This window comes from Adiantum capillus-veneris, chromosome 28 (assembly GCF_014529385.1).
Source record: "Adiantum capillus-veneris isolate H3 chromosome 28, ASM1452938v2, whole genome shotgun sequence".
NCBI lineage: Eukaryota > Viridiplantae > Streptophyta > Polypodiopsida > Polypodiales > Pteridaceae > Adiantum > Adiantum capillus-veneris.
In genome coordinates, this window is record NC_140958.1 from 110,865,117 (window position 1) to 110,937,205 (window position 72,089).

Here is a 72,089-nt window from a genome sequence, read left to right on the forward strand (position 1 = left end):
TTTACATAATTTCATCCATATCTCACACCCTCATAATCTACAAAGACCTCATTCTCCTTAATGGACAATATCTTCTAATCTGATCTCAAAACCGCTTGCCCAAGTGCCTTTGAAGCAATGCTCGAGCTAAAATATGGTGACCATCCAATCTACAAAGGTTGGGAAACCACAAATATTGCTTGGATATATTATCGTAGATGTGACTCTGGAGACCTTGCAAAACAATAGTGCTAGAGTTGAACATGAACGAAGAGCATTTCATAGCTTTGTGGAGGTCATATTTTATCATGGACGACAATGAAGAGTCTGTGCTACATGAGTTGCTTAAGAATGAAGTGGAAAGGTGCATTCCTGTTATCTCAGACAAAAATAAGAAAGATAGCTCCAAGAAGGAGGGCCCCATGGGAAGTAGCAACAAGAGCCAGTCCAATTATTCAAGGGAGGTGAGTGGAGTAGTTTGCTACAAACATGTAGGAGAACACCATGTTCCTTATGGGCACATAGCCAACCTACACCTTGAAGCACTAAGCATGGTAACCCCCATTGCTAAGAAGTGTTGATGTTGGGAGGCCATCTCCATTGCCAATAAGGGGTAGTGTTCACAACATAATATCCTCCCACCCCTTAGATCAGTCCTCCAAATGTTTTTCTCTATTTAAATAATGGATTGTGGTTTCTTTTTTAAATCTACTTCCGTTCAATAATTTAACATTAGTTCTTGGACAACATTAGAGTGCAGATAGTAAAAGAAGGAGGAAGAGCAATAGGGAGACTATTGTTACAAGACTGGGCACCCTCCTAGTGTATGTGGTTAACTGCAATTGGGATAGCTGGCGTAATGGTTAATTATATGCTCTCTATTTGATTTTATTAATAGTGAGTTGATGATGATTTGTAGATTACAATTCTGGGAGTTGAAAAGTAGGCGCTGGCAAATAATAACCCTCTCGGTCATTTTACCTTTGCACAATATTTTAGATCTTTTATCAATAAGCCATTATGCCTACTTTGTAAATAGAATAGTGAGAACTCAACCTAAGAGGGTCACGCAATAAGGGATCTGCTCCACTCAAGTACTAAAGTGGACTAGATGTAAAAGAGGGGCCTCCAATTTTGGCAGTCAAAACTTAAATAATAAAATAAATACCAAACCTCCACAAGAAGGGGTGTCTTGGAGTTTGGGGCTATGATTTTAGGTCATTCACTTGCAAGATTCTTTGCTCTTCTCTCATAGACTATGCTAAATCATGTTGTGTACCCTCTAATCATGTCTACAAATCTCTTACACTCTCTTACACTTTGTCTTTGGCAAATCTATTCTCTTTATGTGTGTGTGTTTTGTGCTAGTCTAGGGGTGTGTGTACTTGGATTTGGGAGATAAGCTAACAAGTTGATGGTGATGTTTGTGAGGAATTGTTGAATTGTCCAAGCATCCGGTCTCCCCTTCTCCCAGCAATGGTATTGGAACAAAGGTTTGGTTTCACGAGGGTGTGAGCATGAAGGCTCGATCTCGGCAATCAAGAAGTTATCATCAAGAAGGTCGAGATATTTCCCATAGTAATTTCAGTCAAGCTTACAGAAAGAACACATTTTATCGATGATGGGAGAACTCCACTACATGTAGAACATGTTCAGGTGTGATTCCCAAAATAGTAAGAATATACTTTTGTTATATATATAGGTACAACCATTGGCTATTTTGACATTTTGGAAAGAAAAACTCTCAAAAATAGAGAGCTCATAACCTTGTCGATAGTGTACGAGAAAGGTGTGTCTCAGCCTAGCCTTGAATCGATGAGAGATTTAAAATAGAGGAGGTTTTGCAAGAAAAATAGTGTTAATATAGCTCAAAATATAGTTTATGGTCTAGCATACGAAAGGCATCTTAGGGATGCAAGGTAGAGTGAAAAGAAAATGTTACAGAGATTTTGTAAGAAAAATATTGTTAATATAGCTCAAAATATAGTTTATGCTCTAGCATACGAAAGGCATCTTAGGGATGCGAGGTAGAGTGAAAAGAAAATGTTGGAGAGATTTTGCAAGAAAAATATTGTTAATATAGCTCAAAATATAGTTTATGCTCTAGGCATCTTAGGGATGCAAGGTAGAGTGAGAGAAAAAAAAAAGGCTTGGAGTTTACTAGTAAAATAGTGTCAAAAGCAGGCAAATAGGAGTACAATCCTAGGTGAGTGATGAGTCAGAGCAACCAACAAGGCAATACCACATATAGTCGGGAGTGTTGGGTAGTCGACACATCATGAAGTAGGGGCCGCGTGAGCCAAAGTGGTGTCAATTGAGAGCACTTTAGAAGCGGTAATTCTTTGCCAACTAGCTTCTAACACCACCAACGATAAGGACAGTCTGCGATGGGGGAATCAAATGAACGGCATGCACAGAGCATATCCGTTGGTCGGGAGCTTGCATTAGCAGGTGATAAGCTAGATATAACCTGTGAGAGCATGGTGCATGACTAAAGTGCTCTCAGGTGACACCACTTTTTACCTTGATTATCTAAGAGCAATTTTAGAAACCTTGAAAGGAGAGGCACTCCACTTGGCTCATCTTCATTGGAGAGAGAACTTGGAAAAGGGGAGGGGCAGAAATAGATTGAGAAAACGTAAGGAAGAGCGGGTGGCATGGGTAAACACTCGGAAAAGGTATGGAAGCTATTTTTTGAAACTAAATCGGGTGGGTAAGGAGTTGAAAAAGGTAGGGGCTTGAAATAGCCTGGTGAAGCAAGAATCGACTGCGCTACTTGTGTGTAGAGGGATCATCAATGGAATTCTCAAGAGCGGCTCTTCGGGCTCCACATCTGCATCTACATCATGCCTACTGGGACCTTCACTGCTGTCAGAGCCCACGGCAGGGACATGATCTCATCATCAAGGATAGGGGGGCAAGCCGCATTCTCGTCGCCAACACTATGTGGGAGGAAGCTTCTGGGAGTTGAAGTGAGCTCAGGGGATGTGTGCGTATATGCCTGCGTATTTACGTGCGGATGTTGATGCAGTTGGGTGTCCGTGGCATTGGGGGAAGGGTGAGGGCCGTGATTGAGGATAAGGAAGGGGTGTTCTTGAGTATGGAGAACATGGGATGTGAAGCTCTGTCGGCTCACATTCGCAGCAGAGCGGCATGGGGGGATATCAGATGTGATGCTGAATTCTGCGGCGAGATGAGGCACTAAGAGAGAGGAGTGAGGTCTCCGACAGAGGGCAGCCCATCTTCCCATTGACTTACCCTATCATCGTCTCCATTCGCATTTCCGCTCCTACTGGCCCCTCCGTCCTCTTCCTCCATCGCCCACAAAGCCCCTCGTGTGTGTGTGTGTGTGTGTGTGTGTGTGTGTGTGTGTGTGTGTGTGTGTGTGTGTGTGTGTGTGTGTGTGTGTGTGTGTGTATGTTTGTGTGTGGCGTGCACGCTCATGTCCACGGCCCATAGGCACGCTCGCATGCGCTTTCTCCCTCTCTGAAAAGTGCTCAAGTCGCATACCTTGTCAATTGCGGCCTCGCTGTGTGTTCATATGAGCTCGGGGCTTGGACGCTGCAAAGACAGAATGAGATGAGTAACAAAAATCCTAAATGGAAACCATGTATTCAAGCCAGCGAGTATTTGAATGAGTGGGCGACATATGGAAGCATTTCATTTGTCTCCAAGGATCAGCAGAACATGGGGGCTGCATCATCACCTTCTACAGCTTGGATTGGGGCAAACTAGTTTTTCCCCAGATAGATGCGCGAGATCGGCATGCAGCAAAGAAATGGGTGAGTAGGTTCCAAGAGCTTCGTCAGGGCGACTGAGACTCAAGCGTTTTCAAGGTACTAGCTGTTCTGCATTCTAAAGTGGCTCCTTTCATTCCTATAGTCTCATGAGATAGAGCTCCCAAGCTAAGCTATCTCTGCTGATGCAACAGCCCAAGATTGGCAATACTTTTTTTGGCGGTGATGCAACAACTTAGGCAAGTAGTGAGCTTCTTGCCGTGCTTATGTGATAGTGAATATCATGTGCAATAACAAGCCACAACAATCGTGGCCTATATTCATGTGCCGGATCCTTTGGATCAATGGAAAAGTACTAAATACCCATTTGATGGTCTTTTAATCCTAAGGATTTGTGACACTGATATATCCTCATGCTGACATTAAACCGCCTTTGACTATCCTCCCAAGATTTCAAATTTGCCATGAGGAGCAGCAAACCAGTTGTGTGTCCATATTCCTTGCTTCGATTACTCACCCGACTCTGTGCTTGCTTGCCCAAATTGTAAGAAAATCAGCATCAGTGGATTATTCCTAGCTCGCATGTTTCTCAAGTTATTCTACATGCAAACCCACAGTTAGCTATCAACCTCTCTCCCTTTCCCAAAACTGGAACATTGACTCGAACATGTCCATGAGACATGAACTATTAATTTCTTGCAACCTGGGTCGACATGCAAAGAAACGGGTGAGCAGGTTCGTCTCGTAAGATGCACTGATTGCCGGATATGCGCCAAGAAACTCTGGGTTGTTTTCAATAGGTGACAAGCTTGGTACTACCTGGGTCAACATGTATGCCAAATGTGGTGTGCGTGAGTAGGTTGGTCCCGTGGAATGCACTGATTGCTCGGTATGCGCCACAAAGTGCCTTTGGGTTGTTTTCAGCAGGTGACAAGCGAGAGAGTCTCTCCAAATGCAATCACCTATGCTTGCATCGAGACGGCATGTTTCATTAGGCAAGATGCTGATATGGGCAGGATGATATATTAAGTTAGGGGCTATTGAAGAGTGTTGTGCAATGCCATGGACGACTTGTATGCAAATGTGGTGTAGGTCAACAAAAAGCACAAAATTTGGTTGATGAGGTTCATCTTTGGATGTAATTTCTTAACACACACTGACTACAATATGATAGCAGTATGTTTGCGTAATGGTAGCTTGATAACTTGGTTCCGCAACCACCACTCCCTAAAGCACCAACATAATAGGCGATAGAGTTGGGCGTTTGGCAATCGGTAAGTGGAAGCTGCTAGGTATGCTTCAAGGTTGGGGTGGTGGTCGAGAGAAAGTTGAGGAGCACACCATAACTCGGACTATAGCATGCACTTGCGGAACAATCGTAAGACCATCCCATTCAAGAGATTTCCAATGACCAAGATGTATGCCGTTCGGATTCAGTAAAGCTGGCCTCAAGAGTAGCTAAACCATCCATTGTCAATATAGAATGTACATACGACAACAATAATTGCTTGGCTTGCAAAACCTCACGTGAGGTAGCCTCAGGAGTTGCAAAAACCCTTTGAAAGTGATCTAGGCTGTTTCAGCAGATGCGAAGCGAGGGCTTCTCCCCAAAACTTCAAGAGGAGCTTCCTATCTAGAGTGTGGACTCTTGGAATGAACTGATTGCAGGATTTTTTCCACAGGGCAGGGCCAAAACTGATAGCATTGTTCGCCAAAGGCTATTGGAGAAAGATGTGCTTGCTAGTTCTTTGGTTGATATGTACGCAAAATGTGGTGTCGTCATGAAAGAACAAGAAGTTCTTTATGGGCTTCTTCTTTGAAATGTTGGCACTTGGATGTGTTGATTGCATTTGTACATGAAGATGACAAGATCTGAAGAATTTTGTTTTTCCAACAGAGAGATACATGGACAATACACCACGACATGGCAAGGTGGAATTACACACGTCTTCATAAAACGTGCGTAACGAGTTCTTTCTTGTAAAATTGAGTATTTTTATAAATAAAAAGTCCCTCCAACACTAGAGGAGAAGCATAAGTCCCCCTTCAACACTGGAGAGGATAAAAGTGGCGGGAGAAGGGCACGTTCCCTACAGTTTTATTTTAAATGTGGAGAACGGTGCCAACTCCACACCATACATACGTATGGCTTTTTTTTTTTTTTTTAATGGGCACAAGCATCTCAATGCATGCAATTCACCTCTCCATCTTTATTATAATGTGTTAATTTTCAACTCCATTCATCTTTTAATGCAAAATCTCATTTGCGATGCGAGGTCGTAGAGCTTCTGGTACTTCGAGAGAGGAGATATGCTAACGAGCCATCAACACAAACTATGCCATGAGGTAAGAGCCACATCATTATCACTTTTTGAATTCTTACCATGTGCACAGTAAAGCAATCAAGGCAAACTAGTTTTTTTCCAACAAAGCGGTGAAAGTTATATTAACAGAAGAAGGGAGACAAAATTACAACCATGGGGCACCTGCAGACCATGACCCGAGAACATATCCATTCCAAGGAGACTCTCCCTTTACAAAACCGACTCATTATTTTAGTTAGACTTTGACTAGATACAAAACGTCTATTGCCACCGCTGTGGTGTTGATGTTGATGTTGATGTTGATGTTGATGTTGATGTTGGCACTTTAATTTGATGGCGCTCATAAACTATTAGTTTTGGAAAGGTAAAAACCTTGGGCCCTCCAGGCTCCCATGATTTCACCTCTCATCCTTTGAATTTTGAAAACTTATTCCATCGATCCGCAAGCATGTACGCGATCCATGTGAAAAGGCTTCATCGCCAGCTCAGCATGCAATTGTGCACTTTCTATTGTGGCAGCCATAAAAGCTGAACATCCTTTGCACATCCACCTGCGCTGAGAGTCTGACACGATCGATTGCCGCAGCTGTTCAGTCATGATGTCGAGCTTGACTACTTGCAAGCCTTGAAAGTTGAGATTGTACCTACCTTGCTAGCTCTTTACAAGCGCCAGCTACTTGAACTTGGAGCTTTCGCATTCCCAGTTTCTCGTCCTAAGAAAAATGCCTTGGCTTTTGCAGCCATTAATTTGTTTTCATCATTAAAAAAAAAAACCCACTGCCGGTCGAGTGTTAGAAAAAGAAAACCCGCAGTTAGATTTTGATCTTGTCTTGAACAAATTTGCCAAATTTACACTGCAAATACCCGCAAAAGCTTCAAATTTTGACCTAACAATCAGTAGAATTTTAAGTTTGCCCTTATTTTCTTCAATTAGGTAAAATGTATTTTTCTAGCCCTGTGTGACTGACCGTACTAGATCTAAGGCTTTCACCCATAGCTATCTTATGATAGGGGCTTCAAGGCCCGACAACAAGGCAGTGTGCTCTATTTAGGTAGAGCCATCGACCACCATGAGCTAACGATCCACCATACTACCACATCAATTAACTAGTCGTCCTCCTTACCTTCTTCGATACCTGGCTCCCCTTTTTGAAATGGTTCACCTATATTTATTTATTGTTTTATGCATACGCTTGAACTTTAAATAGTCTTTTTTGCAAAATTTATTTATATATAAACTTTCACCAAATTCTAACATCTTCTACTCTAAGAATTCTTTTGATCCCATTTAATAAATCTTACTGATATTCTCCAATGAAATTAACTAGGACAATTATTAGAGTGGCGCATTAAATTTTGCTTCATTTGGCTTGTGTGTACAAGAAGTCATTGACAAACGCAACTCAATTGTGGAGAATGACAAGTATAGCTAAGAATCACGACACTTTGGTGGGATCTTAATGGGGTATAGAGACGACATAAGTAAATTATTAGGTTCTTGGACTTTAAATCATCAAGAGGGGAATCATTCCTCAATCATGGCGATAAGGATATGGCAATAATGTGAGGGTTGTTTGAACACATGTTGATCTACTATAATTTTCTTTTTTCATATAATCGATAAGTATTTTCTATCGCTGTTGAAATGTCCACATTTATTCTCTTATGTGTTTATTTAACATAGTTTTCAACAATAGATTCCTAACTTTTGATCAAGCAAGCAGTTTGTACTTATTATGATCTTGATAGGTTATCAAATTTAATTTTGTTACGGGTAATAACTCCAACAAAAACTCATATCATCTACGCTTTAGACTTTATTAAGCTTACTATGTTTCCAGTTTTGATGTCAATTGTAAGTAGGTATCTTAAAAGAATCCACGCCGACTTGTGGTAATTTATTTCTTCCCTTCTTTTCCTTTTGTAATTGTGAAATGAATTCTCTACATCAAACCGCTTTAAGATTTAACATCTTGCTCATTGGTCCCTATACATGCTAATAAGTTTTAACTTTAGTGCATTCTATGCATTGTGAATACTAACCAATGGTAGCCAACTATGATTCGATCACTATGTTCATGACAACATTTTTGTTGTTATCATTTATGGCTAATTACATGAAAATTATACCTTAACATTGATACTTGCATGCTATATGTTTTTCAATCTTCATGCTACTAATCAAGGCACAGAGGCTAATTTTAATTCTAATGTTGACACATCCCCAAGGCAATCGCTCTTCAATACAAATTCTCTCAAGAATTGTGAGCTCCAAACTCATATAAGTATCCACTTTATAATAGTTTGCACTATCTATGAAAACGCCGAATGTCAAGATTATTGATTTTTGAGTAAAATGACACAATTAACTTTATTTACTACTAGTATGCTGACTCAATTTCTAGTTAGAAACATATCTGTATAATAAAATACACCAATTTCTCCACAATAGCATTTATTTATTTGATTGAAAAGTAAAATTTAACAATTTGATAAGGTATTGAATATCTTGTAGCTTTGGGCTTACTACCCCTAGCAGGTACTAAATTTTTGGCAAAGTTTTTTTTTCAAATAATCACACTTCTAGCCACTCTATGTGCCACTTTCTATGGATTTTACTATAGGATATACTAGGCATGAGAAATATTAACATTTTTTCCATTCTCCATGCCCTCAACTCATGTTGGGGTAGTATCTATGTTTTGGGTCATGGAGTAATGCCCAAGCATATTTAAACATGATACCTAACCTTGTAATGTATATTAATAGCTAATTACCTTCACACTGATCCAAATTGTAACCCTTTGGAGGACCCCTACCCACACTTCTTGATCAAGAAAAGCAACTCCTTGCTGACCAAATAGTTGACCATGAAACCACCACCACACACACTGGCATGGTTTATAACCACTAACTTTTAACTTTCAAAGGCCACCCTAGAGAAGATACCAAATGGTTGCCTAAAAAGTTTTTCTGCAACTTCCCGTACCTTCTCCACACTTTCCATCACTCACGGTCCAGTTGATTCTCTATTGAGAAACTAAGAATAGTTTCTATCCTTGGTGGGAGAGATGTTACGAGACTGGGCACCCTCCTGTTGTGTGTGGTTCACTGCAATTGGGATAGCTAGTGTAATGGTTAATTACGTGCTCTCTATTATATTTTACTAATAGTGAGTTGATGATGATTTGCAGATTGGAATTCTGGGAGTTGAAAAGGAGGCGCTGGCAAATAAAAACACTCTCAACCATTTTACCTTTTCATAGTATTTTAGATCTTTTATCAATAAGCCACTATGACTGCTTTGTAAATAGGATAGTGGGAACTCACTCTAAGAGGGGCTTGCAATAAGTGATATGCTCCACTCAAGTACTAAAGTGGTCTAGATGTAAAAGAGGGACCTCCAATCTTGGCACTCCAAACTCAAATAATAAATTTAATACCAAACTCAATGAGAAGGGGTTCAATGGAATTTGGGGCTATGATTTTAAGCCATTCACTTGCAAGATTCTTTGCTCTTCTCTCTTAGACTCGCTAAATCATGCTGTGTACCCTCTAATCATGTCTACATCTCTTACAATCTCTTACACTCTGTCTTTGTCAAATCTATTCTCTTTATGTGTGTGTGTTTTGTGCTAGTCTAGGTGTGTGTGTACTTGGATTTGGGAGAGAAGGTGACAAGTTGACGGTGATGTTTGTGAGGAATTGTTGAATTGTCCAAGCATCCGGTCTCCCCTTCTCCCAACAACTACACATGGAGAATAGGCCGAGAGAGAGAGAGAGAGAGAGAGAGAGAGAGAGAGAGAGAGAGATAGAGAGAGATTGAGATTCCTTTGAAGGTGATTACCACGTGTTCAGAACATTGTTGTGTGTGCCTACTGTATTAAGTAAGACTGCACCAACTTCATCTTTCTCAAGTTGCTTGCCAATGTTTGCAAGTTGTGTTTCGATACTCTTGAATCAACATTGGTTTAGAGTTGCATTTTGTCAAATTGCATTAATAGATTGGTTTCACAGTTCTTCGATTGTGATCCTAAAAGTTTGACATGTTCATTTCAAGCTTCTTTGCCACTTTGGATTTGAAATGTGGTGTAGCATATCATCATGCAACTAGTTTGCAATTATATCTAAAGCCTTGCTCTTTCCATTCTAGGCTATTGAATTGGAAACTTTGCTCTCCATCTTCGAAGAGCTCCCAAAGGTCTTTATGCATGAGTTCATCTCCCATTATGAAATCCTTCTTCACTAAAATTTGATCTTGCATCAATAATGTCTAAATCCATACTGTGTGACGGTTTTACTACATGCAAGCTTGGATAGAAGGGTAGTGTCTACTCGCTTTACAAATTGAAAATGTGTGTGTGCTTTACTGGGTGACTGAGTGGTCACACCATTGGGGCGATCATACCTTCAAGTGACTTGCTTAAGAGAGCAATATGTAGACCCCTCAAAAAATGAAAACTTGTCAATGCAACAATACAGTTTTCACGATGATTGTGGATGCCTATGATGTTTTTACAAGAGCTTGCCTTGAAAAATGGATGTTTGTGTAAAAAATGTGTTCCCCAATGCACGGTTTTAAACATACACGTTCGGGCTTTTATTTTATGTGTGAACAATATGTACCTTAAGAAAAGGTTCTAATACTTGTTAGATTTTTAATTCATGATTTAAAGATTGCTTTGGACATATGCTCATGGCTACTCCGACGACAAACTGGAGTTTTTACTCCTAATATAAAGGCACGATCTTTGTGCGTGACACTCTAAAGGGGCACCTTGTGGGCCGTACAAATAGGCTAGATACACATTATATGCATCTACGTTTATAAGAGTGAACAAACTGTCAGCTACCTGCCCTCTATAGCCTATAAGTTCGTTGCCCATATTTCAATGCATTGTTATACGCTCAATCCCCACCCGAGCTTGGGCAGAGGGTTACCTCTCCCCCTTCTCTTATCTGCAACACATTTTTCTCATTTGTGCCAGGTGGCTTCCACGTTGCACGCGCAAGCTTGGTTGGGTAGTCTTAAGGAGTGTTTGCAAAAAACCGGAGTTTAGTGTATTTTTATCCCACTTAAATTGCAAAACTCTCGATAGACTCTGAGCTTGCCTTGAAATGCTTCAAATTTTAACCTAAGTGTGCCATTTCCTTTTTGGCAAGCTCTCAACTCAAGTGAGGACCAGTAGTGGCATCAAAGGCTTGATTCGCCATGTCCAAGAAGAACAGCTTGTCCAAGCGTAAGAAGCAACATGAGTTCGACCTCAAGCGTAAGATCGATTCCTCTTCGACATACGCACGCTTTCACGCGCACTCACACTCACTCATCCAGTTCATTTTCTTCAGGCGAGAGAGAACAGAAGGAAAAGTTGGATAAGAAACTCAAAGCCAAGGTTGACAAGATGAAGGTGCTCTTTCCTCTCACACACACACACACACACACACACACACACGCACACACACACACACACACAGAGAGAGAGAGAGAGAGAGAGAGAGAGAGAGAGAGAGAGAGAGAGAGAGAGAGAGAGAGAGAGCGCCTGGCACCCTTCGTGTGACGAGCACCATTGAATACTAGGAACCCTTTCACAATAGGGTGTTTCACCAACAAGGCCGGACTTGATGTAAAGCTGGGCTTTAAACATTGCCATGGTCCTACGTCAATCATGTGTGCTTCATGTTGGTGCCTATACCATTCGTGGCGAGTCCATATAGCTGTTTATATCTGTGGAAGGGTGTACATTGCCTTCAGAAACTACCCAGGGTGTTGATGAAATCGACAAACTTTTGTTACAACATTTATAGGAAATCAAAAGGTATTTTGTTTTGCATTGTCATGCTTCAAGAGAAGTTTGAAGCTTTTTGTAAAGCTTTGGGCTTACTCCCCTTTGTGGATTGATCACTCGCCATTACTTCTCTATACTTGATGTGCCTACTTCTTGTTCACCACGTTCCCAGGGGGATAATGTGTGTGACCACGTTCCCAGGGGGATAATGTGTGTGAGCACTCTTAGAACTGTCACTGTATCTATAGTCTAGAATAGCTCCTCAAAGGAGGAAGGATTGGTAAGTTTGAGCCTCGTAAGTCGCCCTTCAAGTGGTCGGATAAGTTTTTATCAAGATTAAAACACAAGAAGTTCTTCTACGGGATTCTAACATTTACCGATTCTTGTGTGTTGTTTGTGTTTGAGAGAGAGAGAGAGAGAGAGAGAGAGAGAGAGAGAGAGAGAGAGAGAGAGAGAGAGAGAGAGAGGTCCCTGGGGGAGCGACCTCCACGTGGTGGACCCTGGACGCAGTAAATTGGTTTTCCGCTGTGACGAATGGCTCCCCACCTTAAGCAACCATCGTATTTTGCAACTACGGTGATTGCTTAACGTCTACAGAATCCCTCTCCTTTGCTATCACACTCTCGCTTCCGGAGGTGCTGCCTATCATCCATCAACATGAAGTCCGTCAGGACAGCTGTCTCTGCTTGAAGAAGGTTGCTTGCGCGACCTCGCCTTCCACACCAGCCATCCTCCTCTTGATGTTGCAAACTTCTTGCCAGTTGTTATGGCATTTCTCCCTTTGTTGGTTGAGTCGCTTCTTCGGTGCCCTGCTTGTTGTGGGTGATTTTCTTTTTGCTCCTTTTTTGTTTCTTTCTTTTCTCTTCTTTCCTTGTTTCTTGGTTGGTCTTGATTGTATCTTTCAATGTGCGTGTGGGTGTGTGAGTGCAAGTGTGTGTTTCGTTGCCCTCTGAGGACTTGCTTTTGGGTTGGGGGAGAGAGAGAGAGAGAGAGAGAGAGAGAGAGAGAGAGAGAGAGTGTAGATGCATGTCTCTTGAGTTTACTGTTCTTGTTTTTTTCCTTTTTCTTGCTTTTGTTTTTATTTGTTCTCTCTTTTTCCTCGCTCTCCCAGGACTCTTTGAACGGTTTTCACTTGGACGCAGTTTTTAGAACCTCCTTCATTGTCTTCTTGGAGTTCCCTCTTCATTTATAATCTTCAAGAGTCACCTTCAACAAGTGGACTGCTTGCACTTTTGGATGAAAGCTCCTTGTCTGTTGTAACAGACTTGGACACTCCAAGTCAAGAATCAACCGCGACAGCACCAAATAACCACTTCAAAACAATTCACAGATCACAATAGATTTGCACTGGCCCGGCGGAGTTCCGTGCCTAGAGATATTGGCCCCCAAGACTGGCGCCCCTTTCGGCATTTCTTTTTGTATTAATCAATTATCAAAGTACAAGAGAGCGGTTAGGGTTTCACTCTCAGACTCTGCGTCCAGATGCTCTGAGAAGTGAGGCCCTCACCACTAATTTAAAGGTTACAAGGGATGCCCAAAAGCAGAGCACCAAAAGCTTGAAAGCAAAAGCAGATTCTCTCTCTCTCTCAATGAGAGTCAGTAATAAGCAAGTTCTCTTTTTCTCTTTCTTTCTCCCAAATCAAAGCGAAAAGTTGAGATTTGCGTCGCTCAAAATTTCCAAAAAAAAATAAAAAAAATAAAAAAATCCACCTCCGCGATTTCCGAAAATTAGGGTTTTTGGCAAAAATTAGGGTTTGCAAGAATTTTAGGGTTTCTGGCAGAAATTAGGGTTTTTGCTATCCGCCACGTCATCACTTTGTGACATACCCCCCTCTTGAAAGCATTGTAATCGACCGCGATTACGCTTGCAAAACCGACAAAAGCCATAAACCGTCTTAGCAGACACTGACTGTTAGTACCTACGTACTAGGAACAAACATCTAGCACATGTACAAAATCGATAGTCACATCACACGACGTCACAGGACATCACCAGACATCACAGGACATCACATGACATTCAACGTTCATTCGGATCTTAGACCATGATTTATCGGTAATGTAGCTAGCAATCACATCTAGGTCCAATTGGGACCTCATCGATGTCCGATTGACTAACCCCTATTGCAACCATGTCTATTCGAGATCAATCAGACCAAAATGCTCCAGTCATTTCGTCTATCAGTTCCTGCACTCACAAGAAGTCAAGAACAAATCAATATCATTATCAGGAATTCCATTTCATAAAGTCATCCAGCAGAATACTGTCAGCTCTCAGTATCCTTGAAGCTCAAAGAGACATCAGTGACTTTAGTATCAAAATCGAGGCATCTGTTGACAAGGGAGCGGAGTGACTCCCCTCTTGTGTATCCCACTGCACCAGATCTCCGGCCAAGCTGAATTCTGGGTTCCGTTTGGAGTAGACTATGCTAAACCAAAACATCGAGGTAAAGTTTCACAATCCAAGGAGTATCTGCTAGGTCCTCCTCCTCCATCCACTTCGCATCAAATGCAGGAAAGTTCTTGAACTTAACCAAGAACCCGCCGTCGGACTATACCTTTCTTCGTATCATTATGTGCCAAAATCTGTTCAGGAACAAGGATCTCCTCGTTTTCTTCCACTTTGGGTTGCTTATCAGGCTCCCCATCATCAGGCACATCACCCTTAACAGGTTTCAAGAGACTCACATGCAATGCATTGTGAATCCTCCAAGTATCTGGCAGTTTCAATCGGAAGGATACATCATTTATCTTGTCAGTAATCTGGAAAGGTCCGTAGTATCACATACTAAGCTTTGGAAAAAGCCTCTCCTTTCCCTTTTTCTTTCTTAGGCTTGCCTTCTCAAAAGTAAGAGCACCCAATCATCCTCCTTCAGTTTCCAGTCGCGACGATGGCGATCCGCTGCCTTTTTCTGTTGTTCTTGAGACTCTTGCAAAGTCTCGCGAACCTTGGCAAAAGCCGTATCCAAGTCTCGCGAATATTCATCCGCTTCAAATATCTAATCTTTCGTGCTCAGGAAGGATGGAACCTTCGCAGCACTTTCAACAATCTCACATGGCGTCTTCCCTGTTGAAGAGTGTATCGTGTTACTATAGGCAAATTCCACCAAAGGTAAGTTCTTTTCCCATTGAGTCTTCTGATCCGAGATACAAGACTTCAATAAATCTAAAATCAATGAATTGGCAATCTCAAATTGCCCGTCAGTCTGCAAGTGGAATGATGACGAGGACTGCAACTGCGTGCCAATGTTCTCCCAAATTGCCTTCCAAAACCAACTCATAAATCTGGGGTCTCTGTCGGAGAGAATCGTCTCAGACGTGCCATGTAATCGAAAAATCATCGTGATCATTCTGTATTCTCGGGAGATCAAAAAAATGAAATCCATTTCAATATTTTCCCAGGGGCGGGTGGGTATGGGTAAAGGCTGTAACAATCCCTGTGCCTTATGCGTGTCAAACTTGACCTTCTGGCATACCAAGCAACTGCGCACAAACTCTTCCACATCCTCCTGAGTCTCCACCAAAAGAAATATCTCTCTACCCCTTTCATGGTGGTAGCAATGCCGCGGTGACCCTTATAAGGTGGACAGTGGCATTCAATCATAACCTTATCCCTTAATGGCTGTGTAACGCACAACATAGTCTTTCTCATCAAGTAGCCTTCCCGAAGGGAGTATCCAGCTACTGTTTCCCCATCCCGTATCCGTGTGAAAATATCTGCAAAATCTGTATCTGTGGCATACCGATCGACCATATCCTCGAAGCTCCTATGATGTATCGCGGAAATAGCCAGAACCAACGGTTTCTTAGACAAAGCATTTGCCACCACATTCTTCTTTCCCTGCACATGGACAATCTGGAAGTGGAACTGTGACAAGATATTCGCCCACCGCATCTGCTTTTCTGAAAGCTGCTTCTGTGACAAGAAGTAGCGCAAACTCTGATGGTCTGTAAAGACAGTAAAATCCGCTCCGAGTAGGTAGTGCCGCCACTGAGCATGGATAATCGCCAAAAGCTCTTTCTCATAGATCTGTGCTGTCATCTCCGGCCTAGAGAACAAACGGCTCTCGTAAGCTATGACATGGCCTTCTTGCATCAAGACCGCACCCAGACTACGACCACAAGCATCACAATATACTTCAAATGACTTCTGCAAGTCCGACAAAGTCAAAATAGGTCCTGTAGTCAATTTCTCTTTCAATGTCCAAAAGGCAGTCACCTCTGTGGGTCCCCACGAAAAAGGTACCCCTTTCTGTGTCAAGGTATGCAAAGGGGAAGCAACCTCTGCAAACTTTCGTATGAACCGCCTGTAGTACGAACACAATCCCAAGAAGCTTCTAACTTCATGGACATTCCTCAAATCGGGCCAATCACGGATAGTCTCTATCTTGGCCCGGTCCATTTGCACTCCTGCTGCTGACACAATGTGTCCCAAAAAGTGTATCTCTGGTAGGAAAAATTCACTTTTCTTTGCATTAATCACTAACGTGTGATCTCGTAATGCCTGAAAGACTTGAAGCAAATGATCTCTGTGTTCTGCCTCATTCTTGGAGAAAACAATGATGTCATCAAAGAAAGTGCCAGCAAATAGCCTGTACTCTCGAAAAATCCTGTCCATCATTCGGTTAAATGTCGCAGGAGCATTGATTAAGCCAAAAGGCATCACCAAAAACTCAAATAACCCAAAAGTCGTCCGAAAAGCTGTGTTGTATACGTCTCCTGGCGCTATCCTGATCTGATGATATCCACTCTTCAAGTCAATCCTGCTAAAGCACGAGGATCCCTGTAACCTGTCGAGTATATCATCGATCCTAGGAATCGGAAATCTGTTCTTGATGGTGATTTTGTTGAGAGTGCTATAATCGATGCACATTCTCCAAGATCCGTCTTTCTTCAAAACCAACAACACTGGAGAGCAATACGGTGAAGTACTAGGCTGGACAAGACCCTTTTCCAAGAGGTCTTCACTGGGTTCATCATCTTTTCATTCTGTACTCGGCTCACACAGTAAGGTGGCCGATTCGGTTGCGTGCTTCCAAGTATCAGATCAATGGTTTGATCTTCAGGCCCTCTGAAAAGCAATCGGCATGAGTGTGGAGAAAAATTTTGGCGTTCTTTTGATCAGGTCAAAACATATTCAACCTTTATCCATCGTTCAGCTCTCTTCCAAAAGAATGAGTAAGAAACTGAAGTTCATCAAGTACAATCTCTAAGCCCTTCATTTATCAAAGTCGCTTTCTCGGCCCGGTAGTCAACCACGGCGTAGTTCTTGTGGTACCAAGGGATCCCGAGTAGAACGTCACTCGCGTGCCCTGAACACCCCTGTCATTGCAAACAAAGTTTGCCAATGCTCGGTGTAATGGCAACATCCCATCCGGGTGCCAGTCGAACTACCTCCGCCTGTGGCGTCAGTCTGTCGGGCGTAGTTCCAAATCGAGCCGCCAATTCCAAGTGAAAAGAAGTTGGCCTTGGCTCCTTCAAAAGAGCTTCCTGATCCTTCACTTTGCCCCGAAAGCGGCAAAGTTTGTACTTTCATTCATTAGATTCGGTGCAGGTCCCACGCCATGTGGTACCAGTTCTGCTTTTCTATCTGCCTTTTCTGCCACATTCCTCAGCTGCTCTCGAACTCTAAGACCTGTCGTCGTCTTTATCATTCTGTTCTTTCTGTGCCTTATCAGGGCACTTCGCGGAGATATGTCCATGTTCCCCACATCCAAAGCACTTCCCCTCTCTGATGAAGCGAGCTCTCTCCTCAGGAGTAAACTTGGGTCGTGCATCCTTTTTTTTTCTCTGGGTTGCTCTTTTTCATTCTACTTTCATTCCCAGAAGTCTGTTCGGCTCGTTGGGTCATGGCCTCATCTGTGGGGTAGGTCAGACTGCCAGAGTGAATGGCAAAGCCCCGCTTCGCATGACTCATCAACTCCTGAATAGAAGCTGACTTTTGTTCCAAGCAATGATCTCGGATCTCTGTAGGTAGACCCAAGGTAAACCGCTCAATCTGTTCTCTGAACGAGATCTTCTTGAATGAAGAGGCGGGTAGAAAAGAGTTCCAGAATCTTTCACAATAAGCATTGATTGTATCTTTCTTGGTCATCCGAAGATGGTTCCAAGCAGCTCGTACATCTCGTTCATATTCTTGCGTCAACCAAGAAGAAATAAAAAGCTTCTTAAATTTCAGCCATTTAATTGGCGCACTCTTGTTAAAAGAAGCGTGGACCACCAAGTACGAGCATTCCCCTTAAGGTAAGAGGTAGCTCTCTGAATCTTGGAGTGCTCTGAATAGCATCCTTCCGCGAAAGCGATGTCAAACTGCTGAATAAAAGACAAAGCCTTCGAAGCATCTGAGTATCCTGAAAAGTATCAAACTTGATCGAGTGGCCACCTTCCTTAAACTCTCGGACTTTCTTGCTTTTTTCTTCGAGAAAGTCATACTGGTTGGCTTTGTAAAAATTCTTCTTGTTCGCATAAAACTTTCCGTCATCGGAATCTGAGCTGTCTGTAGACGAGTCCTCAGTAGAACTGTCAGTCTGCGGGCGAGATGTAGCCTTCTTTGCCATTTTCTTGCCCTTTCCGAAGCTTTGTTTCTTGCTTCGCTTTTTGCTTTTCTTGTCTTCTTCGCTCGAGTCTGAAGAGCTAGAAGAACTGTCAGAAGAAGAAGAAGAAGAAGAAGAAGAAGAAGAAGAAGAAGAAGAAGTGGGTAGGCCTTCAAACTTGACGCGCTTCTTCAGTTTCTTTAAAGGCCTTGTCGAATGTCGACCGACTACCCAAATATCCCGGGAAGTCAGTGCCTTTCTTCTGCTTTTTGCCGTGCTTTTTGTCCTTCTTTTGCACGTCGAAAAGCTGAGCAATCCGTGCATCAACCACGTTCTCCAGTTTCTTCTCCGTATATTTCTTGGAGACAGAAGGTTTCTTGAGAGCGGGTTTCGGGAGTGGTGTTGTAGTTCTCTGCCACTCCATCTGTACCTCTTCCAAAGAGGTCTGGTTCATATATTTTGCCGTCTTCGGGTCCTTGGCAAAATTGAGCATCATCTTTGTTGCATCGCCGATCAACTGGCGACACTACATCTCTCGCCGCTCCGCCTAAGTAGGCCAAGGCGGGCCGTACTCTCTGCCGGAATCTTCCTTGTGATCCCTGCCCGCATCTCCAAATGCAGAGGGAGTCGACTGATCATTGCCTGGAGCCATAGGTGCCGCGGAAAAAAAATTTTCGGGGATTGGATTTCCCGTAGAAGAGAAATCGGCCGTGCTCTGATACCACTGTAACAGACTTGGACACTCCAAGTCAAGAATCAACCGCGACAGCACCAAATAACCACTTCAAAACAATTCACAGATCACAATAGATTTGCACTGGCCCGGCGGAGTTCCGTGCCTAGAGATATTGGCCCCCAAGACCGGCGCCCCTTTCGGTATTTCTTTTTGTATTAATCAATCATCAAAGTACAAGAGAGCGGTTAGGGTTTCACTCTCAAACTCTGCGTCCAGATGCTCTGAGAAGTGAGGCCCTCACCACTAATTTAAAGGTTACAAGGGATGCCCAAAAGCAGAACCCCAAAAGCTTGAAAGCAAAAGCAGATTCTCTCTCTCTCTCTCTCAATGAGAGTCAGCAAAAAGCAAGTTCTCTTTTTCTCTTTCTTTCTCCCAAATCAAAGCGAAAAGCTGAGATTTGCGTCGCTCAAAATTTCCATTTTTTTTAATAAAAATATTCCGCCTCTGCGATTTCCGGAAATTAGGGTTTTTGACAGAAATTAGGGTTTGCAGGAATTTTAGGGTTTCTGGCAGAAATTAGGGTTTCTGCTATCCGCCACGTCATCACTTTGTGACATCTGCTCTGGTGCAATGCTTTGTTACCACCTCGTGCCATCTTGTTGAAGTCTCTTGGTGATGTCAGTTGCCTCTTCACCCTCACCTTCGTCCCCAACTGCTCTCTCCCTTCTGTAACCTGTTCCGCCATTACCTTTTGTTGTCAAATTTTACCGGTTGACGGGGTTTGCCCGACACCGAGCTTCTCGTACGTGCTCAATGGTGGCTTTTGGTGGCTTTGGTTCTTGATTTACAGCTGGCTGAATGGGCTTTTGGTCAAAGTGCCTATCTTTTAGAGGCTACTTCCATCCTCACTCCATTTAGCTTGCTAAGACACTTTTATTCTCTTTAGGAGAGGTTTTTTACCCTAGCCTTCAGTCCAGTGTAACAGGGAACGGGGGGAATACAGCCCAAACGTTCCAAAGCGGCGTTCCGGACGAGTCCTGTTCTCGAAACGGAGATGGGAACGCCGTTTCGGAACGGGGTGTACCCGGAATGGTGTTTTGTCGGTGTTCCGGAATGGGAGGAACGAGGTGGAACATGATGCGGAACGACGAAATGCTGACGTGCAGCTCCGCTGCCATGAAGAGAAAAAGAGTAGAGAAATGCAAGCTAAGCTTCTTTGAAGTTTGAAGCCTACACATTTATTTAGTAGTGAGCAGGGCTTGTTAACAGGTCAAGCTTAATGATTGATGTATGCCAGATGCGGCTTTAAAGGGCCAAATGATGCTAAAAAGGACTATGCTTGAAGTGATCACAAATGGGATATTATGATCTAGAACTGCAGTGCTTAAAGTGCTCTACCGGCCTGTCTTTACGACTCATCGATTGGAGCTACGGTGAAGAAGTTATGGCATATTGAAGTTTGAGTTGATTGCATATCTGTACCGGATTGGGCGATTGCAACTAAGGTGACATAAATGAAATGAATGCACGAGCTTGAAGTGCTCACTTTGTGGAGCGCGTCGGTCTTTACAGATCAGCGTTCGGAGTTCCGATTGCCAAGATATTAGCCGTTAAAGATTCCCCGGGGGCCAGCTCCGTACCACTTCGATCCGCTCAGTTGGTGTGCCGTCTCGGAGTTTTGAGCAGTAGCAAGGGTTTTGAATATAACAGAATAAGTGCTTGAGATAGCAGTGCTTTAATCGATATGTACGCCAAATTTGATGCCTACTACATTGCCTTGGCCGGTATGTACGGCAATGACTACCCAATGTTGGCCGGCGGTAGTCGTAATTGGCAATGCTTGGCTAGTCTGTCACTCTTTGACTGAATGTGATGGGAAGACCTTACGTCATATGCAATCACTTATACTTGCTTCTTGCGGTATGTGGCACTAATCAAGACTTTTACGACATCGAAATTCATGAAGATATTGTTAGCCAAGGACTGCTGGGAGAAATAAGTTGTGCTTGGCAATGCTTTGGTCGCTATGAATGCCTAATGTGGTGCCCAAAGGTCGCCCACTAAACTGTGGCACCCAAGGGCCATGGCCACTATGCGAGTAAATATGATGCCCTTCAAACATTGGCTAAGGGCCTCAACCTATGGCCGCCCAAAGGCAACCAAAGGGAGGCCGCCCGCCCACTTGAGAATTAAAGTGGCCCTAAAGTTAGGGGGTGTGTGAAGCCAAGGAAGAACGAAGGCAATTGCGTCCACAGTAGCGAAAACGAGACTGCGGGAGGAGAAAGGCTCGCAGCAGTCGTAGGCGATCTTGGACAAGTGCGCGACAGAAGCGGAATTTGCTCAGCATGCCGGTGCGACGATAGTCGGCTCTAATCTCGCCGCAAACGCCGCTGGTCAAACTCGCCTGCCACATCATCATCAATCACTCCCATGCCACGTCAGTCACGGCGTCGTGACTGCGTGCTGGGGCAAATTGGAGGCTTCAACGAGTGAACGAAAAAAAAAAGATAAGCTGGAGGGGCAAACGAGGGGAAAAAGCCAACGAGGGCAGCGAGGAAAGGCAAGAGGAGAACGAGGGTAAGGAGGAGAGGGTTCTCTCTCTCTCTCTCTCTCTCTCTCTCTCTCTCTCGTTTGGAGAACAAAAACGGCTCTCTCTCTCTCTCATGCTTGAGAGCAAGTCGAGGAGGAGAAGGAAGTAACCTCGGCTTGACGAAGGAGACCGGAGGCGGGAATACGAGAGTAGGGCATGCAAAGAAGTTGGAGGAAGCAGAGGCTCGCCATCTTGGCTCTCGATCTCACTCTCGGCTCATCGTTGGCTATTACAAAGCATCGAGAGGCAAGGCAAAAGCAATCTCTCTCTCGAGCTTTGATCTCTCTCTCTCTCTCTCTCTCTCTCTCTCTCTCTCTCTCTCTCTCTCTCTCGCTCTCATGCTCGACAAGGTAAAGGAGGCAAAGTTCTCTCTTGGCAAAGGGATTCGAAGGAAAGGCGAGGAGTTTGAAGGAGAGGCGTGAAGGGAGGAGCGGTCAAACACTCTTTCTCTGTCTCTCGAGAAGCAAAGAGTCAGAACAAGGGAAAGCTTGGCAAAGGAGAAGAAGGAGATTCACCGGACGTGCTAGGTTAAAGAAAGGAAAGATCTCTCGAGCTCAGTAATAGAAAGCAATGCAAATATATAAAGTTCAACAACATCCGAAGGATGGAAATACAACATGGAGGAAAATTTTGATCATCAACAGCATCGTAAACTTAATTAATCCTTTTTGTTAAATCACGGAGCTGTTAACGGTCCGGGTAACTGTAATGGGAGCGTAAACTCCTTGATTTGAATGAACCTAAGTGTCGGTGTTGTTAACAGTTCGACTTGGCTATTGCCAGCAGAATGTATTCAGAGCTTAACTTGATTAATTGAAGGTTACGGTGATTGACATAGCCTTTTTCACATGTTGTTCTTGTTCTCTCCCTTTCACACCTCCCATAGCGAGAGGCTCGGCGCTTGCCCGGCTCACGTAGCGAACACATATCCCCCGACAATGCGGGGGGGAACGGGTAGGCGGCTTTTGGGGGCAGATTTGGGGCTATTCGGGGAACATATTTGGTGCACTTTGAGGGCAAGTTAGGGGGTAGTTTTGGGGTTGTTTAGGAGTTTATTTGGGACTAACCTCAATGGAGGTAATTCAAGTCTTACTTTAGGAGGACCGTTTTGGCCCCGTTCCCGTTCCCGTTCCCGTTCCCGTTCCCCCCCCTCCTCCTCCTCCTCCCCGTTCTCGTCCCGTTCCGGACCCTCTCATTCCCGTTCCCTGTTCCCGTTCCGGTTAACTATGCTTCAGTCTTTTCGGTTTGGCCATGTATCTAGTTGTATCTCGTTTTACAGTTTTCCGTTTGATGCCTACGGGCTTGCTACGTAAACAGTGATGTACTTGCTCTCAGAATACGCACCACATAGGCATTTTGGGAGATTTTCAAGTAATATATATATATATATATATATATATATATATATATATATATATATATATAGAGAGAGAGAGAGAGAGAGAGAGAGAGAGAGAGAGAGAGAGAGAGAGAGAGAGAGAGAGAGAGAGAGAGAGAGAGAGAGAGAGAGAGAGAGTTTTCTGCATGCGGAATTTGTAACCGTCTGATTGTTCGCTTTCACTTAAACTAAAATAAAACAGACCGAACGATGAAACTAAGCTGAAGAGAAAATAGGACAAGAGGGAAGAGGCGGCGTTACTCTTGAGAAAGTGTTGCCCCTTAAGTCGAGCGCCCTTGGCGGCATTTCTTCATTCATTATCAAGAGTTTAACGAAAACTGCAAGCTAGTACCTATGCTAAGCACTTGATGAGGTTTTCAAAGGGTCCCAAATATGCAAATTTTTTGAAGGAGCTGTCCACCTTCCATAAACTCTCAGACTTTCTTGCTTTTGTCTTCTAGAAAGTCATACTGGTTGGCTTTGTAAAAATTCTTCTTCTTTGCGTAAAAGATGCTGTCATCAGAGTTCGAACTATCTGAAGACGAGTCCTCTGTAGAACTGTTAACCACGAGGCGAGATTTAGACTTCTTTGCCTTTTTCTTGCCCTTCCCGAAGCTTTTCTTTTTGCTTCGCTTTTTACCTTTTCTATCTTCTTCGCTCGAGTCAGATGAGCTAGAAGAACTGTCAGCAGAAGAAGAAGAATTGGGTACTCCTTCAAATTGAACACGCTTCTTCTGCTTTCTTGCCTTTTTAAAAGTAGATTGACGATCCAAATAACCTGGGAAGTCAACGCCTTTCTTCTGCTTTTTGTCGTGCTTTTTAGCTTTGTTTTGCGCGTCAAAAAGCTAAGCAATTGGTGCATCAACCACCTCTTCTAATTCTTGCTCTGTGTACATCTTGGGCGTAGGAGGTTTTTTGAGAGCCGGTTTGAGGGGTGGCTTTGTGGTCTTCTTCCACTGCGTATGCACCTCATCGAAAGAGGTCTCGCTCATATATTTTGCAAATTTTGGGTCCTTCGCAAAATTGAGCATCATCTTTGTTGCTTCGCCGATCAATCGTTGATGCTTCATCTCTTCGAGCTCCGCCTGAGAAAGTCGAGGCGGGCCATACTCGCGTGAATCTTCGTTGTGATCTCTTCCAACATCGCCGGATGCAGAGGAAGTCGACTGATCTTTGCCTGAAGCCATAGGTGTCGCGAAAAGGGATCCGATTTCCCGTAAAAAGAGAAATCGGCGGTGCTTTGATACCACTGTAACAGACTTGGACACTCCAAGTCGAGAATCTACCACGACACCACAAATAATCACTTCAAACAGTTCACAGTTCACAATGGATTCGACACTGGCCCGGCAGAGTTCCGTGCCTAGAGATATTGGCCCCAAAGATTGGCGCCCCTTTCGGTAGTTCTTTTTGTATTAATTTGTGTTCAAAGTACAAGAGTGCGGGCAGACGCTCACACTCAGACTCTACGTCCAGATGCCTTGAGTTGTGAGAGGCCTATCCGCTTATTTAAAGAGTACAAGGGATGTTAAAAGCAAAGCCTCCAAAAGCTGGTAAACTCAAAAGCATTAAAAACTTTGAAAAATAAAGCAAAGGCTCTTTCTCTCTCTTTCTCCTATGCTTTAGTAAAATAAAGCAACTTTCAAAATTGCGTGGAATTCAAGCCTTGTGTAGCTTTTCAGCTTCCGTAAAATCCGCCGCGATTTGCGGGTTGCCACGTCAGCAGTCGTATGGAATTGCCACGTCAGTAGTCAGCCAGTCCAGCACGCAGGTGTCCATACAGTTGCCATGTGTCACAGTTAGCCAGTCCGGGGTCTGTGTGGTTGTGTCCTCTGCTTCCCAACAGTGTCCAAGCATGATACGTCACCAATTTGTGACATCGGTTCTTCGTGATTGATCGAATCTTCCCTGTGGGGGTTCTTTGGACCTTGACTCGAGAGCCAAGATCGGTTCTTCGTGATTGACCGAATCTGCAATGAGGTTAGCTTCACTAGAAAAAGTATCAACTAAACCATCATCCTTGTGAACAATCACAGTTTCTTCCTACAAATCATCATGCTCGTGAATAATCACATCTTGATCATGCAATTCATCATGCTTATCATTATCATGCAAATCAGGTGTGTCGTGCTGTGGAAAAGAAGAGACTGAGAGAGTCTTCTTCTCCTGATTCTGTTCAATCTGCGCCTGCACATTAGAAAAAAGTAGGACCAACTGATGCATGTATTTGTCTCTCTGTGCTTGTCGATCTTCGGCCGCCAAGCGCGCTTGCTCACACTCACGCTCCAAGGTTACCCTCTTGGCTTCGGTCGTCAAGCGCGCTTGCTCGCGCTCACGCTCTAGGGCTGCCATTCTTTCTTCGACCGCCAAGCGTGCTTGCTCGCGCACACTCTCTATGGCTGCCATTCTTTCTTTGTGCTCGCGATCCCGTTCTGCTTTTCTTTCTTCGCGTGCATGAGCCAATTTTGCCATTCTTGCTTCGTGTTCTAACTTCCTGTCCATCATCATCTTGTCGAAAGCCTCCATAGGTAGGAGTTAGTGCAATCCTTGTCGTAGATGGGGAAGGAGGAGGGTCAGAAAAACCTCCTAGTGGGGAAAATTCTTCTTCGCCACTGCCATGCTCATCACATCCATGCGAAGTATCCATTCCGCTTCGGGTGATGACCATACATTGAAGTCTTGGGTTCTTAAGTTCATGAGGAACTTGGGTTCTTGTGGGTCTTGGGTTCTTGGGTTCTTGGGTTCTTGAGGATCTTGAGTCTTGAGGTTCTTCTTTTGCTTGCAATCTGTGTTAGAGAAGGATCTTCTCTTACCCGAGCTCTTCTCGTTCCCGCGGGGGCGCACCCCTTGGCGGCCTTGCGCTCACACTAAGGTTGCTTTTTCCCACCTCACGTCGATTGGCCGATCGCTAAGTGCACGGTCCGCTCTCAATGAGTGAAAAGAGAACAAGGGGAGGCTGGACAAGCCCTTCTTTCTTGGGTTTCTTGTCACTCTTCAAAAACATGATTAGGAATCGACACGCCCAAGTGGACTTGGGTTACTTGCGACCGCAACAAGCAAAAAAAATTCTTGTGGTTCTTTCCTTGAGTGATACAGAACACTGCCAAAGCTTTGATACCAATGTAAGGTGCGGCGGAAGTGAATGTTGAACTTTGCTCAAGATGAGTGCTCCGAACTGCGCTCTAGGTTCCTTTTACTTACAGAAGGGAGAGCCTTCGGTTCCTTTAGTGAGAGAGTGCAGGTGATCACAAACAAAGTGGATAAACATTGTGAATGAAGGTGCTGAGACTAAGAGATAGAAAAAGAAGAATACGACACCAGAATGTTGTCAAACCCTCCTCCGAAGGCCCCACTCTCTATGGCGGGAGTGGTCTACTATTGATTGCACAAATCTCTATAATTCAATGGACTTGTAATGAGCTCGACGACGAGACGGGTTGAAATCTGAAAACGCTAATGGCTGAATTCTGCAAATTGTTATCTGCTGAATTCTGATTTTATGTCGGTGACGATGGCGATGACGACGATGCGACGATGACGCGCTGAAAACGCAGATGCTGAAATCTATGTTTTCCGGGCTGAAACTGCAAACTTCGGTGGATCTGACCATGCGGCGAGGATCTGCTGCGAGAAGGTGAGATCTGCGAGGGGGTTCTGTTGCGGAGTCACAATGCTGAAAACTAAAAACGCTGACTCAATGGGCTGATCTGACGTCGTGGATCTGCAAAACGCTGAGGCTGATCTGCAATGCAAAAACACTGGGATGTTTTGATGCTTGATGCAAAAACACTATGCTGAATGCTGGAATCTTCTACCGTCAAGGCTGATTTGCAATGCAAAAACGCCAGGCTTAATTGATGAAAACGCTAGGGCTGATTTGGGTTGGGAGAACATTGGCACACGGTTGCAATTCTTGTCATCTTTCCTCCCGTTGACAGATGGGCAATATGAGATTGCAAATTCAGACGTACTGGATTAATTGAAGTCTTACATTTATGATCAAAAGTATCACAAAACGGGAGCGTATACGAGCACTTAGAAATCTGATAAAATAAAATACTTTGCAAAAGGTGAGAGAAGGGAGAAGATCAACACAGTATTGGGGACCAGAAGATGGGCTGGTCCCCCCCCCCCCCCCGTTAAGAGTATTCTTTTATTCAGGGAGAATTCTTATACAAGCACGAGAACCCGAGGAAACCCCTCCGTTGTGTAATCTTAGACCCGAAGGTCGTGCTTTCCCGTAAAGGGCTTGGGCACAAGGCCGTTCCTTCCCGTAAGGGACTTAGGCGCGAAGCCGTACTTTCCCGTAAGGGACCTAGGCGTGAAGCCGTACTTCCCGTGAAGGGCCTTCCCATAAGACGGGAGATTCCTGCAAAACAAACCACACAAAGCAACAATTCTCAATGCATATCAACACTTTATACCTGTCGCTCCTTGCTCGGAGAATCAACCTCTGTACTCAGTCGTCATGCGAACACTTGCAATTTCCGTCACCAGCCTCTACTCCAGAATCCCAGCGCTAGCACTTCTTGCGGCTTCCGGCATGTGAAAACTGGAACGTTGGCTACCCTTTTATAGGGTCTGGCACCCGGTGGGAATAGGGGTCCAGAAAGCAGAGCCTGGCGCTCCTAGAGAGAGGAGAGAGAATTCAGGCCCCCTCCCCCCCCTGCGTAGCTTTTTAGCGCTGCCTTTTTTTGAGGGACTTGCTTTATTTTATTAATAAAGGCCTGGTCACTTAAAAGTGACCGGCCACTTTAATAAAATAAAGTGTGAACCTGTTCAAACTTTAAAAACTCACTTAGTTAATGAAAACAATGCTACACGGACACATTCCAGGCGTCCCCGGGTGCAGGACACGACACAGATGCAATGCAGACACAGACTCCTCGTGGGAAAACATCCGTCCTCCCGCGACTATTCTTGCTTTTCGTAAAAAGCTTCATTGAACCCATCTTTATTCTTGTGCTTGCGTTCTTACGCGTATTTTCTTACTTAGTTCAGATTTCCTCCTTAGCCTACGGGATGCCCCCTTATTGATGCACCCGTCACCCATCATGTGACGCATCAGGGGCACTCGTAACCCGGCCCTTTCCACCGAACTTACGGAAACTCCTTCGCGATGTTTACCGTCACCCATCAAATGACACATCAGAGCTGTCCGTTCCTGATGGCAGTTCCTGTAGCTACAATCTTTTAACAGTTCTTAGTGCACACAATAAAATATCCTAAAAAAGAGATTGATTATTAAAAATAAGAAAATAGTTCCTATTAGCAACATCCCTCTGGATGCTAAACAGTTGACCTCAACTGTAGTGCTTGGACATATACCTCCAGTATCTCGGGATAAGCTGCTAATTCCTCCTGCGTCATCCACTGAGCATCTAGATTCGAATAGTTCTTAAACTTAACCAAATACTTCCGTGTTATCTTTCTGGATTTGAGAGACCGCTCCTGATGACTTACTATCTGCTCCGGTTGGAGTATTTCTTCTGTTTCCTCAACCTCGGGAAGTTCCTCAGCACTAGGCTGGCTCGAAGGCGGTCCCGCATACGGCCGGAGTGAACTGACATGGAAAGCATTATGGATCTTCCAATTAGGCGGTAGCTCTAATCGGAAGGTGACATCATTCACTCGCTCAATGATCTTAAACGGCCCATAATAACGGGTAGAAAGTTTTACCACCTTCCCCTTATGAGATGCTTGTTTCTTAAGTCTTGCCTTCTCAAACTTGAGTAAGACTAACTGTCCGACTGTTAAGTCTAGATTCCTCCTGTGCTTGTCTGCAGCTTTCTTATGCCTTTCCTGAGAGCGTAGAATAGCTCTCCTAACTTGCCCGTAGGCTGTGTCCAAATCCCAGACAATTTCATGTGCTGCAAAGATCTTATCCTTAGTTAAAAGGATCGGTGGAAGCAAAGGCTTACCATAGAGAATCTCAAAAGGTGCTTTCCCCGTCGATGAGTGTATGGTATTGTTATACACATACTCGACAAGAGGCAAATATTTCTCCCAGTCAGATTGCCGGTCTGACACATAAGCTTTTAACATATCCAATACTGTGGAATTGGCTATCTCACTTTGCCTGTCCGTTTGAGGATGGTAGGCAGATGAAAAATTCAGCTTTGTACCAAGATTGTCCATCAAGGCACGCCAAAAATTTCCTGTCATGCGAGGATCTCGATCGCTCACAATAGACTTAGGCATTCCGTGATGCTTAAAGATCTGTGCTAGAAAGACCCTAGCCATATGATCTGCTTTGATCGTTTTCTTGACTGGTATAAAGTGTGCTTGCTTGCTAAACCTGTCCACAATGGTCCAGATCGCGTCATTTCCAGTCTGAGTTCTAGGGAGGTCCATGATGAAGTCCATGGCAATACTTTCCCAAGGTTCATTGGGCACAGGCAAAGGTTGTAGCAACCCAGGCGTCTTATGCCGATCATACTTCACTTTTTGGCAACCCAAGCATTCCGTGACATACTTATCAATGTCTCTTTAAGGCTAGGCCAAAAGAAATATCTTTCCATTGCTAAGGTCGTAGGGAGAATACCTCGATGACCCGCATAAGGCGAAGCGTGTGCTTCATCCATGATCTTCTTTCTTAATGGTTCTGCAACGCAAAGGGCCTGATGGTGGTAGAGATAACCATCCCGAATGGAATAGGGAAACTCATTCTCTCCACGATGTAGCTTTCCCCAAATGGTGGAGAAGTCTGGATCATTCGGATATAAATCCGGTAGTGCTTCTAATTCTTGGTGATACACCGAAGTGATAGCGTTCACCCTTGGCCGCCTAGACAATGCGTCTGCGACTACATTCTTACTCCCAGCCGTGTGAAGGATCTGGAAGGCACTATCAAAATAGGTCCATGGCTTAGCAAGTACTTGAGCCGATCAAAAGCTCCTTGTTGTCTCGATCCCCATCTGAAAGGAATCTTCTTCTTTGTCAAATCATGAAGTGGTCTTGCTACATGAGCAAATCCTCGGACAAACCTTCGATAATACGAACATAATCCCAGGAATCTACGTACATCATGTACCGTAGTGGGAATAAAAGCTCGATACGGGCTGAAAATGCGGTCCATCATGCGATTGAACGTCTCGCAGGAGCATTGGTCAAGCCGAAAGGCATTACCAAAAATTCATATAGTCCAAAGGCTGTGCGGAAAGCAGTCTTATGGACATCCTTAGGGGCAATCCGTATCTGATGATACCTACTCTTTAAGTCTGTGCGACTAAAGACACTTGCACCCTGCAACTTATCAAGTATATCATCAATCCGAGGGATCGGAAAGCGATTCTTGATCGTGATCTTGTTTAAAGACCTGTAGTCTATGCACATTCGAAACGTGCCATCTTTCTTCTGCACCAATACAACTGGAGAGCTAGAAGCTCGTTGACTTGCTTCAAAATTTCCTCTTGTTGAGCAAGACTTACCCGATAAGGCGGTTGATTGGGAGGCGAGCTACCCGGTATGAGATCTATGCGGTGATCTTCCGGGCGTACCGGAGGGAGTTCATCAGGAAGTGTTTCCGTGAAACAATCTTTGTACTTTTCAATAAATTGAAGATGCTTAATTTCCAGACTAGAGAGAGAGTCCCTACTAGTTTTATCCTTCTCACGTGCAAAAATCAAGTAAGCAGAAACACACTTCTTCATTTCTTTCTTAATGGAGATATGGCTTACAATTGGGAACTTCCAATCTCCTGCATCAGCATGAATCTTTATTTTCTTACCCCCATGATCAAAAGTGAGGGTCTTTTCCACATAATCGAGAATAGGTGTCATGTGGAAGTGCCATGGCATACCCGAGATGATATCACATCCCTCGATGGGTGCCATCAAAAATGATTCACGGTCCTTGTACTCGCCAATCCGAAGATTGAGCTGTCCTTGTACGGGAGTTGCATTGGTTGTCAACCCCTCGAATGCCGATCCGGATGTAACCGGTGTGCTAAGCTGAGCCGGTGTGAGGCACAATCGTTCCGCAGTATCCAGGGAGATGAAGTTATCCGTGGATCCTGGATCATAAAGAATCAGTACTCGCTGGTTGTTCAAAGACCCCCAGCCCTTCAAAAGTTGATGCTTCCCCTTGAACATATTGAGTTCGAGCTTGGTGGTGCGGGTTCCTTCCTTGCTTTCTCTTGCCTCGTAGAGGCTTGTTCTTGCCGTTGCTGCTTTAGCGGGCAATCTGGTTTCATATGTTCTTTCTTGCAACAATAGAAGCATCTTCCTTCCTCTCTGAAAGTTTGAAGTTGAGTAGGAGAAAGATACTTAGTTCGCTTGCCATTGCCCTCTGGCTTCTTAGAGTGATCATCGTCTCTAGATGGAGGACGTTTTCTTCCTTGGCCTCCTTGGTCATCGTAGACCCCTCTTTGTCTTGCACGGTAAGTGCTATGCTCCATTTTTCTGGGTGTCCCAGTTGAGTGCAAATCCTCAGCAATGATTGCTGACTCCATCATCCTCTGAAGAGTGTCATGTGGATACACTTTCATACTCTTTCGAAGCTGCGGTTGGAGACCCGCTTCGAACTTTCGTTTCGTTTCCTCGTCGGCAATCTTCATGAAGGGAGTGACCTTCAGAAGAACCGACCAATACTTGTCCACATAAGTCGTTACTCTTTCATGTTCCTTCTGGGCAAGCTAGTCCCATTCCTTCCGTATGTCCTGCTCGAAGTCAGGTGGAAGAAATTGTTCATAAAATTCAGATTTGAAGCTCTCCCAAGTTCAGGCTTGAGAACCTTCCAGAATCTTGGCTAACCACCAATTACTTGCCGTTTCCTTGAGGTGCATCCCCACATGGCGTAATTTGGATCTTTCTGTGAAGTGCCCATTGGTAAAGGCGACTTCAAACTGCGTGATGAAGGACAGTGCTTTGGAGATGTCTCTCCGTCCGTTGTAGGTTTCGAACTTGATGTCCTTGTCGCCCGATTTGAAGACTCTCATGCGATGTTGAGACTTGCAACCATGCTTCTTGAATCGAGGCTTATCTTTAGGTTGATGTAGGGTAGTAGTAGTAGCGGCTTCCTTCTTCTGTCGAGATGATCGAGAAGTAGAAGTATAATCAGGAGAGTAAGATGGAGATGAGATAGAGATGTCCTTGCTCTCGTCTAGCAAAGAGAGCGCTTTTTCTTGGCCTTTCCTTGAAGTAGGCCGTTCATTCCGATCCGAAGATCCTTTGTGCACCTCGGCACGTTCTTCTTCTCTTGCGTCCTGTGGTCTCACGCCAACAATGTTGTCTGGATGCTTGGTTGCATCAATTCCATTCGTTTTCTTCATTCCGCCCAAAAGCTTTTGGACGTCTGGCAACAGTAAGATTTGTTGCAACTCCGCAAGCTGAGCTTGCACTTGTTGAAGCTCCTCTTCAACGCTTCTCCCTTGGCTCGACATGGTTCTTCCCGTTCTTCCTGGAATCGTACTTCTTTTCAGAGAAAGAGAGGAGTCCGAGCTCTGATACCACTGTCACAAAACGGGAGCGTACACGAGCACTTAGAAATCTGATAAAATAAAATACTTTGCAAAAGGTGAGAGAAGGGAGAAGATCGACACAGTATTGGGGACAAGAAGATGGGCTGGTCCCCCCCCGTTAAGAGTATTCTTTTATTCAGGGATAACTCTTATACAAGCACGAGAACCCGAGGAAACCCCTCCGTTCTGTAATCTTAGACCCGAAGGTCGTGCTTTCCCGTAAAGGGCTTGGGCACAAGGCCGTTCCTTCCCGCAAGGGACTTGGGCGCGAAGCCGTACTTTCCCGTAAGGGACTTAGGCGTGAAGCCGTACTTCCCGTGAAGGGCCTTCCCGTAACACGGGAGATTCCTGCAAAACAAACCACACAAAGCAACAATTCTCAATGCATATCAACACTTTATACCTGTCGCTCCTTGCTCGGAGAATCGACCTCCGTACTCAGTCGTCACGCGAACACTTGCAATTTCCGTCGCCAGCCTCTACTCGAGAATCCCAGCGCTAGCACTTCCTGCGGCTTCCGGCATGTGAAAACTGGAACGTTGGCTACCCTTTTATAGGGTCTGGCACCCGGCGGGAATAGGGGTCCAGAAAGCAGAGCCTGGTGCTCCTAGAGAGAGGAGAGAGAGAGATCGCAAATTCAGCCCGCCCCCCTGCGTAGCTTTTTAGCGCTGCCTTTTTTTGAGGGACTTGCTTTATTTTATTAATAAAGGCCTGGTCACTTAATAGTGACCGGCCAGTTTAATAAAATAAAGTGTGAACCTGTTCAAACTTTAAAAACTCACTTAGTTAATGAAAACAATGCTACACAGACACATTCCAGGCGTCCCCGGGTGCAGGACACGACACAGATGCAATGCAGACACAGACTCCTCGCGGGAAAACATCTGTCCTCCCGCGACTGTTCTTGCTTTTCGTAAAAAGCTTCATTGAACCCATCTTTATTCTTGTGCTTGCGTTCTTACGCGTATTTTCTTACTTAGTTCGGATTTCCTCCTTAGCCTACGGGATGCCCTCTTACTGATGCACCCGTCACCCATCATGTGACGGATCCGGGGCACTCGTAACCCGGCCCTTTCCACCGAACTTACGAAAACTCCTTCGCGATGTTTACCGTCACCCATCAAATGACACATCAGAGCTGTCTATTCTTGATGGCAGTTCCTGTAGCTACAATCTTTTAACAGTTTTTAGTGCACACAATAAAATATCCTAAAAAAAGATATTAATCATTAAAGATAAGAAAATAGTTCCAATTAGCAACAAAAAGAAATGGGAATTTTTTTTTGCCCTTGGTGGAATTTGCCTACAATAACACGATCCACTGTTCGATGGGGAAGGCACCGTTTGAGATTATTGAAGGTGCTACGAAGGTTCCACTCTTTCTAAGCACCAAAGATAAGATTTTTGAAGCCAACCAGTATACGAGGGACTTGGACGCTTTTGCCAAGGTCCGGGAGGCTTTAGCGAAATCTCTGGAAACACACAAGAAGGCATGTCACATGCACATCTAACCCTATGTGCATGTGGACAAGCTACTGCAAGTCCAGGATTTAGATCAGCTTAGGAAGTGTTATGGCACCTTTGTGAGTCTGTTCACAGGCTGTGCATCTCGAGGCACTTAGAGTAGCTGCATATCCTCTGGTTGCACACAACATGATCATCAGAGTTACAGTCAGTAGCGATCATGAGCATTTTACAGTGCACAGAACCCATTTTCCCTATTTTAGCCATTTTTCACTTATTATTAATAAGTGACTTTGTTGGGAAAGTAAGTAGGGCAAATTTGCTAGTTCCTTTAAAAGAAACCTAGCGCTAGCACTTTCTGGCAGAAGAGGCAGCAGAGACCCAGTGTTTCGTAGTGCACCTTCTCAGCAAGACTTGGCAGGACAACCTAGCGTTTTTCAGTCAACAAGACCAGCCTAGCGTTTTCAACAAGAGTAGATCGGCCCTGGTGTTAGCACTTCACAGAAGCAAGCCTAGCGTTTTTGCAGCAGATCCCAAGATAAGCTTGACGTTTTTGCATTTGCAGGTCTCTCTAGCGTTTTGTAGATTCCCGGCGATAGAACCAGCCCTAGCATTAGCGTTTTCAGTTTTCAGCAGTTAGACACCGCAGATCAAGTCCAAAACCTCGCAATCTCACCTTCCCGCAACAGATCCTCGCCACGTGGTCAGATCAGCCAATGCTTTCAGTTTCTGCCTGCTGTTCACAGATTTCAGCCTCTGCGTTTTCAGTGCATCGTCGTCGCGTCGTCGCCATCGCCGTCGTGGCCGACATAAAATCACAATTCAACAGATAGCATATTTGCAGATTGCAGCCCCTAGCGTTTTAGATATCAGCCTGTCTCATCGCCATCATCATTGTCGTCGACATCGTCGGCAAGTCCATTGCATCTAGACCATTGTACCAGATTTGTGCAATCAATAGCATAGACCTCTCTCGCCATAGAGAGTGGGGCCCTTGAGAAGGGTTTGTCATTTGACAACATTCTGGTGTCGTATTCTCTTCTCTCTCTCTCTCTCTCTCAGTCTCAGTACCTTCATTCACAGTGTCATTCACTTTGTTTGTGATCATTTGCACTCTCTCACTAAAGGAACGGAAGGCTCTCCCTTTCATAAGTAAAAGGAACCCTTGAGCACAGTTCGGAGCACTCATCTTGAGCAAAGTTCAACATTCACTTCCGCTGCACCTTACATTGGTATCAGAGCTTTGGTAGTGTTCTGTATCACTCAAGGAAAGAACCACATAAAATTTTTTGCTTGTTGCGGTCGCATGTAACCCAAGTCGACTTGGGCTTGTCGATTCCTAATTATCTTTTTGAAGAGTGACAGGGAACCCAAGAAAGAAGGGCTTGTCCGGCCTCCCCTAGTTCCTCTTTTCACTCACTGAGAGCGGACCGTGCACTTAGTGGCCGGCCAATTGACGTGAGGTGGAAAAAAGCAACCTTGGTGTGAGCGCAAGGCCGCCAAGGGGTGCACCCGCAAGAAAGAGTAGAGCTCGGGTAAGAGAAAAGCCTTCTCTAACACAGATTGCAAGCTAAAGAGGAATCTCAAGAACCTCAAGATCTGTTAGGTGCATCGGAATGAATATTTGAACTTTGCTCAAGATGAGTGCTCCAAACTATGCTTAAGGTTCCTTTTTGTTCTTATGGAAGGTAGAGCCTTCCGTTCTTAACGAGAGAATGCTATGATCACAACAAAGTGAATGGACGCTGTGCGTGCAAGTGTATGAGAGAGAGAGAGAGAGAGAGAGAGAGAGAGAGAAGAGAAATACGACACCAGAGACATTGTAAAACCCCCCTCCAAAGGCCCCACTCTCGTCGGTGAGAGTCGTCTACTATTGATTGCACAAACTGGTACAAACTGAATGCATGTGACTGATGCAAGTCTAGGCTATGTCGGCGATGACGACGGGGATGAGGACACCAACCTAAGGGATGAAATCTGCAATCTTTTATCCGTTGTCCAAAAACGCTATGGGCTGAAATCTGTTGTTGCCGAAAACGCTGGTTTCGGGCTGCTTTCGGCTGATCTTTGTCGCTGAAAATCTGCAGGTCTTAGGCTGAAAACTGATGTTCTTTGATGGTTGAAAATCGCCTGCTGAAAATGTCCAAAGGTCGGAAATTGGGGCTGCTTTTGCTAGGATCAAAAACGCTAGGCATGGGGGTTCTGTTGGCGATGGCAAGGGCTGAAAACGCTGATGTTTGCAGCTTTGCCGGCGATGAAGCTAATGCTAAAAACGCTATGCATGAGGATCTGCTTGCGGTGACTATTGCAAAAACGCTACGCTGTGGGAACTCCTTGCGATGATGCTGGATGTGAAAACGCTAGGGGAGAGATGGTCCTTGCTTGGAGGAATATCCACCAAGTGTCTTGCTTGAGAAGTTGCCTGTTGAGCGGTGGAGCTCCTGTTGCCTCTTTTGCCAATTATTGCTAGTCTAGGTTTGCTTATATACAAACTTACTCAATTTGCCCTACCTACTTTCCAACAAAAGTCACTTAAAAATAAGGGAAAATTACCAAAATACCCCTCTAATTTGTGGAAATTCCCACAATACCCCTCAAATTTCAAAAATTCCTAAAATACCCTCGTATCTATTTTGGTTGAATTATTCAAGCTTATCATTCCTTTTTTCTTTTCTGCAATCAAGATCCGTTTTTGAGTGCTTAGCATGTAATTTGTCACGAATTACCTTGCAAAAAAGGGCAATTATATCTAAAAATAATGAAGCATTTCATTTCCAGAGCCTACATAACCTACTCAAATTCTAGTTTTAGTATCTTGTATTGATAGACAATCAGTCTTCTTATGAAAGGTACAAATTTTTTAATCTTTGGAAAAATTTAATGACACAACCAGGGGTATTTTGGGAATTTTGAAAAATTTGAGGGGTATTTTGGGAAATTATGACAAAATATCAGGGGGTATTTCGGGAATTTTTGAAATGTGAGGGGTAATTTGGGAATTTCCACAAATTAGAGGGGTATTTTAGTAATTTTTCCTAAAAATAATAAGTGAAAAATGTCAAAAATAGGTAAAATAGACTAAATGCACTGGAAAATTCCCCTGAAGGATTCTGATGGGAATGCTTATGATCATGCTGTGTGCAACCAGAGGATATACATCTACATTAAGTGACTGGGCATGCACGGCCTACGAATAGACTCACAAAAGTTCCAGATCACTCCTAAATCTAGATTGACTTGACTGATTGAACCTTGATCATGTTGTAGCTTGTCCATGGACACATAGGGTTGGATGTGTCACGTGACATCCCCTCCTTTTCAAAGTGAGGTATTGGTACCGAACTGTATGGCGTCGAGGGAGATCGCCAATAGCATCCGGAATCCTGGAAGGGACTCTTCGCCGGTCCACTTTGATGCGTGGGTCGCGCGGTACTTGAACTTCATAAAGGTTTGCAAAGCTTGCTTCTTTGGGCCGCGCCGAAAGCTATACAAAGTCTTCTGTGGCTCCTTCAATGCTTCAACTTCGTTGAGAGTCATGCTTCTTTCTTCTTCAAGAATCTCCATGGCTGAAAATTCTTGAAACCATTTCCAACACAAAACCATGAACATACCCATTTCATGTTAAGTGAATGGAAAAAATCTTGTCTTCTCTAAAGACTGTGTATGCAATGTAGATGAACATAGAGATGGAGTGACAAACCGTTTATCAAACACATGCAAACAATGAGATCGAATCTTTCGGTATGATCTAGAGCAATCAACTGTGGCAATTCACAACGGAAATGCCCATGCTTGGTGCTCATACTTTCATGTGTTCTTTCTTCAACTGTGTTAAGCCAAGGAAGAGACATGGAATGTGACTTCCTTGAATGCATACTTTGCAGCTTTTCATGAACAATCCGCATACATTCGTGCTCATTCATGAGTGAAACGTGTTGAATGTACAATATGTCATGCCTAGGAAAAGGGATCACATAAAGACGTTGACTAAAATACAGGAAACGATCACGAATAAAACACTCGAACAATGCGTGCGTATCAATCATGCGAACACATAATACTTCCTGTGAAGGTTCTTTGGACCTAGGCTCGAGAGCCAAGATCGATTCTTCCTGAATGGGTTCTTTGGACCTAGGCTCGAGAGCCAAGATCGATTCTTCGTGATTGATCGAATCTGCAATGAGGTTAGCTTCACTAGAGAAAGTATCAACTAACACATCATCCTTCTTGTGAACAATCACATCTTCTTCATGCAAATCATCATGCTTGTCAGTGTCATCCAAATCATCATGCTCATCATTATCATCCAATTCATCATGCTTATCATTGTCATTCAAATTATCATGCTTATCATTGTCATGCTTTGGAGAAGAAGAGACTGAGAGAGTCTCCTTCTCCTGAATCCTTTCAATCTTGTCCTGCATATTAGCAATGAGAGAGGGAGAATGAACAATGTCCTCTCCACGAATGACAATGGGAGAATCACTTTGAAAGTGTCACCCTCCCAATCAATGAGAGGGTTAAGATCATGAAACCATCTAATGCCCAAAATCATATCACATCCTGAGAGAGGAGAACAAAAAATCTTCTACTGAAAGTAGCTTGTTGAATTGTAAACAACACACGAAGACACTCTTGTGTGATGAAAGAGTCCATACCGAGAACAAAGCCAGAGACCTGGAGAGGAGATTTCAGACTAACTTCTAGGCGGGCTCTCTCAACAAGAGAGGGACTGATCACATCATGCATACTACCTGGGTCAAACAATATGACAAAATGCTGCCCCGATATATGACCATACCATTTAATGAGAGAATCATCAATGGGAGGGTCGAGAAACTTGGGGCACACTCGTGTTATCATTAATTGCATTGATAGAGGAAGTGGGTTCTGTGGATTCTTTAGATTCATTCGATTCAAGCTTAGGACATGTTCTTTTTATGTGACCCTTAATGTGACAATGAAAACAACGACCTTCCTTAGAATAAGTGCTTTGCTCTTCCGACGTGATGTATTCTCCTACAATTCCTTGTGCTACCTTTTCATCTGGAGTAAGCTTAGGTTTAGCAATTGTGTTAGCCTTACCCTTAGGTTCATTGGAAGAATTCTTTTCTGAGAGATTGTTGGAAGATTGGTTAGAAGAGTTACCGTTCTTACCATTCTTACTGTTCTGAGAAGTCTGCGAGGACTTGTGGAAGTCTTGTTCTCCTTAGGCTTTCCCTTGTTGTGCTTCATCTCCTGTGCGAGAGCAATCGCTACTGCCTTGTTGAGATCGATTGGATCGAATACCTCGACATCGTCCTTGATATACTCGTCCAATCCAAAGAGAAAAGCCTCTTTGCGCTCATCATCCGACATGCGTAATTGAGTACCTAGCTACAAAACACGATTAGAAAAAGACATAACCGGCATACCATTTTGCTTGAGAGCTCGTCAATCGTCCTTCAATCATGCAAGGTACTGAAGCTGGCATAAACCGCGCCTTGAGCTTGTCTTGGAAATCAGCCCAATTGAACGAAAGGGGCGTGAATTCGTCGGCTTCCTTTAGGTGCACGGCTAACTGTGCCTCTTGCCATGCATGGTACCAATTGATGGCATCACCGGCAAGATATATAGTTGCCGTTAAAACCTTGCTATTCCCTGTCTTCTTAGTTGTCGCAAAATAAGCATTAAATTGATGCAACCAAGAATGAATAACCGTAGCATCCATCTTACCATCATACTTACTGAAAGTCAACTTCTTTTTGAGTGGGTTGTTGGAATCCGCCTCGTGGCTTGCGCCACTCGAGGAACTCCCACGATCTTTGGCTGGTTCGGACTTCGAGGCAAGTACTTGTCGAACCAATTCTTGAGTGCGGAGGTCTTGTTGCGCCTCACGCTCTGCCTCCAAGGCCGCTCGTCTTGCTTCTCGTTGAGCCTCCCGATCGGCCTCCAAGGCCGCTCGTCTTGCTTCAGCTTCCTCTTGTCTTTGTGCTTTTCTTTCGTCTTGTTCATCGTGCTCGCGTGCCAAGGCAATGCGATTCGTTTCTTGTTGTATGGCAATTCTTTCGTTTCTTTCTTCGCGCACCTGATTCGCTTCTTGTTGTTGGGCCATCATGTCCAACATCGACTTGACCATCGCCTCCATGGAAGTTGGTACAACTCGTGGCGTAGATGGCGAAGGGGGAGGGTCGGAAAAATCTATCGGTGGGAAGAACTCTTCATCGCCTCTATCATGCTCATCACCTGTATGCGAAGTATCCATTCCGCTTCGGGTGATGACCATGCACTATGATCTTTGGTTCTTAAGTTCACGAGGAACTTGGGTTCTTGAGGGTCTTGAAGTTCTTGAGTTCTGGAGGTTTTCTTTCGCTTGCAATCTGTGTTTGAGAAGAATCTTCTCGTCACCCGAGTTCTACTCCTTTCCGCGGGCGCACACCTTGGCGGTCTTGCGCTCACACCAAGGTTGCTTTTTCCCACCTCACGTCGATTGGCCGGCCGCTAAGTGCACGGTCCGCTCTCAATGAGTGAAAAGAGGCACAAGGAGAGGTTGGACAAGCCCTTCTTTCTTGGGATTCCTGTCACTCTTCAAAAACACGATCAGGAATCGACACGCCCAAGTGAACTTGGGGTTCATGCAACCTCAACAAGCAAAAAAAATAAAAATCTTTGTGATTCTTGTGGTTCTTTCCTTGAGTGATATAGAACATTGCCAAAGCTTTGATACCAATGTTAGGTGCAACGGAATGAATGTTTGAACTTTGCTCAAGATGAGTGCTTCGAACTGTGCTCAAGGTTCCTTTTTGTTCTTATGGAAGGTAGAGCTTTCCGTTCTTAACGAGAGAATGCTATGATCACAACAAAGTGAATGGACACTGTGCGTGCAAGTGTATGAGACTGAGAGATAGAGAGAGAAGAGAAATACGACACCAGAGACGACGTAAAACCCTCCTTCGAAGGCCCCACTCTCGTCGGCGAGAGTGGTCTACTATTGATTGGACAAACTGGTACAAACTGAATGCATGTGACTGATGCAAGTCTAGGCTATGTCGGCGATGACAACGGGGATGCCGACACCGACTTAAGGGCGGAAATTTGCAATCTTTATCTGCTGTCCAAAAACGCTATGGGCTGAAATCTGCTATTGCCGAAAACGCTGGTTTCAGGCTGCTTTTTGCCGATCTTTGTCGCTGAAAATCTGCAGGTCTTAGGCTAAAAACTGATGGTCTTTGATGGCTGAAAATCACCTCTGAAAATGGCCAAAGGCTGGAAACTGGGTCTCCTTTTGCTAGGATCAAAAACGGTAGGCATGGGGGTTCTGTTGGCGATGGCAAGGGCTGAAAACGCTGATGTTTGCAGCTTTGCCGGCGATGAAGCTAATGGTGAAAACGCTATGCATGAGGATCTGCTTGCGGTGACTACTTGTTGCAAAAACGCTAGGCTGTGGGGACTCTTGGCGATGATGCTGGATGCGAAAACGCTAGGGGGAGAGATGGTCCTTGCTTGGAGGAAAATCCACCAAGTGTCTTGCTTGAGAAGTTGCCTGTTGAGCGGTGGAGCTCCTGCTACCTCTTCTGCCAATTAGTGCTAGTCTAGGTTTGCTTATATACAAACTTACTCAATTTGCCCTACCTACTTTCCAACAAAAGTCACTTAAAAATAATAAGTGAAAAATGTCAAAAATAGATAAAATAGGCTAAATGTACTGTCAAATTCCTCTGAAGGATTCTGATGGGAATGCTTATGATCATGCTGTGTGTAACCAGAGGATATGCATCTACACTAAGTGACTGGGCATGCACGGTCTACAAATAGACTCACAAAAGTGCCAGATCACTTCTAAATCTAGATTGACTGACTGAACCCTGATCATGTTGTAGATTGTCCACAGACACATAGGGTTGGATGTGTCACGTGACAAGATCTCACGAACCTGCAGAACTCAAGGACTCAAGAACCTCAAGAACCCAAGAACCACAAGAACCCAAGTTCCTCGTGAACTTAAGAATCCAAGATCTCAGTGTATGGTCATCACACGAAGCGGAATGGATACTTCGCATGAAGGTGATGAGCATGGAGGTGGTGGAGTAGATTTTTCCCCACCAGGAGGTTTTTTCGACCCTCCCCCTTCCCCATCTACGCCACGGTTTGCATCAAATCCTATGGAAGCTTTGGTCAAGACGATGATGGACATGATGCTACGACAAGAAGCGCAACGCGCCGCTTTGGACCGCGAGCGCGAAGAAAGAACGGCAGCCTTGGAGCGTGAGCGTGAGCAAGTGCACTTGGCGGTTGAAGAAAGAACGGCAGCCTTAGAGCAAGCGCGCTTGGCGGCCAAGGAAAGAAAGACAGAATTGGATCGCGAGCGCGAAGACAGACGAGCGGCCTTGGAGTTAGAGCGTGAGGCGCAGAGAGATCAACGCATGTAAGAGTTGGTCCTACAGGCACTTACCTCGAAACACGAGCTGGTCAAAGATGTTGGTAGTTCATCAAGTAGCACAAGCAGAGATTCAGACTCCAACAACACCGTCACAGAGAAGATCACGTTCAATAAGTATGACAGTAAGATGGATGATAGTGTTATTCATTCTTGTTTGCATCAATTTAATGCTTATTTTGGGACAACTAAGAAGACAAGAAATAGAAAGGTTTTGTCGGCAGCCATGTACCTTGCCGGTGATGCCATTAATTGGTACCACGCATGGCAAGAGTGTAAGGTGTAGCGGAATGAATGTTGTATTTTCTCAAGATTAGTGATCTTTATTGCTCAAGGTTCCTTTTAGTTCTTAGGGAAGGAGAGAGCCTTTCGTCTTATGGGGAGTGCAATGATCACGAACAACGTGAGTGGATATTGTGCGTGCAAGTGAATGAGACTGAGAGAAGGAGAGAGAAGAGATACGACACCCGAGAGGTTGTAAAACCCTCCTCCGAAGGCCCCACTCTCGTCGGCGAGAGTGGTCTACTTTGATTGCACAAAGGTGTACAATGCGTATGCAATGGACTGATGCAATGGGACTATGCCGATGACGACGACGGTGATGACGACGACGACTTAGGCTGAAATGTGTGATCTTCTATTGGCTGACTTTCGTGGACTGTTTCGGGGCTGAAATCGATTGTTTTACTGCTGTCTTAGGGCTGAAATTGAATGGTTCCGTCGGGGTTAATGCTGAGGACAAAAACGCTGAACTGTTGCAAAGCTTGGCTGCGTTTTTATGGGCTAACTTCTTTGTTGTAACACCCTGTCAATGGCTGCGTTTTGCAAGGCCAAAGGGCTGATGAAAAACGCTCGATCTGGCAGTGAATTCCCTGTTGAAAAACGCTGATAAAACGCTGAAATCTCTGATGCTTGCTTGCGTTTTTGGCAAGAAAAATGCTCGCTGATGATGTAGCATTTCTGCAAGGAAAACGTTGGGGCTATTTAGTGCTGGCGAGGGAAAGACTCTGCAACTGCTAGGGTGTGATGGCGATGGGCTGCTGTGGAAGAAAACGCCAAGGTCTGGAAACTTGCCCGGCGAGGATGGGGATCCAAAAACGGTGGGGGTGCTGGGGGGTACTACTGAGAAGTTGCCTGTTGAGCGGGAAGCTCCTGCTGCCTCTTCTGCCAGAAAGTGCTAACTTGGGTTTGCTTATATATTAACTTAGCAAAATTGCCCTATCTACTTTTTGTTGTAAAGTGAAGGAAAAACATCTTGTCTTCTCTAAAGATTGTGTATGCAATGTAGATGAACATAGAGACGGAGTGACAACCCGTTCATCAAACACATGCAAACAATGAGGTCGAATCTTTTCTGTTTGATCGAAATCAATCAACTGTGGCAAAACACAATGGAAATGCCCATGCTTGGTGCTCATACTATCATGTGCTCGTTTGGAAACTGTGTCATGCCAAGGAAAAGACATGGAATGTGACTTCCTTACATACAAACTTTTCAGCTTTTCATGAACAATCCGCATACATTCGTGCTTATCCATGAGAGAAACGTGCTCAACATACAATATGTCATGCCTAGGAAAAAGGATCACATAACGATGTTGGTCTCTGTGGGCTTTTGGTTTATTTGATGAAGTTGCTCTTCAAAAGTGAAAACTTTGCATCTGTTCTTCTTGCCCTCCTGAAAATTTGCAACTGACCTCTTGAAGATGTATGAGAAAACATGATTTGAGTTGCTGTCTGTCTTTCTTTTCTTCCAGATTGATTCTTCTGGCAAGTCTGGTACGAGAAAACGTGGTTTTAAGGTCGGTAAGAAGAATAAGTTGAAAGTGAAGTCTTCTCTGGTGAAGGCTAAAGCTGCACAAGCCATGGAGGTGGACCCTTAAGTGGTATTTCCGAACTACACTAATTTTGTGTGTGACTCAGATATCTGGTCTTGCTCGTCCACATTTTGGCGATTATGTACCAGCTTCTAATCCATGTAGTGCACTGAGTTACATCCTTTTTTATGTCTTGTAAAATGTTCTCTTAGCAAATCAGCAGTAGTCACCGGCAGCTTTGCTGTCATCTTTCCAAAACTATATGTTTTGTAGACCAATATCACCTGCATTGGGCTTTTTGTTTGGAAAGGGATGATTTGTGTTGTTTTGAAATAGTTGGTAATTGGTGAGCCCCTCTTTCTAATAGGGTAAAAATTGCAACAACTTTAGAATTCTTCAGGACAACCATTGAGTTTACGTCTTTGTTAAGACTGTTATTTATTGCTTTCTTTCTTTTGATGTTCCACTTGGCGTGGTCTTTTAACAATGCATCTTGGGTGCCCCCCCCCCCCCCCCCCCCCCCCCCCCCCCGCCCCACCCAGGGAAAGTTGAACGGTGGGCGTGCTATGAGATGGAGTTTGTGCGAACTCTGCCTCCCACCCTTCTTCTCGTCACAATGGCCTGGCAGTGGTGTTTTCTCTGAATAATGTGGTAACTCTTGTTTGCTTTATCTTGCTCACCTCTATTTTCAAACTCGAGCTTTTCCCTTGACAAAAATTAAGAGTCAATTTTTGTTTGGATCGATCTTGGTTCTGCACATCAGAGTCATTACTTGTGGATCTTAGTTGGTTCTTCACATATGACCCAATGGTAAACTTGTATGATGGATACCATTGTACTTTGCGGTTAACTTTTTTTTACATGAAAATCTATGAAGATTGCAATGTTGTTTTATTAAGTCACTTTGTGAAATGAGCAGCATCGACTTGCTTTCTCTAAACTTGATGGTCCCAAAAACTTGGTTTGAGAGTGACTTTCATTCAAGCCATTAAAATTGAAATGGTGCCCCTACTTTTCATTTTGAAGCAAGGAACCCATTTTGAAGCCTTTAATAGAACCCATTTTCTTTCATCCAAGCTTCAAAATTGGAATGGTGACCCTACTTTTTATTTTGAAGCCTTGAAAGGAATCCATTTGCTTTCTACTCAAATTGGAAGGTCATATAAGTTAAGTTGGCAAATTTAAAGAGAGAATCTACTTTTTATTTTGAAGGTCTTAAAGAAGTCCCATTTTCTTTCTACAAAAATTCGAAGGCCAAACAAATACTTTTGAGAACCTCTTCCAATTCTTTTGAAAGGTAGTGGCAGCCGTAATGAGGAAACGTGTAAGGCCATCAGTTATTCTAATAGGTCAAGAAATGGGTAACTACCTTGACAATACTCCAAGAGCTTCTCTCTTTTACTCTCATGCATAACAAACAAAAGAAGTTTTTAAAGTAACTAAAATTTTGTCAAATACACACACACACACACAGACACAATTTCCCTTTTCGTCCCCCCTCTCCCCTCTCTTTAGGCATTTATCTTTTCACAAAGGTGTTGCCAAAAGAGAAGGAAAGAGATTGTAGATTTGTTGTATTTTCTCATTCTCTCTTCTACACACACACACACACACACACACACACACACTCCAATTGTATCTAATAGTAGTTCATTGTATTTTTCAATAGATTGAAGACAGGAAAATAAGTGGAGAACAAGAGTGATGGTTGCAAACTAAAAGAGCTTTGGTATGCATAAGCTTGAGTTGTATTACATTGTAGAACTCAAAGGCCTGTTTGCTTGCTTACTAATTAGCATGATTCTATGATGTCTACATATACTGAAAAACCAATCAAGGTGTACATTGTAGCACTATATCATCCATTGAGGTACCCCTTGGACATCATACTCTTGAAGGTGGTTGGCAACAAAGATTTACTATTTGCAACAATCTCTCAAGTGTTGTTTAACTCAAGCTTCTCTCATCAATGTTTAATTTTAGTAAATAAATCATTGTAATGTTTCGTTTTCGGATGTATATGTTGTGCATATGCTTACACATACAAGCAAATAAAACATACCCCTACTTGAAGATACACTTCATCTAGACAACTAAAAATTTCAACAAAAGTTAGAGAACTATAAGGTTTTTCCTAACTTTGAGAGAGTGTATATTTTGTGTGTTTCTTCTTTCTTTGTAAAACACAAAGATTAAGTGTGTGTGTGTTTTATTGATAAATATATTTGATAATAATCTAACTCAATCTTTATAAAACTAAAGATTAGTTGTGATGGTCTTGTGTGCATGTTCGTGTGTGCATATGTATGCTTGTGTACACGAATTTATTTAGTTTATGTGCCTCCCCTATCCCCAGGATAGGGTTCACAAGGTGGAAAGCGCAACCCATCATGTGGAATCTTACTCCCCACCAGTGTTTTTTCAAGTAGTAGAGTTTCTCAAGAAATATTTTCAAGTAGTAAACTATCCAAAGGGTAAACTATCCAAAGAGTTTCTCAAGAAATATTTTCAAGTAGTAAACTATCCAAAGGGTACTCACGTTGTTTAAAGGTGCTATGTGAATATATAAAAAATTTAGTTATTCACAAAACGGTTTGTAAGTGTTTAAAACTGGTTCTCATCATGAGATGAAAATGGATCATTGTCTAAATTTGCAACCAAAGATTATCAAAGTTAGACTAACTACAATTGAAAATTTTATAAACATATGGCACATCTATTAATATTTCAACAATCAGGGTTAGAGAATCTATAATATGCCAAAATCATTTTAATAAAAGCAAGGATAAACTAGAGTAGGCATATAATATTTTGGAGTATTTATAATTAGATAATGATGTAGCTCCCTCCCATTATTAGAGTAAAGGAACCCTTGTCCTCACAAAAAGCCTTTAATTGAAGCTCACTCCAATTATTAGGGTATGATAATCCACATCCCCACAAAAAATCTTTGACTAAGGTGAGGCCGAATTAGAGTAATTGTGCGAATTATGATTAAATTATCACTTAAGCATATGATACTAGCTCGACCAAAGGCTAGTTAGGATATAGAGGCGTGTGTGTTTTACCTGTATAATCCTAAACATAATTGCAATTATATGCTTTAGTACAATTTAGATTGGAATCACAATACAAAATGAATTAGAAGTTACAGCAGAACTTAGTATAAAATATAAGTTAAATTCACAAAGGAAATGGATTTGGTGGGAGATGTTTTTTGTCACAAGCATTCCTGGCTGAGGGATGAGAGACTCACCAACCAACCAACCAAATAACACATAGTCATAACTAATCATGTATTGAATGGGTGACAAGTGTAAAGCGTTTATCATCCACATGTTATACTTGTGACATCTAACACTACCCATCTTGCATTCTCCAATAAGAGGATACTTTACATACACACACACACACACACACACACACACACACACACAGAGAGAGAGAGAGAGAGAGAGAGAGAGAGAGAGAGAGAGTAAAAAGGGATTACCATTTTGATAGAGAGGAGTTTTAACTTGACAAGTAGCACTTCTCACAATCTCCAATTTTGTAATTGCCTAAGGTACGAATATCTTCTCAAGAAGTTGAATTCTCCAAGAAAATGTTATTGTTAATATATATGTGTCTACAAATATAGAGGGTGTGTCCATGTGATTTATAGCTTTAAACGCATCACCATGTTTGTGGTAATAATCTCCTATTGCATTTATCACCAAACTATGAATCTTATTTTTCTATGGATATAAAAAATACATTAATATATATGTGTACTATGCCAAAATGTCTCAATGTGTGTGTATGTGTGTACCAATGTGCGTGCATGCATGGCCCTTCAAATTGTATTTAGTTTTAATCTCTAACTTTGCCTATTTACATTTCGGTGATTGATTTTGTGTGTGTGTATGTGTGCATTTATGTGAGTATGAAGTGCATCTTCAAGTAGGGGTGTGTTTTATTTGCTTGTATATGTGCATGTGCATAACACATACATCTAAAAGCAAAACATTGCAATAATTTCTTCACTAAAATTAAACATTGATGAAGAAAGCTTGAGTTAAACAACACTTGAGAGGTCGTAGCGAATAGTAAATCCTCATTGCCAGTTACCTTCTAGAGTATTGCGTTCAAGGGGTACTTTAATGGATGATATAGTGCCACAATGTACACCTTGATTGGTTTGTCAAAATATGTACGCTTCATGGAATTATGCTAATTAGAAAGTAAGCAAATAGACTTTTAGGTTCTACAATGTAATACAATTGAAGCTTGTGCATACTTAAAGGTTCTTTTAGTTTGCAGCCATCACTCTTGTTCTCCATTTATCTTCAACGTCTTCAATCTATTGAAGAATGTAGTGAACTATTATTAAATACAACAATTTTTGTTTTACATCGAGACAATTGGAGGTGTGTGTGTGTGTGTGAAGGAGAGAGTGAGAAAAGACAACAAAGCTACAATCGATTTTCTCTTGTTTTGACAACACCTTTTTGAAAAGATGAATGCCAAAACGGGTTTTTTTGGGGGGGGGGGGGGGGGGAGACGGGAGATTGTGTGTGTGTGCTCAACAAGGTTTTAGTTACTTCATAAACTTCCTCTGTTTGTGATACATGAGAGCTAGAGAGAGAAACTTTTAGAGTGCTATCAAAGTAGTTACCCATCTTTTTGACTTTTTAGGAAAGGTATAGGTGATGGTCCTATATGTTTCCTCATCAGAGTTGCCACTATCCGTCGAAAGAATTGGAAGACGTTAAAAGAAGATTTATCTGACTTTCCAACTTTTGTAGAAAGAAAATGGAACTTTCTTTAAAGCCTTCAAAATAAAAAGTAGATTCACCCTTCAAGTATGTTCCTGCAATCTTTTTTGTGTTTCTTTTGATAGGAATCTACTGAGATGCTGTGGTGGCTTTGAGGTCGAAAAAGACAGAGGCGACACATGGGAGAGAGAGAGAGAGAGAGAGAGAGAGAGAGAGAGAGATCCCATGTGTCGCGATGAAGGATGATTTTTTGCCTGTCATGATGGTTTGGATGCAGTGTGTCGAAGCCAAGGTAGTAGAGATGCAATCCCTGGCGATGGCGTTTTTCACATGAGGGGGCAAGGCAAAGCAACCTACGCAGGAGCTGATATGCAGAGCGAGATGATGTCTGCGACATGAGAGCAAGAACGGAATGGAGAGAGAGAGAGAGAGAGAGAGAGAGAGAGAGAGAGAGAGAGAGAGAGAGGGCGTTTTTGATCAAGAACGCTGAGGTAGAGGCAGCGTTGCCATCTTCATCCGAGGGGATGCAGAGGCAAGAGAGCGGAGAATCAAGGGATTGAATTGGGAGGGGCGAGGAGCAGGGAGGGTGGGATTAGACATCCGCTTTGCTTTGGGCTTGGGCCACAGTGAGCGAGGAGAGAAGGCAGCCACCATCGCGATGTAGGGGAGCCTCCATGGCGAATGGCAATCACAGATTCCATGGGACGAGGGGTTTGTGATGTGGAGGGTGTCTTTTGCTTTTGAATTCATGATGGTCTGTCACGATGATCTAGATGCAGTGTGTCGAAGCAACGAATCAAGCTTGGAAATTAATTAATGAAATTGGCAATAGACCCTATGTCCCAATTAAACGATTTCATTAAATATGGTGGTTGAGCTTATAGAACCTTCCAATTTGTGTAAAGAGAAAATTGGTTTCTTTAAAGCCTTAAAAATGAAAAGTAGAGTCACCATTTCCAATTTTGAGGCTTAGGTGAAAGCCACACCCAAACCAAGTTTTTTGCAACTATCGAGATTTTGTGTGTTTGTTCTTTCTTTGTGAAACACCAAGACTAAGTGTGTGTGTGATTTATTGATAGATTTCATCCCACAAAAATCTAACTCAATCTTTATAAAATTAAAGATGGTGGTGATGGTCTAACTCACTTTTTATAAAACATAGGTGTGTCCATGCTTGTGTGTGCACACATGTATACTTGTGTATGCGACTTTATTTAGTTTATGTGTGTGTGTGTGTGTGTTCCTCGCACATATACACACATAAAATCACTCACTCGAATAGTAAATCCTTGTTGCGAATCACCTTCAATGTCTTCATCCAACCATTAGGAGACTTTTATCACAATAAGAGAAGACTGCATCCAATGCTTTCCACATTTCTTCTTTCTCGTTTCTTGCTTTGTTATCAACTCCATGGTCCTTCACAACATTGTGTGGAGCCTTCCATTGGTTATACTAGACTTTAGATAAACCCCTATCCAATTTTCCATGGAATCCTAAGAATATCATGGCCTTCACCCCACCAATAAAAGCTTTCCTAGGAACATTATTTCCACCAGATAATCTCTTGGGGTTTGACCAAATCACCACATTCTCCCCATGAAGTCCAATATCAGACAATACTTCTCTAGCTCATAAAGGTTGTAGTATCCATGCAAACCTTATGTAAAGGTGCACAATTTTCTCAATGATTCTACATAGTACATGTAGTGTGTACATGTGGACATTTGAAAGGGGAATATCTAAAACAACTTGAAAGTTTGGTTTTGGATCTTTAGAGTGTCTATCTGGGGCTTTGTTCTAATTAGAAGGATTTAGCTCCTTTGTTGCACCCATGCTGTAGATACAGGGGCTTTTGGCATTGACGCCCTTTGACACATTGTATATACACTTTAATGTCTTTAAGTCTCAACCCATGTGCCATTCCAGCTTGTAGCTACCAAAACCCTCAATATTTAACTCCTCACCAGTCTATTTCTTTGATTATTGCAAGGATACTTGTGTGGTGGAACACCCAATTTAACACATTAAAATCCTCACTATCAACCTCCTAAAGCACCCAACCATCAAATGTTCTTCTCAGATTCCACACTAAATTTTTTAAGTCCCCCCCACCCTTGTGGTATCAAGATATCTGTTCATAAAGGTTATTGATACTCTTTCAAGTTTTCTACCCTTCATAATTTCACCTTTATCTAATTTGATCAGAAAATTAGCTTGCCCATTTACGTCGGGATGTTGAAGATCATATAATTTTGTCACTGCCCTTTGCAAAATTCTCAAGTCAAAGAATAGATTGTTGAAAGAGTTAAACTTGAGGCCTTTCTTCTTACCAGGATATATGTCATTTATGTGGAAAGGCTCTCCAAGCATCTCCATGACCCTAGAATTAATTTTGAGTATGGCGTGTTGAACAATTGATGACTTTGGTAGAATCTAGAAAAAATTGGATATAGCCTCCCATGCAAAATGAGAAAAACTAAGGCAAATCTCAACCATAAAGAACATATCCATGATGCCAAAGTGGGAGATGATCTCAACCACTATAAAGTGACCCAAAGATTGTTAACTATACAACATAGACAGACTAACGTAAATGCCAACAATGGCTCCATAGAAGCGTACAATGGCAAGAACCCCATGTAATGTACGTACCCAATAAAAGTTGTTATATGTGCTTTATCTCTATATTCTATTGTGTATATAGAAAAGTAAGGGTTAGTGCAGTGAGTGGACAACTGAGCATCGGACGTCTGGCTTGAGGCAGAGGCGCATCCACCCTTAACTCCCAACAAGTTTTGCCAATCAAAAGAACACGTGATTCACCTCTTTACTGCTAGATGTCACTAAACCCTCACATTTAAAGTATGCACATGTGTATGTATGCCCAAGCACACAAGTGCATATGTAGATGTAATAAAAGTGTCCATACAGATAAGGCATACATTGAGAGAACTCTCTCTCTCTCTCTCTCTCTCTCTCACTTTGTGTGTGCATTTGTATCATCAATGTTTAATATTTAAAGTGACACAAATAAACTGATAGTTGATTTATAATGCTAGTGAAATGAAAGAGAAGTCAAGCATTTAACAAACTAATAACAAAACAAGATTTCAGTTATTCACCTAAAAAGGCAGATCCAATAAATGTAAGAAATGTTAAAGTTTTAAATGTCCAAGTAAAAACGGCAAGGGAAGACCTCTCTCACTTGTTCAAGGAGTGTCCGACGTAGGAAAGCTATACAGATGGGTTCAAAGGACTTGGAAAAAAAGGTTCTACAAGAACAATCTGTTCGTTGGAGGAACGGTGATGAAAAGACAAGCACTATTAATCTGCACACAAACTCTTGGGTTCTACTACTTTCAACATGTTTGGAAGGCCAGAACCGTCGGGTGTTCAAAATTGATTGCTCAATAGTTAGCTTTACGAAGATCATCCAAGAAAGCAAGAAAATAATTTTTGTGCTTGGAAAAAGAAAGAACTCAAACAAGTAGAATCGAGCTATTCTCTTCACCTTGGCGGGTTTGTGATCATGGATATTGGCTAGCATAGGGTTAGCCTCAGTAACACCTAGAGAGGTCGAGAGATACTTCAAGGCTCGATACGATCTTGAGGCTACTTTAAATAGTTCTTTAAGATTTTAATACACATGTTCACCTAAGTCTCTTCTCCTCTAAGGTTTCTTTTTGAAAGCCAACAATAAAAACATTAAATGCTAGAATTTTGTACTTCTCAAAAAATTGGCTTCATTGAAGAATAAAATAAACAATTGCAAATATAAACAAAATAAAAAATCACGTTGGCATTCTATAACAAACAAAATGAAAAATAAATCACGAAACTCTTAAATAACAGAATTCATGTATAGTTAAAAGATCAAAGAAAATTTCAATGCTTGACAAGTTCACATGAAGTGGTGGTTTAAGAAGTGACAACAAGTGATTAAATCACTAGGCGTGCCTATATTAATATTTCATTTTACTCAAAATTTGACCATTTTTTTTTCAAAGTGCTCACTTGAGCTTGAATTGCATTAATCACAAAAAGATACAAACAACCCCGGCATATCCTTTGCACAGGGAACTCCATAAAAAAAGGATGCACCTTCTCAACCGCTCTTACTTGATACGTTTGCAATTTTTATTTTTTCTACAAAGGAAATTCGACCAGCATGACTCCAAAATAGAATTTGTGTGCAGAGGCTCACACTTCTTTTAAAAGAGTAACGCATTTTTGTTGCCCTTAATACTGTAGCTCTTACTATGCATGTGTCAGTCAATAGATCCACATTGTCCATGTGTCTAGAGCCCATAGCAAGGTCGCATATGAAGAAGGGAGTTTTCAGATGTATAAACACCCACCTGCAAACAACGCCTGTGAAGGTTTTGATTTCGAGACATCCCTAGAATGGGTGAGTGAGGGTTTCATTCGGGTGCTTGCATCTTACAGAAGCACCATCGGCTAGCCCTCTTGCTTTTGGTTTATCTCCGATAGGCACACATCCAAAAAGAACCTTCCAAAGGAATACTTTGTCTCTCTCTTTGCATTTGGCGTTCTAAATGTTTCCCACACTTGAGACCATTTGCTTGCAACCTACTTTTTATACCAGATCCTGTTTAGGTGTTCAATCCAAGCCACTTAATTGCAAAGCTTTTCATAAATCGATTCAGTTTTGGGCGAGAAAAACAGAGGCTTTCTCCAGGCCACTTCCAAGATTTCCAATCCAACAGCATGGAGAAGGGAAAAAGGGTTAGGTGTGAGATTTTTCCAAGAAGTCTTCAGATGCGGATCTCCTCTTGAGTGAGAGATAATAGCCTAGCATAAGCTGCTCCAAGGATTTCCAATCCCCTTTTTTATAGTCCGAAAAAGAATCCAAGGTGACAAATCCCTTATTAATAAGATTCCTGGCTATTTCAATCCAATGGTTATTAAGGCCCAAGTCTTCCAAAATAGGGCCCCAAGGAGACTAGTGTCTAGCCCTACCCTTCCAGTGCCTGGTCTCTTCCTTCCAATTGAGCGCATCAATTGCTTTACAACATATTTCAATAAATTTCCCAGTAAAACCCCCTAATTGAGACCTTACGCCGTAGGGGGAGAGAAGTCTGTTGTGTAAGTTGAGGTTGGACCATGAGCCACCCTTAGACTTCACGTGGGCTTCCATTACCATTTCCCTTGCCATACATGCCTAGTTCTCTTCAAAACAAGCAAGGGTGCGGTGCAGAAAAATTTAGCACATAAAGCCAGATCATGAGTGACAAGGTCTATATGAGTAGAAGACACTTGCATGAGTTGTTTACAGCAATTGATCCACAGGCTCTCAGTCAATTGAGCGATGTAAACAATGCCTTTTTGCAACCACAAAGCTTCAAGCAGCCGATCAATAGAGCACACTACCTCCTGGACAAGTCCTTGATGCTGCAAAAATTCATAAAATAGATAATTTTTGCAGTGGCCATGGAGCGTCGTGCACGGGGGTGCTCTCTAAATGTTGCAAGTACCTCGTGAGATGGGGCTCTAGTTTAGTCTGCTCTCTCTCTCTCTCTCTCTCTCTCTCTCTCTCTCCACACACATATATATACACATGTGTTGAATATTGGCCTCATTTGCATTGTCTATATAGGTACATGTATGCATTTGTGTATGTGTGTAGATATTCAAAATAAGGAACCCAACTTTCTTCAATGCATCTGTAACATTACTGCAATCCTTTTAGAAATTTACAATCTATAACCCCGTTGACATTCACCATAGAGATAGAGAGAGAGAGAGAGAGAGAGAGACAGAGAGAGAGAGAGTTTTTACCCTAGACCAATAAGACAAATCATGCTAGAACAGTTTCAACTCTTTTGTAATGCTTTTATTAAATCATGAACAAGACAAAGCTTCTTCTTTTACCCATCTAAGCAAGAAAAATTATAAGGCCCCAATTAGTTGAAAATGTGGATGTTTTTTTTTAATGAAGTAGGAAAAAAAGATACGACAAGAGATCTCATGAAAATATGGATTTTTTTAATGAAGTACGAAAAAAGATAAAAGAAGGGATCTCATGGGAGGGGAGAGATCAACCTTGAGCATGTTCCAAATAGTAGGGTCCAAACCTTTGCACTCTCCAAGCAAAACTTCTCTCCAAGCAAAGACCTCAAGATGTCTTGATATACAAAAATCCTTCAAGAGGGAGAACACTTTGGAGTCTTGAACAAAAGAATAAGAGGTGGGAGGTTGTCTCCACTTGGTTGAAACATCCAGGACACCATCCTGCAGATTTTCCAATTCTTTTGGCCTTAGAGCCAATCCACACAACTTGATGTAAAATGAGTCATTGTAGGGTTCAATATTTGTGACAATTTTTGAGAAGGCCCACAAATTATTTAATGTATTCCCACTGAAATACGCTAAAAGACACCCGCCATTTAAAAAAAAAAAGTTTGAAAAGATCATTGGAGAGAGTATTTGATCCTGAAAAACCTATAAAGCATATTCAGAGAGAGGTCTATCCACTAGGATGCGGTGATTAAGTTGTAGCATTTGAATCCTGGAATACACAAATTAGAGATCTAAAATGTGGCCCAAATCTCTACTTTGCTGATAAATACTCCTCTTATAAACACACTCTACCAATGGTGAATACTATTCTTGGTGCATTCTTTAAATATGGATATTTTGAGTGTTTTTTGGCTTGATACAAAGAGCTAGAGTGCTTGACCAAAATCCTATGAACCTCCTTTCCGACCTTCTCAAAGTAAAATCAGACACCAAGCAAGGCTGATCATGATAATAGTAGGTGTTTCTCCATTCATTTAGGAGAAATTTGAGGTCTTTTTTTCACCCTGTAAGAAACGGTAGAGAGAGAAAATACTTTTCATTTTTGAAAATGTGAACAAGAATTTTAAAAACCCAAAATTGTGGGAAAAACTCCATCTTTTTACTGGGTGTATGGGATGTTACTTTTTGGTGTCGTTTTCAAATCTATTGAGAATGTGTCCCTTTTTAAAAAATTCTCCCTCCCAATGCACCGTTTTTCTCTTTTGGTTCAAATTTCAAATTTCTCCCTGTTCATTCTATCCTTGCTCTACACCATATCCAATGCATCATCTTCCACATATCCAAGCTTTGACCATGAACGCTACTAACAGAGGTATCTATCATCTCCATGTTGAGTTGGAAGATGAATATTTTCCTCTCCAAAAAAGAAAAAGGCTTTATGAAACTCCTCCTTTTCAAATTGAAACATTGAGATCAAAGGGAAAGAAGCACATTGACCTATGGATGGATGGTAGATTGTATCCCATAGACCCCATCATCAAATGCAACCCACTATTTTTCAATTTCTCTAGGAGATGGTATGAAAGGGCTATTAGACTATACACAAAATATTGTAGTAGAAAGGAAGATTCTTAAGCTGAAAGACCATTTGCTACTACAGTTCAAGGATTCTCTTAATCATCAGATTCAAGAACGGAAGGAGAAGATAAAGAACCTGCAATCATTTTTGAATACGTAAGAAGAAAGAGGACAGAGCTTGTGCTTAAATGAAGACAAATTGAAAGTGAAGAATATTGAGAGTCTCAAGCGAGAAGGTAGAGGCTGCAACAAAAGATTCAAAGCAATGAGGTAAAATTGATTTATTTTTCAAATTGATAGTTTTGTCTTACCAGTTGATATCTTTGGGTGCTATATTCTTTATTTGTGTTTAACTTAGGTCCTTAGTTCAATTAGATTGTTCACAAAGAAACATGAGAGGTGTATCATAATCATATTGTGAAGTTATTCAACATGTTGTTGCTGGCTACCTATTGGATAAAAGAAGATTTAAGAAGGCTAAAAAGAAATGCATCAATGGATTTTTGCAAAGTTTTACCTTGGACAAGGATGAAGTTCAAGGCACTTTGTACAAAGGTGGAAAAAGTAGGATAAGTTACTGAAAGCTGTTCAAAACCATCAATAAAAACTTAAAGCAATCAAGAGTGAGGGGCTCCTTGTTGCATACATTTGCACGTATCTACAGCCTTATTCTATGATGGTATAGTGGTACTCTCGTAGGAGTGAGATTTATGGTATTCTCGTAGTGACTATTGGTAGATTTATGGTATGCTCGTAGTGGCTATTGGTAGATTTATGGTATGCAATGTTTCTAATTGACAAACTTTGTGATCGTGACTCTACTGCATAGAGTTTACAAGAGTCATCAATTAGATGTTCTACATGCTTACATGTGCAGATTTATGTAGATGTTCGTAGTGGCTATTGGTAGATTTATGGTATGCAATGTTTCTAATTGACAAACTTTGTGATCGTGACTCTACTGCATAGAGTTTACAAGAGTCATCAATTAGATGTTCTACATGCTTACATGTGCAGATTTATGTAGATGTTGATTTTGTAGCACTATTTGTGGGATGCATCTTTGAGCACATTGTTTGCTCATGATTGCATGTATGGTTATGCACTTTATGCTCAATTGAGAGTTGTTTATCTCAGTCTTCAGTTATGGATACACTTTGTGTTTGGTTATCACTTGACACTATTTTATGTACGGGTTTTGCTTGGTTTAGAGTAGACTGGACACTGCTTCTGTAAATCCCATGGTAGAGCTTAGTCAAGATACAGATTGCATATGTAAGCATTGGATTGTTGTGGTTTCATGCTTAATTACTGTAGTGGTCAAGTGATCTCCCACTTTGACGCACATGCATTTTTCTTCACTGATATGACATTCATTATGTGTGATAGATCAGAGTCAGCAGTTCGTGTGAGACGATGGTCTTGATCTTGTGAATACATGTGTTATTGGTATTGTGGTCACACATGGCACATGAAATGTTATTGTATCAGACGCATGAGGTAGCAACAGAGATGTATGCGTGATGCAAAGACAATTTTGACACAGATTAAAGAGGTGGCTTCATATGCCAGTGATGGTGATTTCATGTTTACCTCTAGTATCCCTCTTGATTTTATGTTGATATTAAAGACACTTGCTCTTGATGGCTGCTAGATGAGTATGCATCATTCCATGTTACATCATGCCATGAGTGGATGAACGCTTTTGCTAGTGGGAGCCTTGGTTGTGTGCATCTAGCTGACATATCAACATATGACATAGAGGGTGCAAGAGATGCATGCTTGTCATTACCTAGTGGTGCATCTTATATGCTATGACATGTGCATTATGTTTTTGAGATTGCATAGAGCTTGATCTCAGTGGGAGTCTTGAGGGATAGTGGTTGTCAGGTACTGCTTGGAGAGTAGTAATTTTGCATGCAGCTGGGTCGCTTAGTCATTGTGCAAGGAGCTAGATCTTACATTGTCTACCCATTGCAGGTTTCTCAGGTGCAAGATAGCATAGTCTCAGTGATGACACTGACGTGTGAGGAGCAAGAGACAAGGCGTATCTCACTCATGGATAAGCTCCAATATGATCAAGAGACAAAGCACATAGCTGTGCAGGACATTAGTGGACTTTGCAGAGGTAGAGGTGGAGCACGATTGCTCCAACGAGACACATAAGGTATTGTCAGAGTCTGCGCAAACAAAAGTAGAGCAAATATGCTCCCTAGACACATAGATAGAGATGAAGGACATGGAGTTCTTTGATATGCTTATGCTAGAGGCTAACGAGTTGATGCCAAGATACATAGTTTAGCCTATGGATGAGAGGGACATACACACATCCATGCATGATGAGTAGTCTTGATGATACATCGCATGTACGTAGCACCGAGGAGACTAGCACAACTAGGTTTTCACAGATTTCATCAACGGACGTGTCATGTTTGACCTGTTAGTATTAAGGGCCCACTTAGCAGCTACAGTGGGAGCATTTGCAACATGAATTATCAATTCTACCATGACTGACACTAGCATGATACTTTGTGGAGCCATTCAGAGCATACAACAATGTTTGTGGGATTTGCATGTAGGCTCTAGGGTGGATATGCATGCTCGCCTATCACTAGAGCCGATACATCTGTATGTAGATCGAGTGAGCAAGCGAGTGAGTGTAGGACCCAATTATCGACACATTTGCCTTTAAGAGGGAGTTTTTTGGGATTAAAGGCGCACATGCCTTTGTCTTGAGCCGGATGTTTGTGTTCGAACTGCCCATTGACTGCACAAAACCCTTATTCTTTATATATATATATATATATATATAATAATAATAATAATATTAAAATAAGGAGATATAGTGAGCTGTTCTATTCTCCTCCCACATAGAGTGAGCTATTGTATTCTCCACCCACATATAATGTCTCTCCTCTTCCCCTTCCTATACCACCATGCACACACACATCGTGCAATCACAAAACTTTGCAAAATCCCAACCATATCTTGAGCTTGCCTTGAAGAAAATCAGTAAAACTATATAAGTCTTGGTGTCAATACGGTCCAATGCTTCAATTATGACCTAAAAATTGGAAAATTTTAAGTGTGCCTTTTTTTTTTCCTCTGGTTAGAAGAGATGCTTTTGATATGCTTTATTGTGGACATGCCATTGTGAGATTTCACCATTCCTCAAAACAATTCCTCTAGTCCAACTTGTCACGCTTAATAGGCACATCATTAATTCAATGTGCAACGTGGACCTTTTCTTGTGCAACATCCATGACACTAAGGGGCACGAGGGACTTTAATAAATTCCTTGAGATAGGATCAATGGTGGAGAAGTGAGCACACGGATCTCAAGGATGTTGAGCGGTATAAAAAATGTTTGCATGGTTCGTCACCCGAGGGATTCAAACCCAAAAAGTGCATTGTTCGCCAAATGCTCTAACCACTTGGGTGTGTGCTTCTTGATGTCCCCAATGCGTAAACAAAAACCTATAAAATAAACCTCTCTGGGTAGAAGTAAACTAGAAACAAAGGTAAACTTGGACAAGCCCCTTTAAAATAAAAAAATCGGGTTTACCTCGCATCTCATGCACATACTTTGCTGCATAGATCCCATCATCGGAACGACCTTGTGCATTTTAGTGTTGAGGGTGCAAAATGGAACTTTTCTTGTACGACCACATGATGACTAGCTCAACCTGGAGCTAAGGTTGGAACAACATTTCAAGGAAAACAAGGGATCTTTTCCATCCATCAAGGCTATAACTTTTTTGATGGCTAGGGACGCATAGATCTTTGTTTACATAACATAATTTAATTTAAGTTTCTAAGGCCTTACATATGCTTATGTTATCAATGTTAGCCTTGTCATATTTCTTGGCAAATGCGAAGATGGCAATGATCTGCCAACCAAGGCACACACTTGCCGAGGTATATATTTTGGAGGGCCTATATTTTCTTCCCCATGACCCAACTGCAACATATATGGTGATATCTTCATTCATTTAGATGCATTAGATTTTTTAGGATACAATTAACATCTCATTGAGAGAGAGAGAGAGAGAGAGAGAGAGAGAGAGAGAGAGTGAGAGTGAGTGAGTACACATAGCCTAAGCCAATGTAAACTTAAACTCTTAGCAAGGCCTCCATCAACCTTAGCATTTGCACATATGTCTTGCTATTTTTTTTGATTGGAGACGGCGAAAGGTAAATTCACTAAACCAGAAGATATATGTAGCTGAGGTACAACCTTGCACCTTAAACAATATGCAACCATTGAAAACTAGATATTGCATGCCAGAGAATCTAATTCTTACTTTATATTCAACGGATTTTAACATATGAAAGGAGAGAGTTTTCCTTAAGAGAGAGAGATTAAAGAGGAGACTATAGGTTGTGCCGGGATGATTTCTTTACACAATTACACATTAAAACACTAAAATCATACACATAAATCAAAGAGAACCGGACTTGTAAGGGCCAGTCCCCCTTCCAAAAGGTCTTTGTATTATAATTCTCTCTCAAAGAGAGATTTGATTACAACACAACTTGTGCTCTTGTGGAGCTTTCCTTGAACCAAGAAGATGGTATTCTTCAAGATTCCATGGTATAACTCTCCATCCCAACCATTAAATACTCCAATGGGGAGAAAGAACTGCGGGGTAAGAGGTAGATGAAGGAGAAATAAATTTTTTTTAAGCAAGAGAATTTGTATTCCATTTACGCCTACTCAAGGGCAATCTCTTAGCATCATAGAGTAGTTGAGATGATGAAGAAGAAGCTTTCACTTGCTTGGATTTGCATCCATATCCAAGTTCTCGAGCATGGAGACTATCTCTTGAGCTCCCAGGGGGGGGGGAGAGAGAGAGAGAGAGAGAGGGAGAGGGAGAGTTTGCTTGCTTTGCTTTGCAACCTTCAAAAATAACAAAATGGAAGTGTGTGTGAGAGAAAAACCCAACGAGCCCTTCTTGCTAAACTCATCCCCCCCACTTGCTCAAGTTCAAAATGGAATGCTCACTTAGTGTACCAATGAGGAATGAACACTCAAAAATACAACTTTGAATATTCAAATACTAGTCCCCACTTTCCATTCTTGAAATTGTCTACTCAAGGCTAGTTCCACTTTGGTAGGCTGTGATAGTATTTTGAGCATTATTCCTAAAGCAAGGTAGAGGGGAGTGAGAAAATATCAGAAGGTAAAAATATATTATGAAAAAATTGAGAATTGCTTAGGTATAGTTTAGTTGTAAGGAATTTTAAAAAATCGGTACTACAGGAAAAGAGAAAGTAAGCTTGTCCTCGAGGAAAGCCCCGTGGTTAAATTTCTAGGAGGGTAAGTAGCTTCAATAAGTATAGCATAGAAAAGGGTAGTAGCAACTACAAGGCAAACCACCACAAGGTTATGGTAATCAAATAATGTAATACCCACATCAGCTTCATCGTGCATGATAGAGCCAGATTCTCCCAACTAGCAAGATAAATATTGAAAACCAACTATAAAAGCTACAAGATAGCATGCCAAAGCAGTTACATATCAACAATGCAATAATGGTCAAAGAAAACTAGCAGATTGTAGCCGGATGTAGCATATCAAAGCTAAGTTAAAGTGACCAAGTGTGTGTGTGAGTGTATCCACCCTTACCCAGGCATCAGACTCAATGTTAAGGCAGTAGGCCCATTGAATACGGGCCTACTGCCTCATCACATTAATGAGAGTAAAGAATGCAACTTTAAAACTTTAAAAAAGATGTATCACATCAAAAGTCCATGTAAAAAATGAAGCAAGTCTTATCAAAACGAAAGATTGTACTCATGTAGGCGTTTTAAGGCTTTATTAGCCAATACAAAATAGTGTGGATGTCTTCTATAGCATATCCATGATTTTTTACATGTTTCTCAAGTCAAGCATAATCCTCAAATGATCATTCCCTTTAAAGGTACTATGTTCCTGAAAACACAAGAATTAAATTAATTAATTATGGGTGAGTAAATTTGGATTAACCTGCAACCTAAAACCAACAGAGACAAAAGACTACAATAGTTGTGAGCAAGAGTCTAGTCTATAGTCAAAGAAAGACCACCTAACACCTATCAACCTAACAAGGAATTATAGACATTGGGTCAATCAAAGCCCATAGACAAAAAGTAGTCCAAAGCCAGTGTCCCTATCCACCCAGTTACCTGGGAGGGCATTATGTTTAGGACGTGTGTATTGTTGTATTAAACTTAATACATATATACAAAAGAGCATAACGTTCAAAAGACAATTGACTTTAGATAACTGGACAATGATTTTTACAAAAATGACTCAGTCTTAGATTCATTCTTGTACAATATAATAAGAATGAGGCATCATTCCAATGATCCTATATAAAATTAATAGAATTGTGAAGTTCATCCAGGTTGAAATCAACAGGAACCTTCAAAGTCACACAACAACTAAGCTAAACCATTTGAAGTAAATATAGCATTATCACCTCCATCCATCTAAACAAGATAATATATTCGTTAGCCTTAAGTGTCGAAGGACATAACCGTTGCTATCACTGTCGTACTTATTTTTTTAAAAACTCAAACTACTATCCAATTTTTTTATATTTGTAAATAGATTTAGAGTATATAATAATGTAAAGCATCAAAAGGCCATCACCCCTTCTGATGCAAGAGGCTTGCATGATAAAGCATTAAGTTTTGTCTGTAAAGTATGAATCGATCTTAAGTACTTTTCTTTATTCCAAGTTAAACCATATTTTCCAAGAGGTATCTTCAAGATAAAAAAGCCATCACCCCTTGTGGTTTAAGTGGTATTAGAGTAGGTAATTTACAATTCATTTATAATCTTTTTTCAAGTTTACAAAGTCCAAGTTAATCATATTTTTGAACTTTCCTTTAAAAGTGATTTGAAGAAACTGTATTATGTACCTAAAAGATCTAGTTCTTTTTAATTTTTAAGGCCATAAACTTGTCCCATTATCTTTCCAAACCATTATCATAAAAATCATGTAGTGATTTAGTTATACCCATGAGTCAAAAGCTACATCAAGGCATCATTTAATGAGCAGTGTGAAGCCGCATACAATTATGCTCATTTGCCATTAAGTCCATAATCATAGAGGGTCAAAATTCCCATCAAGAACTATGAGAATTTATGATCCAACACAAAGCATAAAGTTGCTTAGAATATTTCAAATTTTCTTACTTTCAAAGCTAAGCATCATCTCGAGGGTTCAACAATTTTATCATAAGATCAAGTTGGACCAATCCTATATCTATGGCAATACCAGCAAAGAAGTATGGTCCAAAGATCCGTATGTATTAAAATCTATATTTTGTATGAATCAGCAGAGTGCAAAGAAGTGTCAAATTAAAGCAGCAACAATAAGCTTTTTAGAACTTAGTTAGTCATCCAAGGTTTCTGTCTGGTGTTCCCAAGCAATAATCCAATTTTTTTTCATAATCTTCAAATCAACACTCGGAAAATCACTATCCTTTGAAAGATTTTTTCTAAACACTATTTTCACTTATCCTCAAACTAGGTATACCATTATGGAAACTTTCACTAAGTTATGGGTTACAATTAATGTAGGTCGGGCGGCATCGCCATTTGTGTTATAGTTAATGCTGACCATCACTGCACAATATTTCACCATAAATTTACTTTTTTTTTCTCAGTCCACATAAATACTTTCATCTTTTTCAACCTATCACATGAACAGTCCTTTTCCTTCATATTATTAAGCATTGTTAATACTTTGTCTCAAACCATGAAAACTAATTATAGAATCATGCCATAATAGGTATTTTCGGGCTTTTCCTCTCAAGATAAGCATTATTAAAAAAAAAAAACCAAGTTTCTTAAGTATAAAGTGGAATTATTTCATCTGATTTTAGCTTTGTGAGAGGAATCAAAACTTATCATGGATCATTTCCAAGCAAGGCTACATCTTGAAAGTCTGGTCAGAGCCATCTGAGTGGTAGGATCCAAGATGCTATTCTTTTATTCATTTGAAGGTAAGATCAAAGAGCTAAAAGTGAAAACAATCATCAGAAGGCCCCATAAATACCAGCAAGAAATTATTATCAGGAAAAAATCAATACCAAGAAAGAAACCAAACCCCATCAGAAAACATGCCATCAGAACTATATTTTTAGGCAAGCAATCGCAACAAAAGTAAGTGCCAAAATATATTAGAAATTTCATCAGAAGCATCCAATGTCCAAAGACCATAACTAGCTAGGCATCAGACGGTAAAAAATATTTACACATTTCACAAACTACCACTTGGAAAGATCCTATCCTTTAGGTATTATCCACGGGAATCATAGTATGAGATGAAGCATCAGCCCCAAAACAAAAAGGAGGTAAAAATTACTCAACCATTAGTCAAAATCCAAAAATTCCTCAAGCATCAGCCCAAAGTAGAAAGGGCATAAAAGACCAGTAATAATGAGTTTTTGTAGGTGAAGTTATCAAAACAAAATCATGAATATCAAAATTAGTTAGGTAGAGAAATCACAGGACCAATTCATTAGCATGTTACCATATACATGTGGTAGTGATGTGTGTGAACACACTAGGACCGCCGGGGCATTTTTTCCCTCTTTAGGAGGTTTTTCCCCCCGAGCATTGTATATACGCCCATCACTCTAGGGCTATCTATCTTTCCATTGCATACTAAGTAACACACTCTCTATTGTGTGCCTTTAGCTTCCTTCGTCTTCTCCAAGCTGTGTGCGTTTCTCTGCAACCCTAATTCCAACAATTGGTTTTAGAGCAGGTTGCATCCTCCTAGGCTTAGTCGCCAGCTGCTCCAGCACACACCTGCTCACTTTCTCCGATTTCAGTGAGCTTTGGCAAGCGTTCGCAGGTCGACAAAAATTTTGGGCGAGCTTGTAGGGCTCAATCTGCTCAGATCTCTGATTCTGGCTCATTTCGGCCTCCGTTTTCACTACAGGCAATACTACACAGGCTATTTCGTCATTTTGTGCAAAATTTTTGTCAGTGCTGTTTTTTGCATAACATGTGCGTCATAGTCTTCTACGGTTTGTGCTATATAGCACGTGTTGTTCTTGCTCCGTTTCTCCTATTTTCGGGCAGTTTTCACATCAGGTGCAACATTTACCATGGCTGACACCAACACAGATGTGTTCAAGATGTTTGCTGCTGAGGACAAGTTGGATGGGGACAACTACCCTATGTGGGCTTATATGATGCAACATGTTGTTGTGTCAAAGGCCATCTGGAACATTGTGCAGGGCATTGATGTATGTCCTGGTTCTGAGGATGTAGGCGATGTTGAGGATGTTGCAGGTCTTGCTGCAAGGATTGCTACTATTAGAGTTGTTTTGCCTACAGTAGAACAAGCTCGTTGGGATGTAAAGGATGCGCAGGCTCATGCATTGATTGCGTTTTCTGTGAAGCGCACCATTGTTCCTCACATTTGTTCAACAAAATCTACAAAACAGGCTTGGGATATTCTAGCAGGTGTTTATGCAAGCCGCAATGAAGCTAAAATTGCTTTGCGGCGTAAAGAGCTGGAGTCAAAGATTATGCATGAGGAAGATGATATGGACACTTTCCTTGCTGGTGTCAAGGATATCAATGAAGAACTTATTTCTGTAGGTGAAGTCATTTCAGACGGTTCCCTTGTGCAGACTGTTCTTGATGCCTTACTAGATTCCTACCAGACTTTTTCTAGTACTTGGAGACTAATGACCCAAGGAAATCCTGAAGTTGTCAAGTTTGATGCATTATGCACATTGCTGTTGCAAGAGTCACTTTCACAAAAAAATAGAACTAGGCAGTGTACAGTTGAACAGGCTTTTATTGCTTCTCAAAGAAAGGGTGGTAACAGCAATGCGACCACTTCTTATGGTTCTACTGCAAGTGGAAAAACTTCTGTTCTTAATGCTTCTGCTCTGGTAGTAATTTGTCTGGAAATTCTGGTGATAAGGGCAAAAAGAAGATGTGTTGCCATTATTGTAAAGCTAATGATCACTTGATCAAGTCCTGTCCTAAGTTGAAGGCCAAAGAGGCTAAGAAGAAAGAGGGTGGTTCCATTGCAAATGCTGGTTCCACTACAAATACAGCCATTGTTGAGTCTTCTATGAAAGGAAACCGTGTTGCTGATGTTGATGCAAAATGGGCTTTTAGCACAGAGTGCACTTACAATCCTACTGTCCATGATGCATGCTTGTCAATTGCTGCAGATTCACATGTGTGGTATTTTGATAGTGGTGCTACAAAGCACATTACCTCACATCGTGAATTGTTTACCTCTCTCGAGTGTGTCCCACATGGGAATTCAGTCACTTGTGCCAACAATGCCTCTTATTCGGTTCAGGGAGTTAGAAAGATTGTGCTTACTGTTGGAAATGGCAGTTCCTTCACACTTGTTGATGCACTTTATGTACCTGGGATCAAGAAGAATATCTTGTCTGTATCCGCACTTGCTAGAGTTGGACTTAGAGTCAAATTTGTGGATGACACATGTACAGTTCATGATCTCAGTTTTGGTGATGAAATTGTTGCATCTGGCCTTTTGTGCCGTGGCCTGTATAAGCTCACTTTGTATGATAAGTGTGGGAAAAATTTCACAAATGTTGTTGCAAATTCAAGGGCTATTTCAGATGCAAAACTTTGGCATGCATGTTTTGGTCATCTGAATTTTGCCAGTTTGCTACGTTTACAGAAATCTGGTATGGTTGCTTCTTTGCCGCCTCTTGAAGCACCTGTACTTCATGACTTTCATTGATGATTACAGTGAAGTTCGAAGTTTTTATGTGCTCCAAACAATTTCTGGTTTTGGATGAAAATGTATCAAAATGTACTCTGGGCACCCTCCATTCCGATCGATGGGGGGAGTATATGTCTCATGAATTCAATGCATTTCTGGCTAGTCGTGGGATAAAACACCAATGTACAGTGCCTTATACACCTCAGCAAAATGGTGTTGCTGAGAGGAAAAACAGGTCACTGATGAAAATTGCACGATGTATGGTCAAAAGTCAAGCTTTGCCGCATTCTTTTTGGCTTGAGGCCATCATGTCTGCCACTTATGTCCTTAACAGGTGTCCTACGAAAGCTTTGCAGTTTATTACTCCATATGAAGCATGGCATGATATAAAGCCTTCTACTGAGCACATGCGTGTTTTTGGCTATTTGGCATATGCTTTGGTGCCACAAACACAACGTAGAAAATTGGATGATAAGGCTGTCAAATGTATTTTTGTTAGTTATAGTGCTGAAAGCAAAGGTTACAGGTTATATCATCCACAAACAAAGCGTATTCTGGTTTCACGGGATGTAGTGTTTGTGGAAGATTCTGTTCAGCCCTTGCTGTCATGTACTAGAGACAGTAATGTAAGCTCACATGACATTTATGACACTTTGTTGCCTCTTTTCAGTGTGGTGGAAATACGAATGTAAGTTCCATTGAGGCAAATGTATAGCCTAAGGGGGTTTCTAAAAATGTCACAGATCAGCCTAGTACTGATGCAGATGTACATGATGTACTTGATGAGGAAAGGGATGAAAATGAGCAGGCTAGAGGTATGCCAAAATGGATGGTGCACACTTTGCGTGACAGTAAATTGGATGCACCTTTGTCTAGTCGTACTCGTTCAGGCTCTCGCCATGCATCTTATGCATCATATTGTTATGCTTTGGCTGTGTCTAGCTTACATGATGTTGAGGAGCGTGTGATTTGCCTCTTAGCAAAAAGGCCATTGGTACGAAGTGGGTTTACAAGTTGAAACGCAACCCAGATGGTGAGATCGATCGCCATAAGGCTCGACTTGTTGCAAAGGGTTATGCACAACAAAAAGGCATAGATTATGAAGAGACATTTGCTCCCACTTGTCGTATGGCTACTCTACATTTTCTATGTGCATTGGCAGCTCATTTTGGTTGGGATGTACATCAATCAGACATTGTTACTGCTTTCTTGAATAATGACATATTTGAGGAAGTTTATGTAACGCAGCTTCGCGGTTTTGTCATAAAGGACAAAGTGTGAAGATGTAAGAAGGCTTGGTAGGGTTGAAGCAATCTCCTCATGCTTGGTATGAGAAAGCTGACACTCATTTGGTCAAACGAGGCTTGCGTAAGAGTCCAACAGAAAGCACATTGTATGTAAAGTGTGAGGGTGATGTACTTCTCATTGTGGTTCTTTATGTCGATGATTTGCTGATCACTGGACCAAATGAGAGACATATTGCTAAATTTAAGGCTGATTTTAATGCTACTTTCAAGATGAAAGATTTGGGGCTGTTGCATCATTACTTGGGTATACAGTTTAAGCAATGTGATGGCGGTATTGCCTTGTGTCAGAAAAGTTACATAGAGACATTGCTATGTAGGTTTGGACTTGAGGATTGAAAACCTATTGCCACTCCCATGGAAACAGGTTTGAAGTTGAGTCTACATTATGCTGGCGATCCTGCTGATGTCACTTTTTACCAAACTGATGTTGGCTGCCTCATTTATGTATGCAACACGAGGCCGGATATTCAGTTTGCAGTCTCACATGTCAGCAGATTTATGCATAGCCCAGGGTCTAAGCATTGGAAGGCTGTCAAGAGGATTTGCCGCTACCTTAGTGGCACTTTACATCTTGGCTTGTTTTATCCCAAGGGGGATCATTGCCGCCAGACTTACATGCTTTTTCGGACTCAGATTGGGCTGGTTGTTTTGACACGCGAGTGTCCACAAGTGGTTTTTGTTTCAAGCTTGGCAGTTCATGTATATCATGGTTGAGCAAGAAGCAACCTACTGTGGCCACTTCGAGTTGTGAGGTTGAGTACAGGGAAATCTTCACAGCTACGGTTGAGTGTGTATGGCTCAGACACCTTATGGCTAATTTGGGTGTTGGACAGGACATTGCCAACACTATCTACACTGACAGTCAGAGCGCATTGGCAGTTGCAAGGAACCTAGTTTTTCATGCTCGCACAAAGCACATTGAGGTGCATTACCACTATGTCAGAGAGAGGCTCTCAGCAGGAGAGATCAGCTTGGCTTATGTGCCAACATAGGACAACCTTGCAGATCTTTTCACAAAGGCATTGTCTCACGAGAATCTTGAAGTTTTCCGCAAAGCTTTGGGCTTACTCCCCTTTGTGGATTGATCATGTCCTCAGGGCATGGAACTTCCCTTTACTCACGTGCCAGCTCTTGTTCACCGCATCACTCCAGGGGGGATTTGTTACCATATACATGTGGTAGTGATGTGTGTGAACACACTAGGACAGTCGGGGCATTTTTTCCCTCTTTAGGAGGCTTTTTCCCCCGAGCATTGTATATACGCCCATCACTCTAGGGCTATCTATCTTTCCATTGCATACTAAGTAACACACTCTCTATTGTGTGCCTTGAGCTTCCTTTGTCTTCTCCAAGCTGTGTGCGTTTCTCTGCAACCCTAATTCCACCATAGCAATCCATATTAGGATTCAAAACCCAATTGGTGAGGTCTAGATAAAGCATTATAAACAAGAACCCTTTCAATCTGTAAGCCCAAAAAGTAAAATAATCACGGCTTATAAGCCCCATTAGTAGCACATTATGACAGTCAAAACCAACAGTCGATAAGTGTTATGCAATCATCACCACCAGTACTCAAACCTATCAGTAACAAAAGAGGAATGTCATAGGTTACCATCAAATTTACAAATTTTTAGGTTGTGGAGTATATCAAAATTTATGTTTATCCCAAAGAGACTAGTTTTGTGCCGAAACCAATTACACAACCCAGCTTGTAGTAGTGGCCAAAAGAGTTACAAACTCAACTACACATAGACTTATTAGCACAGAGGTGCTGAAGTTTTTAAAAAAACAATCATTACAACCATCATTAAAACCCAAAAAACACACTGTCACCATGATACAAAACAAAAAGTCAACAAGTGACTGAAACAGGAAAGAACCTATGAAGAGGTATTGTATCCAACAATCTCCATGTTATAGTAGAAGACTTTTTCCACAACATAATTTTACTCACTCTCTCAATATTGCAAGACACAGAGAAGAACAATGAATCACCATCAAACTCATTCAATCAAAGAGTATTGCAAGGCTAAGTGAGGGAAAAACCACTAACCTATCATATAGATGTCAACAGTAGTTGAAAGCATATACCAGCTTGATACCAAATCCCAAGCAGCCTCAATATAAGAAAAAGATCTTGCAAGTATCCTAGGGAATCTACGAACAAGGCCATCGGTTATTGCTCCGAATATTGTGAGTCTGCAAGTAAATAGAGGAAATATACATAGTAGGAATCCACATAAGGGTACAATAAGCCATGAGAGTTAACTTGCTGCCTTGATATTTACTAGTGGCCTATGAGGAGCAAACATATAGCACCATTAGCTTAGCACAAAGGGAGAAGGAGAAGTTAATGTGAGAGCTCAAGGGAAATTGCAAAATAGAGGAGAAAAGCACATCATGCTTGGGAAACAGAGATTAATGCAAGCAAAGAAATTAGAGGGGTTTGGCATTGATGGAGGAAAAAGTAATCATAGTTAGTAACCGAAAAATCAAAGTGGTGGGTAGTAAGAGGTGTTCCCAGGAGATGGGCTCATAGGACAAATTATCTACACAAGGTGGGTTCCCACCAACCAGGCATCAAAATATTATAAATCTCTACGTGAGGCTCATTCCACTTTGGTAGGCTATGGCAGTATTTTGAGAATTATTCCTAAAGCAAGGTAAATGGGAGTGAGAAAAAATTAGGAGGTAAAAACATATTATGAAAAAAATGAGAATTCCTTAGGTATAGTTTAGTTGAAGGATTTTTTTTTAAAAATAGTGCTAGAGGAAAAGAGAAAGTAAGATCGTCCTTGAGAAAATTCCTATGGTTAAATTTCTAGGAGAGTAAGTAGCTTCAATAAGTATGTGTGTGCGGGTGTGTCTGTGTGTAACTAAACTAATCCAACACCTAGATTCCTCTTTGAGATATCGATGCAAATTTTGGAGAAGGCAACATTCTCAATCTTGTTTGAATGACAACTTTGATGCCAAGTTGCCATGTGCCGTACCAAATCTTTATAAACCTTGATTACACTGAATCAGAAATGCTTTGATGGTGTGCTTGCACTATTCTTACAATTGGAAAGCTTTCTTTAATTAAGTATAAATTCCACCTTTGATTGATTTCTTCCTTCCCAAAGAAACAAAGAATAGTCATTCAATGGCTGATAATTTGTGTGTTAGCTTCTTCAATAAACTATTTGCTACAGAGATTTGGAAATATTAAAAAATATAGTGTTTTAATTATGAGGGGATTGATACAAAGCTTTGGAGTGAGCTTTTTGCATCCTTTCCCTGACATATCGTAGCTCGCTCATTTTCTCCCTCTCCGTCTCTCCTCTCTCTCTCTCTCTCTCATTCTCTCTTCAACTCTCTCTCTCTCTCTCTCTATCGCCTTCCCTATATATATATATATATATATATATATATATATATATATATATGTGTGTGTGTGTGTGTGTGTGTGTGTGTGTGTGTGTATGCACACACACACATATTAGAGAGATAAGAGAGAGGGGGAGAGAGAAAAAAGGTTCGCTCCAAATCCTTTCTAAGAAAAAAATGTGAAATTCAAGCAAAAAGTGGAAAAACTTCTCTCTCCAATGACTCTCTACAAAACCCTACTCTAATTATGACATCTAGAGATAATTTTCTAGGTAATGGCCCTAGAAACTCAATGCTCTAATACTAGGTTTTGGAATGGCAAGGCTATGAAAGATGATATATGTGCGACTCCATGGGGGGGGGGGGGGGGGGGGGGGGGAGAGAGAGAGAGAGAGAGAGAGAGAGAGAGAGAGCAAAAGTTCATAAACTTGAAA

The 72,089-nt window shown here is 42.0% G+C and overlaps 1 protein-coding gene across 1 annotated transcript; it reads left to right on the forward strand.

The window, feature by feature from the left end:
- Nucleotides 1-11,154: 11,154 nt before the first annotated feature.
- On the forward strand, nucleotides 11,155-44,565 carry LOC147421096 (uncharacterized). The gene is made up of 3 exons (XM_086504972.1): nucleotides 11,155-11,310; nucleotides 11,387-11,448; nucleotides 44,101-44,565. The coding sequence occupies exons 1-3, from the start codon at nucleotides 11,253-11,255 to the stop codon at nucleotides 44,224-44,226; spliced, it is 246 nt and encodes an 81-aa protein (XP_086361098.1). The 5' UTR covers nucleotides 11,155-11,252; the 3' UTR covers nucleotides 44,227-44,565.
- The last annotated feature ends 27,524 nt before the right edge of the window (nucleotides 44,566-72,089 follow it).

Excerpts from the sequence above, each read along its gene's own strand:
- LOC147421096 (XM_086504972.1), top strand. The coding sequence starts at position 11,253 with ATGTCCAAGAAGAACAGCTTGTCCAAGCGTAAGAAGCAACATGAGTTC. Across the intron at positions 11,311-11,386 it reads ACATGAGTTCGACCTCAAGC|GCGAGAGAGAACAGAAGGAA; the intron begins GTAAGATCGATT and ends CATTTTCTTCAG. Across the intron at positions 11,449-44,100 it reads CCAAGGTTGACAAGATGAAG|ATTGATTCTTCTGGCAAGTC; the intron begins GTGCTCTTTCCT and ends CTTTTCTTCCAG.